The sequence below is a fragment of the Ziziphus jujuba genome, chromosome 2 (assembly GCF_031755915.1).
Source record: "Ziziphus jujuba cultivar Dongzao chromosome 2, ASM3175591v1".
Taxonomy (NCBI): Eukaryota; Viridiplantae; Streptophyta; class Magnoliopsida; order Rosales; family Rhamnaceae; genus Ziziphus; species Ziziphus jujuba.
The window spans coordinates 3,614,405-3,666,943 of NC_083380.1; the positions used below are offsets into that span (position 1 = coordinate 3,614,405).

A 52,539-nucleotide genomic window follows, 5' to 3' on the forward strand; every position below is an offset into this window, starting at 1 on the left:
ATCTAACATTAAAATCTCAGATGAAACCGATCATATATACATATATAATATAGAAATAACATTTGTGTTACTTTTGTTAATACGGTCCATGTCAACTAATTAAAGAGATTTGGAAACTTCACTTGGTTATTTGGGAGAAAATAGGGCTCAGCGTTCCATAGTTTATAACATGATATTTTTGGAGCGCTTTTCAGAAATTGATTCAACCACTCATTTTCACCCTCTTCGAGTATAATTAACCATGTTCAATGCTTCTAGAGATTTTATTTAAAACAAAAAAAAAAAATTATTGTTCAACAGCTACATATCCATGTTAATTGCTACTTCAATTCTACTTTTACTAGTCAAAATTTGGTACAACAGATTATTAAAATCATTCCGTTAAATGTGAGAATCACTTATTAAATTTATGTGGCTCACATGTATTTTTGTTTAATTTAAACATTTATTATGGGGTTTAATAAATTAATAGATAAATTATTAAATTATTATATTGGGAAATTTGCTGCATCTTTCATAGCTTTTGATTCTTCAAACATGCTTTCTCTCTTTTTCTTTCTCTGCAAATAGAATAGACTCGGAAAGCCCCACAGATTATTTCAGTAGAAGAAAACAGGCATAAAATTTACTTAAAAATAAAGGAAGCCGTTGAGAAAATTCCATCTAGAACGTCATCATTATTTTCACTTGGACAATTTACATTGGTGAGTTAGCACAAATACCATCTTCTATTAGCATCTCTTCTCACAAAGTCAATAAGGAAGCCATTGAGAAAATTCCATGTGATAATGCTATTGTATCTACCTAATATCGATGTCAAATATTTTATCCTTAGCTTGAACTTCTCTGCCAGCTTTTATACAGAAAATAATAAAGTACAACAAAAATGGTCACAGGCAAGTCCATATTACTTGTTCGCATAGAAAATATTGAATGTCAGCTTCATTTTTCCAACTTTTCTTCCAATTAATTCTGCTAAAGCAGACTTACTTTCGTAACAACATTCCATGGAGTGATTAGCGGGAGAAAACAGTACAGCATTGTGATTAAAATAAAGGGTGAATAGATATTTGAAAAGTACTGTTTTCTCAGATGGTGGGTTATGACCTTCTATCTTTTACCTTTCATAAACTGAAGCTTAATCTGTAAAACTATTCCTTTTCACCCCTTTCTATTACAATCTGTCATGGTTCATTGTCTCAGCAATTTTTAAAAACTTAGTGATCCATAGCTATACATCCATCATATCCATGTTAATTTACTACTAAATTTCTGCATTCGCATGGTTAAAATTTTGATAGAATAAGATCATACGAGCTATTTGTCTACTTGTATTTCAGCAGTAACATATACCATCATTTTAATTCGGAACTAAATAATCAATCTAAGATTAAGAACATGATTATTTTGAATTGTTGACAAAGTTAATAGAGTCGGTACACATATACAAGCGACCCGACTAAATATGCACTAGTAATGAAAATAACTAAATAGTCCTTAAAATGGTGATTTTTATAAGTAAAGCGAATCATGTACATCAATGCTTGATTCAGTATTATTAAGGTAATGAATGATCACAACATGCTCATACATTCTGAAACTTGCACTCTGCACTAAAAGCACATATCAGGGCTAGCCCTAACTATGGATCTGGTGTGCAATGGCATAAGGTCCCATTTTGTTTAGGCTTCCAATTCCTAAAATATATATTTCGAATATTTTTTTAATTTTTTTGAATATTTAATATAGTTTAAAACATTGAAATATTAATTCTTTTAGTAAAAATACTAATGTGAGACGGGTCCCTTTCTTAAAAAAGTTTTTGGTTGTTCTTATTAATTAGCCATTAATACCTTCAAATGTTATTGTAACTTTTTTTCCCCAAAAAAAAAAAAAAAATACAACCATAATTTTTTCTCCTCCAATAAAGCTAGAATTTTGTGTGATTAGCTTTTATATTTCTTGAATATATACAACAGTATTAATTGTTTTAGCAAAAATACTAATATGAGTTGGGGCCTTTTTTAAATTTCTGTTTGTTCTTAAAGTAACCATTAATATTTTTAAATGATACTGTGTTTTTCCAAAACAAAAAATACAATCATAACTATTCTTTTTTTTTTTTTTTTTTTTTGCCTTCAATAAAGCTATAATTTTGTGTGATTAACTTTTATATTTCTTGGATATATACAACACACAAATCTATTTCAGAATTAAAATTATTATTTTGTTTATTGTATTTATTGTTTATTTTAAATATTGATAAAAATTAAACTGTGAGGTTGGCCTAAGACCCCCAAAATCTCAAGGCCGGCGCTGCACATTATGAATAGTCCTTGGCAAGGCCAATTAAATTTAGACAGAGATAGGAAATTTGTATACTTTGCTGTTCTAATCACTGTTGTATATATGCTCGATTTCTTTTTTTCTGGGTAAATCGAAATCAAGAGAACAGAAAACATATAGATATATTGATCACACACAATTTCGCCCTCCTCTACTCCTATGAGATATTGGTTCTGCTTTCTATTAAATAGATGCAAAGTTTAAACAGAAAAAATGAATCTATAGAGCTTTCACCAAAAACCAAGTGTGTCATCAGCAAAATTAAAAATTTCTCTTGGCCTATATAACAGAAAATGGAAACTTAGTAGTGAAGAATGAAGAACGAAGTGTGTCAGCATTAAATACAGTACTATTGTTATTATGTTGAAAAAAATATTTGTGCTACCTTTTTTTAAAAAAAAAAAAAAAATTGCTAAGCAAAAATAAAAAATACAAATTATTTGTATAAAAATGTAATTTTATTATATGAAAAAATAATTTTGAACATCCTTTTGAAATGTTTGTCCAAAAATAAATAAAATGGCTATCATCAACATTTATTTGGAAAAAGAAAAGGGATAAAATCAAAGAAAAATATATCCTAAAAAGATAAAAAATGAAATTGATAAAATATGTATATATATATATATATATTTGATATTGATTTGTGTTGAGCATAATATGCATAATATGCATATTTATTTATTTATTTATTATTATTATTATTATTTTCTGAAAAAGCATAATATGCAGATTATACAATTTAGGTTTACGGATCTTCCCCTTCATTTTAAATTTATTGGAAATGTAAAATTTTTAATAAGTTGGGCTAAAATTCGGGCATATATAAGCTTAAAGCTCAAGCCCAATATTTAGCTGACCCTGATATGTCAAGACCCAACCCAATCGAACAAGCTAGAAGTTAAGTGGGGAGAGAGTGAAGCGTGTGAAATAATAATTATCATAATTTGAAGTTTGAAAAACCAACGGTAAGAAAATTTAAATTTCGTAACGGTAATATTTTTTTTTCCTTGGTTTTTAGCCCTTAATATTATTATAATTAATTATTATGTAGACATTGTGAACCTCAAATCCTTGTCTTTTACTCTCTCCCGATCGAAAAAAAAAAAAAAAAAAAAAAAAAAAGAAGAAGAAGAAGAAGAAGAAAAGGAGAAGCTGTGGGAAGAAGAGAGATTGTTGAAGAAGACGAGGCGATGGGATTGGCCGGTTTCTGCAACTCCATCACCGATCCCAAAAGAAATTGGGTAAGACAGGGACTCTTCTCACTCTCTTATTTCTGCCATGCAATCTATGTTTGTTGTGCCTGCAATGTTGTTAGGTCGTGCCTCTTGTTAGTTTAAATTGGTTGCCAAGTGAGTTCTTTTCTTCTGTATGATACCAGCTTTTGGAAAAAAAAAAAAAAAAAAAAAGAAAAAAAATTATTGGTAGATTATGGAAGTTTTACGATGCCTCTGCAGAATAGCTATTATGGACAATGTTGGATATATTATTACCTGGATGATGTGCATGAATGTAGGATGCATTTGCTTAGATGTCAAGATTATTTATTTTATAGTGATTTTTTATTATGTCCTTCTTGATTTTGTTTTTCATAGCTCTTTTGATTAAGTTAGGAACTTTTTTTTCTTCTTACTTTCTTTTGGAATTTTAACTCTTGATTTTGTTGTTCATATTCCCACACAAGAATATCATACTTGCCAAACCCCCCAGATGGTGTCTGCTATATTGAGGTTTCTCCATCCTTTTTCTCTTTTTATATTTTGAAGAGTGAACTGTTGTTAGTTTAATGTATACCATGGTTCAATCCACCTAGTCGTCTTTAATTCTCAGTTGTTGCCTTTATATATAGAGATGGGGTAACTAGTGTGAAGATCAGAAAGGCATTTGAAAAGACTTGGGATTGTTTAACTCCAGAGAAAGTGTGAATTTTCGTTGGCAGGGAGAGCAAGTTACCTTCATGCATGCCTAATGTGTGCTCACTTTGCAAAGGAATAGGTAATTTTGCTTGTCGTTTTGTACTTTATTCTCAATTGATCAAAATCTTTGACCTCTCAAAAACTAAGATTCTTCTATTTATTAGTCGTGTAGTCAGCTTCAAAAACTGTTAGTTATAGCCTATGTGACATTTGCATTTGATTTTGCAAATGGGCTGGAAGAATGCAGCATACAATTACTTTTTTACTTCCCCTGTATAGCATGTAGCACAGTTAACTAGTTACATATCGTTTTCCAGTGTTAAGTCTGTTTCAATATTGAAAGTATCTTATCTACATGCCATTTACATTGTTATCAATATCATTCTCTTTCCCTAATCATTTAGTTATCTTGTTGGACTATTTATATATGTCTGTTTTATTTTTTCAAAAGTAAGTCTATTTGAAGATATAGTCCTTGCTCAAATATAACCTGTCTGTGTCAACTATAACCTGTCTGTGTACATCGAGTATTAAAGGAGGTGGAGTAAAATTTGTGAGCAAGGACAGGGAAACTGCATATAATAAATTGACATTTTTTACAAGACTGCGCAAATTATAGGTGTCTTCCAAGCATGTGGATGCCAATGGTATTCTCATATGCGCATAAAAATTGAATGCAATAGGAGATTGTGGGGTTCAATCATAAGGTCCTACTGCCATGACCTTACAAGTTATCCTCATAGTTCTTATGTTCGGATTTTTCTCTTAGAACTTATATATTTGCATGATAGACTTGCTTACCTGCACATGTACATGGTTTTGCATGATAATCTTTTTTTATTATTTCTGCAGTTATTAAAGTCGGTCATTCTTTTTAATTTTATTTTATTTTATTTCTGCAGTTATTGCAGTTGGTCTTTGACTTCCCTTTCTACACAATAGAAGACTTTTCATGGATGTTAAATAAGAAAATGTGAGGGGGTGTATAATTGTTGTAAAGCAAGGTTGAGTCCTGCTATGATAACTCTTGTTAATAAAAAAGATGATGAAATTTTTGGTGTTTGGAAGAAGAGAATCGAACGGGGATTGCCCGAGATTCTCTTCCCACTTGTGTGGGTTTGTGTGTCGTGTGTGTGTCTCTCTTCTTGTCTCTCATTTGCTTCCTTTCCCTTCGAATATTTCCCTCTCAAATTTCTCTCTGTTTCTATCTCTGCATTTTTCTTTTTCCTGCTTTTCCCTCTCCTCTTTCTCTATGCTTTCTCTCAACCTTCTTTCTCTATTTGGTTTTTCCTTTATTTTCTCTTTTTTGTTATCTCTTTACGTTTTCTAACTGCTTTTTCTTTATAATACTTCTTTTCCATTTTTTCCTCTCTATTTTCTTTCTCGACACCATCTACTTTCTCTTTTTGTTTTCTACTCTCTTTCTTTTTTAACTTTCTCTTACTGCTGTTTTTTCTCTCCACTTTTGTTTCTATTTTTCTTTTACTAATTTCTCTGTGCTCTTCATCTCTAGTTTACTTTCAAAGCGATGTTATTGCCTAGGTAAATTACTTATTCCACATGCTATCAATGCTTACGAAATATGTCCTTAAAAAATTAAATGTAAAAAAAAAAAAAAAAAAAAAAAAAAAAAAAAGAGGCTATGCTAACTATGCTATTATTATAATATATACAAAAAAAAAAAACATAAAATAAAATGAAATGAAATGAAATATATGGAAGAACAAACCAGTAAAAAAAAAAAAAAAAAGAAATTAGTAAGATAGGCATTTAAGTAAATTAGTAAGATAGGCATATAGAACCACACACAAAAAAATTAATAATAATAATAATAGAAAGACAAGTTAAGAAAACGTAAAGAAACTCAAAAACCTACCTAAATTAAGAAATTAAAAATATTGTGGTATTGTTTTTAAACTAATATTGCTAAATTTTAATATATTGTTGTTTTTTCAATAAAAAAATTTAATATATTCTCTATTAATAGTATATTTTTAGATTTTAATATAATTAAAAAACTTAAAAAGTTAAAAAGAACTTCAGGTAATAATTATTTAGAAAATAGTATTAAAAATACTTAAACGAGTACATATTTAATATTTAAGTATTTTAATTTAATTTATTCTAGTACTATTTAAAAAACTATTAGATATTGATGTCATCTCATAAAACTTAAATGTAACTACAAACTAAAATTTACCTTAAAAAACATGAAACTAAAATTAATTACTTCATAAATAAATATAGTAATGGATGAAAGACTTACTATTATTAATTACTATATAAACTATAAATATGAAACTAAAATTTACATTGAAAAACAGTTGTTTAGCATAAAAAAATATAGAAAAGAAAATTTAGAAATAGATTAGAAAAGATTAAGGACATAGTCCTAATGGATGAAAAACTTAAAAGTAATTTGATAGCTTGTGGAATGAATAATTTATTTTTATGGCAATAGTCAAATGGAGTAAGTAGCTAGAATAAAGAGTTAAAAAAGTGGAGGTAGAAAGTTGAAAAGATAATATGAGATTAGAAATATATGGAGAAAAGTCATGCAAAGTGTAGAGATAGTTTTTAGAGGAAGAAAGTGGTAAAAGGTGCAAGATGAGCAGAAAGAAATGTAAATAAGAGAGAAATTAAAAGAGAAAGTAGAGATAAAATATAAATAGGGAAAATGTTGTGGGGAAAAAGGTAAAAGAGAGGATGGAGTGGATAAAAGTAGAGACAAAAAGACAAAATGCTGGAAGTATAGAAATGGGGGGAGAAAATAGAGAGAAAAATGGAAAGAGAAAAATAGAGAGAAAGGGGGGGAGTTTTTGCCTTTTTTTTTTTTTTTAAGCATAACTACTTTGTTTTATTCATTTGTAATAAATTCAATTTCAATAATTACATTTTATTTTTGTCTTTCACGTATTAGATACATTTCCTTCACTATTGTTACATAATCAAGCTAGCATTCAATTTTCAAAATCTATTTAGAAGACCTTGATCTAATGGCTATCATATAATTTTTCTTTTTCCTGATGAATTAATGGTTATAAACACCACCTAAATTTATCAATAAGAAATGCATTGTCAAAAGGCCTAGTTTGAGGAGGGAAGACTATTAAATATGTAAGTCACAAACCATTTATTGAATTAAAACATATAATGCGTTCTCGTGAAAAAGAAGGTTACTTCATACACAAGAGGGCTATTGGAAATAAGCTCATAGGGAAAGGTCAGAGCAACTTCCCATAATAAAAGGATAAAAATAAAAAATAAAAAGTTAAATTTAATGAGCTCATTTAGTGACTTTCGAGGCAGAATTGCATATGATAATCTAAATATATAAGATTACACTTGGGAGTATAGATGGAATTTATATGTTGTTTTTGAACCATATATATGTTGGTATTAAAATTGCCTTCAAATTTTCATTCTAAATCCCAATATTTGTTTAGGCATCATTATCTCGCCAATAAATAAACTCTCTTTGTCATAAACGATTCATTGACTTTAGCTAATTGGGTGATAATTTGCACTGCTACTATAAGTGGGAAAAAAAAAGGCAAAATACTTTTTTCAACAAAGTTGGTACTTAAAATGTAAACGATAGTTTATACTCATTAAGCTTCTTTTAAAAACCAAAAAATGTAATCCAATATTCTTCATTCCCCTGTTTCATATCTCAAAAAAGGTCTTCCTTTTATATTTCTTAAAATTTTACCATTTAGAACTCTGTATCTAGCTGTTTGTAAATAAACTCTCTTTGTCATAAACGATTCATTGACTTTAGCTAATTGGGTGACAATTTGCACTGCTACTATAAGGGGGAAAAAAAAAAGGCAAAATACTTTTTTCAACAAAGTTGGTACTTAAAATGTAAATGATAGTTTATACTCATTAAGCTTCTTTTAAAAACCAAAAAATGTAATCCAATATTCTTCATTCCCCTGTTTCATATCTCAAAAAAGGTCTTCCTTTTATATTTCTTAAAATTTTACCATTTAGAACTCTGTATCTAGCTGTTTGTTGTGTCAAAATATTTATATGTATTTCTATTTTCCTTTGGTCAACGTAAAAAAATACACATGATGCGGAACTTTTTTATAAGATTCTTTATTTGAAGATGATTGCAATGGAAGGAAATAAATAAATGATAAATAAAAGCAAAAACAAAAACAAAAAAACAGCCCATCATCAGGAAGTAAAGGTGAAGAGATCTGATACTGGTGTTGACTTTCAACAAGTTAGAAGAGTACTGCAACTCAGTTAACCATGGAAGCTTGCTCACAATCCCACTCAATTCTGAACCCTCCACCATTGAAAGATCAACGCCATTCGGAACAAGTTGCCTCAGAGAGACAAGACCCAAAACCCATTCAACATCTTCAACGAGCAATCTCCATTCCAAATCTCAGTAACCACCAATTACAAGAGAATGCAGATGTGGGTTATGGAGATCAACTGCAATAACAGCTCCTGCATTGCTATCCCAGCTTATTCCCCAGCATTGAAAACGGTTGCTTCCTTTCCAAGAAAAAAGCTGGTTTTCAGGATCATGAAGACGGTTCTTGAAGTCTATAAGAGCTTCTCTGTCTGAGTCCAAGCAATTCATCAACTATGCATCAGTTTTAGAAAGAAAATGTCCTGTTACTATAAAGCAGAGAATCGGTAACCTTATGATCGTTGCCATCAAAGGTCCAACCTTTTTATGCCAGAAAGTATTGATGAAATTTCAATATAAAGTATTGATGAAATTTCAATATAAACTGGCTTTTGGTAAAGAGGAAGAAGATACTTTTATTTCATATTATAAGATCAGAGAAATAGTTAATTAATGACAATAAGAGCGGGGGAAAAGGTAAAGACACTTATTAACCAACAAAAAGATGAGAAATATAAAAGTTGAAATCAATGGGGAAGTGAGGACTTATTTGTGGAAGCAAATGAGTCCTTTTTGTAAGTCAATGAAGGAAGCTGCAGAGAAAGTCATGATTATGCAGTTGCTGAAAATCTATGTAGTATAACATTGACTATCGGAATTTTTTATTTTTGTTGAACCACACGGGCTTTGATATTCATATTAGTCTTTGCATAGTAATATTATTCATTGTACTAAAGAAATTGGGTTTTACAGTATGTGATATATGTTACTCATAAAATTGCATAGAACTTCAGAAAAGATAAACATAAAAAGTTTGCTGTCAACATATGATATCTAAAAGAATGTAATTTCTGAAAACGTAGCATGATGCAAGTTCATAACCGGTTTCAAGTGAGTTTTGACCATTAATAAGGCTATTGAGCAACTGAAAAGATGGTCTAAGTGATGGTCTGAGTAGAGACTCAACTTAAGCTAAGTGAGTTTAGAAGGTGATTTGTCCCAAGTTTTACACTTTTTACAAATCATAACGAAAAGCTTCTTAGGCATAATACAGCTATTATGGTTTCCATTTGAAATGCTGGACATAATGCAGATAAGAGGGTTGAATTCAGTAACTGTAATAGAACCTTGCTTAACTTGTTTTCTTCAATTCTTCTTCCTTGCCCTGTGTTTCATGGAAAACAAGCAGCAATTTTTCGCAGTTTTAATTGCTTTACTGTAGGAGACTTTGTGCTGACCTTTCTTCTTGTTTTTCTATTTTCCATTTTGTTGTTCTAACCGGATGATGATCTCTTGGCCAACAAAAGGAAAAACGAAAAAAGCTTTTCTAATTGCTTACCATTACAGTTTTGAAGCTACGAAAATTGTAACTAGTATTTGAGCTTCCTTTTTGTTCTTTCCTCTTGTATTTTCCACAATTTCATATAAAAATATAAAGTTAAAATAACAAGACAAAGAACAAACAAGATGCAGAAAAGTAAAAAACTCATTCCTATGAATTAAAGGCATCCATGCCTTTCCATCTTATTCATTCATATTTAGATTCCTTGACATGCAATTTCAATAAGTAAATACAGCTAAAAGATCAATCAGTAGAACCACAATCTTCACTAGTAAAATTATATTTTAAAAAAAATAAAAATAAAAATATATCTTCACTGTTGATGCCCTCTGTTCCTCTTCTGTATGGTTCTATGTTTCAACCATAAATATAGTATTCTTTCCAGCACTACATCTACCGCACCAAAATAGGCTTCTCTCAAACATTTCCTCATAGCCAATATTATATAAGGAACCAGAATTCCTGCTGCAAATCCCAATCCAATGCTCAAATAAAACCATTGATCAACAAAACTGTCACCACTATTGTTATCCTTGGGAGTAGTCCAACCGCTATCTGAATCTTCTTCATCATCACCAGGACACTTTACAGCAAGTGGAGTCCCACAAAGGCCAAGGTTTCCAGCAAAAGAAGGAGCATCAAAAGTTGACAGATGATCTGAATAAGGGATCCTTCCAGATAAGTTATTCTTTGACAAATTCAGGAAACCCAAAAATGAGAGCAATCCCAAACTTCGAGGAATAACACCTGAAAACTCATTGCTTGAGAGATCAAGCGACGACAATTGCTTCAACTCTGAAATGCTCTCAGGAATGTATCCACTTATATGGTTTCTAGACAAGTTCATGACCACCAAACCCAACAGTTTTGTTATCTCAATAGGAAGACCTCCACTCAAATTATTTCCTGAGAGATCTAGGCTGGTTAGAAGGGAGAGGGTCTTGGTGTACGTTCTAAACTGTCCTTCCAAATTTACAACAAAATTTTCTTTGTAGTAGCCACCCCTAGTCCCGTACAAGAGATAATGGTCGAATGTCCCATAAAATAGATAATGGTTACTGTTTTGGACTTGTGACATGGCTTTGAAATCTCCAAAGCTAGCAGGAATACTGCCATTCAGCTGATTCTCTGCCAGGTCCAGGACTTGTAATGAGCTTAAATTCGATAGCACTGATGGAAGTTCTCCTGAAAATGAATTAGACCTTAAGCTAAGAATTCTTAGACTTTTGAAGCCTTTCCCAAACCACGGTGGTATTCTACCCATTATCCTGTTATATCCAAGATCCAGTGTCTCCAAACTAGATAAGTTCAGGAAAGATATTGGGAGATATCCAGAGAGCTTGTTGTCACTTAGGTGCAAGGTTTGAAGCTCCTTTAATCGACCCAGGGATTCAGGAATTTTCCCAAATAAATTGTTCATACTGAGGTCTAATGCTGTTAGGAAAGAACAATTTCCAATGCTTGATGGAATACTTCCTGTTAAGTTGTTTCTCGAAAGATCAATGACTAAAAGATGACGATTATTAGCTATAGAAACTGGGATTTCTCCATTTATATGGTTGTCAGAAAGAGAGAGGACATAAAAATCATAACTCATGTTCTTCGGAATAGTACCAGAAAATTTATTTTTGGATAGATCAAGAAATTTAATGTTGTCACTTGGGATAGGAATGGACCCACTGAAGAAGTTTAAGCTGAAATCAACCACTGCAAATGAAGCTAAGCTTAATGGACTCGACAGGTGACCTTCTAATTGATTATGGGAAACATTCAACAATATTAAGTTGGAGGAACGTTCCCAAAACCAGTAGGGCATGGAACCGGTGATGCTAGCATTTGAGAAATCTAAATTAGTGACTTCCTTTTGTGACTTTAGCCAAGCAGGAAATGCAGGACCCAAATGGCATGAACCCATTTGAATATGCCAGACTTGGAATGGGGGAACCCAATTGGAACTGACATTCAAGGTGAAAGAGTTAAAAGATAGAAGTAAATGTTTTAGCTTACCTTGCTTTAAAAAATGTTTTTCAGTAACTAAACCAGTCAAATGATTGGAGGAAACATCAAAAAATATCAACTCAGAAAGCTGTCCCAAACTTTCTGGAAGAGTTCCATTTAGTTCATTCCCTCCTAGCCATAATACAGAAAGATTTTGCAGTAAACCTAAAGAAGCTGGGATGGGACCATGAAGAGAGTTATAGAGCAAACGAAGTTCAACAAGATTCTTGAGCTGACCTAGCCATTCGGGCAATTTACCAACCAGGTGATTATTTGACAAATCCAAGTACTGTAGACTAGGCAGTGGTTTCCTAGAGAGACAATCTGTTCCTTCAAGGACTTCGGGTAAAGTACCAGTCACGTTATTATTTGATATATCAAAATGCATCAGGTTGCAAAGTTTTCCAATAGAGCTTGGAATCTCACCCTCAACATGATTTCCAGGAAGATTTAAGCGAGTGAGAAATGTCATGTTTCCAAGGGAAGCAGGAAGTTTCCCATGTAGACTATTGGATGCAATATCAAGGACATGTATCTTCTCCCATCTTCCCCTCAATAGTTGATGACAACTTCCAGTGAGGTTATCATTACCAGCAAGATATAAAAACTGCAAATTAGGCAGCTCACTAAAACCAAGAGGAATTCTTCCAAACAAACCATTGTTACTTAAATCCAAAGTAACGAGGGAGCTGATATTGACAAGCCAATCAGGTACTTTTGAATTGAATTTGTTAAAACTAAGATCTAGGGAAACAAGTGAAGATATGTTTACAAAAGCAGGAGTTGGAATGGTAACAGATAAGCTACAAGACGATAGGTGCAGCTTAGTTAAGGATGGGAGTTTGTTTAGTGTCCTAATCCAGTCTGATCCTACCATTGAAAGATTAACTCCATTCATCACAAGATGTTCTAAAGAGACAAGACCTGTCACCCACTCAAGATTATCAACATATGAACTCCAAGACTCAACATCAAGATACTGCAAGCCAGAGAGGTTCCCTAGAGTTAGAGGAATTGCACCACTAAACCCAGCATTTGAGAGATTTAAATATTGCAAATTTTTCAAAGATCCCAAAAATTCAGGAATTTTGTTGCCATCAAATGTGTTCAAACTTAAGTCCAAATGCCTCAAGGACTTGAGTTTTGTTAATGAAGGCCTAATTTCCCCACTGACGTTCCAGAATCCGTACCTGCTAGAAGAATGAAAACGTTGTGGATATGGATTATGGAGATCAACTGCAATAACAGCTCCTGTATTGCTTTCACAGCTTATTCCCCACCATTGACAGCAGTTGCTTCCCTTCCATGAAGAAAGCCGGTTTTCAGGATCATAAAGGCCATTCTTGAAGTCAAGAAGAGCTTCTTGGTCCGACTCCAAGCAATTCATCAACAGAGCATCGGTGTTAGGACAAAACCCTCCTGTTATTATTATAAAGCAGATAACAAGTATCATTAATGGAACCCCTGCAGTAACTATTTCCATCTAACCTTTATGCCAAAAACTATAAACAAATTTCAATGCAAACTGTGTTTTGGTGAAGAACAATCTCCAACTAACAGAAAGATGAAAGAAATAGAAAATCTGTGAGGACTCTCTTGTGATAATTATGCAAAACAAGAAAGAAAAAAAAAATGAAAAAAAAAAGAGGAGATTTATCAGACAAGTAGGTAGGAAAAATCTTTCAGCTGACACGAGCGACTCGGGCGAGCAAAAGGTTTAAAATTGGGTTAAATACGCTTTACCTCTCAACTATTACACCTTTTGCAACATGGTAGTTGTAGTTATTTATGGATGAAAAGTTGGTGGTAACAATTAAAAATTCATATAAGCACCATGTGACCCATTGCTATTCCAATAAATTGATTTTTCAGTCTTACGTACGTGAATGGTGGGGACAAAGACTAAGGACACAATACAGACTTTCCGGGAAAGTATGTCTTTTTACAACGTCAATGTGATGAAAATGCAATGCGTGTCTAACTTGATATTGAAATACGAATCATTTTATCCTTGGCTTTTTTTTCTTTTTTTTTTTTTTTTTTTTTTTGTGGTTATTTTTTTTAAAAAACAAATTTGGCTTTCTTTGGTGGGGGAAGTCACTGGCAGCTTAAAAAAAAAATTAAAAAAAAATTAAAAAAAAAATAAAAAAAAACCCATAATATAACTTGCTTCTAGCAAGCCGTATTACTTGTTTAGTAAGGCACTACAAATTGTCAGGAAACAACGTTCAAATTTTCTAATTGACTTGTTGCAAATTTTTTTTTTTCCAAGAAGGCATACTTTGATTATTACATTTTGGCATATGTAGCTGGAAGTTAGATTACAGTAATCCCAATGAATGTTAATATTCAACATCTCTTTTCACATTTTAATTCAAGAATCTAACATTGATTCCATAAACTTAACTATAATATTAACTCCTTTAAATCTTACGAAGAACACATGTATTGATGGTTACTGAATGATATAGTATAAAATAATTTTGTTTACATTAATTCAACTCAATTTGCATTATATTTCAAATTTTAAATTGATCATAAAAAAGGTAGCTATAGATACCAGAATGGCAGATTTAAAGCACACACTCACAGCCAGTCTCTCCAAAAGTCATAATGTTAGCTGAAACTCCATTTGCATTTACTAGTTTTAGGCTCCAAACTCAAATGGGGAAATATTCCTCTTCCAAGTGACTTATGAAATATAATAAAGTTGTTCGCATTGAGGCCAACGCCTCGTAGCCTTGTGGCCAAGTTACCTAAAATGGTGTTCTCGGTCCTGCGTTCGAGTGTCGGCAACATATATATATATACATAATAATAATAATAATCTCTATGAGGTATTTCAAAATACCTCTGTTTTTAAATTTTACAAAAAACATAAACGAAAAGCCTGAAGTAATTCTATCCTTTTTTTTTTTTTTTTTTATCCTCCAAAGATTTCAGCGCACGTGTGGTGATGAGGTCACGCAAACGTGCGGTCACCGAGCACGTGAATCAAATATGTTCGTGTTGGTTCCCACGCGGCTTACAAGCGCGTGTCATAGCATCTTCTTCCACAGATTACCGTTAATTACCCGCCATTAAATAACGGTCTTTTTCATTGTCATTTCCGATCCGGTGTCGTTTCAACTACAGTTAGTGGGTTCTTTGTTAATCCCTACTATTTGCTTTCTTTAAGCTTCTTTCTTGATCTTCTCCTGAATCAAAATCATGGTTTTTCACTGTTACTTCATCGAATAATGGAGCTTTAACAACAATGTTTTCGGCAAACCCCCAATGGCAGCCCTGTTTTTCAGTTTGTCTGCTCCATTGAAGCTTCCATTTTGCAAAGGATATGTAGGCTTGCATCAAATTAGTTCCTTTTTTGCTCCACTTTTGGTCCAAAATTAGTTTGTCCTGATTCATAGTTTTAGTGTTGAATTCTGATTAAAACATGAATTTAATAAATATAACATGATATTATTTCTCATTCAGTAATATATACCGCGTTTTTGGTGAAGAGGAATAAGAAACTTTTACTTTTATCATTGTAAGAAAGAAAGAATTAGTAGCAGTTGTACCTAAAAGGAAGCCTAATATGGATTTATCACTGACTTCTGAGGCAAGCAAAGGTTTTTTTTTTTTTTTTTTTTTTTTTTTTTTTTTGGTGCAAGTCAATGATGTAATTTCTGAGAAATCTCTGTTGTAAAATATTGACTTTTGAAGCATAGAAAATTTTATTTTATTGAATCAAATAAGATTTGATATTGAACAGATCTTCGAATTTTGATTCCACAGCCCAACATTAGTTTCTGCATGATAACATTATCGACTGTACTATTAATATTCAACTGATGTAATCTGCTGCCTATGTAAATATACTAACGTTGTAGAAGCCTTTTTACTGCAAATCTAAAGCAATGTGCAAGTTCAAAAGCGGTTTTAAATTAAGTTTCGATCAATTAGCAAAAGCTGTTAAGCATCTAAAAAGCTAGTCTTAACAAACATTTTAGCTCAAAGTTTTTGTGATTTTACTTCTGAAACGCTCTGGTTTCCATTTGAAATGCCGGTTTTAATTCTTCTTTTGTTTAAAGATCTGTTTATCTTTTATTCCACAATGTAACTTAGTAATTGTAATGGAACCTTGCCCAAGTTGCTTTCTTCTTCCTAATATTTTGCAATTTCTATAGATCAGGGTGTGGGATATTCTGAGCTAGTTTTCCTTCTTGTTTTTTTCTGTTTTCCATAAAGTAATGCTATGTTATCCATCATTGTGCCAAAATCTATAAACATAGTTATTATTTCAGCTGTCTTTTCATTGTTTTTCCTTTATACATTTTCCATGGTTTTATAGAGAAATATAAAGGAAAAAGATAGCAAGAGAAAAAGAAAATGAAAAATTGCTTCACCAAGATATAAGGAATATGCAGAAAAGAATAAAAAACATATGGGATGAAGTAAAGAAATGCATGTCTTTCCACCATATCAGCATCGTGTTGACCCATTGATATTCCAATCCTTTCAGTTTTACATGGTGAAGACAAATATTCCAATCCTTTTTTCCGTGAACTTTTTCTAATCTCATTTAACTTGAATGTTAGTCTACTATTTATTCTTTTCATATTTAAAATTTTAAAATATTGTAAAAACAAAACCAAACAAGCCACCGGATTTGTTATGCAGTTTAGTTTCAAAACTTTTTGGTTTTACATACATAACTAATTAACGTTGTTTCTATAACTAGAAAGCTATTTTGCAGTTACAAGGCCAAACAGGGGCACGTTTTGTTTTTTTTTATTTTTTATTTTTTATTTTTTTGGTAATTGATACATATTTTGGGTCCAGTTTTAAGAAGGTAACTAAGATGTTTATGATTTTGTTTCTTTTGTTTGTTTCTAGTTTTTTAAAGTAAGAATGTCTACGTGCACCACCCTCAAATGTGTGTGACATTGAAACAATGGAGAAGCCAATAATATGCTTGTCAATATGCAAGCTAATGAGCTTCTCAGTACTTAACCAGTAATTCCACAAATTCCATAAGACTGAAAACTAGTAGAAAATTGTCATTTACAACAATATTAATTTGAAAACAGCTTTTAGACCCATCACAAATTACAAAGGTTCGGATGGTGAAACAGAAGAAAAGAAATGAACTATTTGTTATTATATAATCCAGTTTCCCTAAAACTCACTCACAAAGAAATAAAGTGTCAACCCGAAACCTTTTAGCTTTCTCCTTGAATACTTGGTGAGGTTCTTACTTTCCCCATCTGGAAGTGATCAAAATCAGAAATGACATTTTCTGAGTTCAGTATAGTTAGTAGATTAGAAAGCAGAGTATGCAAGTCAAAGTAACAAATTGAATAAAGAAAACATACTCTTCATCTTGTTAGCTAATGCCCTCTAGTCCTCTGCTTTGCGGTTCTATATTTCAACCACTGATATAGTATTCTATCTGTAACTTCATTAACAGCATCAAAGTAGGCTACGCACCAAGATTTTCTCATTGCCATTATCAAATATGGGACAAGAATTCCAGCTGCAAATCCCAATCCAATACTCAAGTAGAACCACTTATCAATGAAGCTGTCACCATTACCAGTATCCTTGGGAGTTGTCCATCCCTTACCTGGTTCCTCATCATCTTCATCACCTGGACATTTTACAGCAAGTGGACCACCACAAAGGCCAAGGTTTCCAGTGAAAGAGGCTGCATCAAAAGTTGTCATATGATCTGTATAAGGGATCCTACCAGACAAGTCATTGTATGACAAATTCAGATACCCCAGGAATGAGAGTGTCCCCAAGCTTTGAGGAACAGGACCTGAGAGCCTATTACTTGAGAGGTCAAGTGATAACAATTGTTTCAACTCCGATATGCTTTCAGGGATGTGACCAGTGATATGGTTTCCAGACAAGTTCAAAACAACCAAACCCAACAGTTTTGTTATTTCTCTTGGAAGGTCTCCACTCAGATTATTTCCAGAGAGATCAAGACTAATTACAAGGGAAAGGATCTTGGTGTATGTTTGAGGCTGACCTTTCATATTCACCACCAAGTTTTCTTCATAATAACTGCCCCTATACATTCCATAGAATAGGTAATGGTTTATGTGTTGGATTTGTGACATAGATTTAAAATCTCCAAAACTGGCAGGTATACTGCCGTTCAACAGATTTTCTGCCAGGTCCAGGACTTGTATTGAACTTAGATTTGATAACACTGATGGAAGTTCTCCATAAAATGCATTGGACCTCAAGCTAAGAATCCTTAGCTTTTTAAAACCTTCTCCAATCCACGGTGGAATTTTACCCTTTAATCTGTTGTTTCCAAGATCCAGCATTTCCAAACTTGAAAAATTACGGAAAGATGAAGGGAGCTCTCCAGAGAAATTGTTATCACTTAGGTGTAATGTTTGAAGCATACGTAGTTCACCCAAAAAGTCAGGAATATTTCCAGATAAATTGTTCTTACGTAGGTCTAATACCTTTAGGAGAGAACAATTTGCAATGCTTGATGGAACACTTCCTCTCAAGTAGTTATTTGAAAGATCAAGGGCTTGAAGAGATTGCATGTTGCCAATGGAAGCCGGGATTTCTCCTATAATGAGGTTTCCATAAAGAGAGAGGAAGATCAAGTTTGGTAAGGAATCACCTATATTACTTGGAATAGGACCAGAAAGTCTGTTATTGGACATATCAAGTAACTCAACCTCAACAATTGGAAGAGGAATAGGTCCTTCAAAGAGGTTAGAACTCAAGTCAACATCTGCAAAAGGCTTTGTTATTAATGGACTAGGTAATCGACCTTCTAAGTGGTTAAAGGAAACATTCAACAGTGACAGATTAGAGGAAACTTTCCAGAACCAGTTGGGTATGGAGCCAAAAATGCTAGCATTAGACAAATCTAAATATTCAACTTCTTTTTGTGATTTAAGCCAAGAAGGAAATGAAGGACCTAAACTACATGAACGCATATCAAGATTAGAAAGTTGGAATGAAGGAAACCAGTTGGAACTGACATTCAAGGTGAAGGAGTTGGAAGACAGATGTAAACGTTTTAGCTTACTTAGCTTCAAAAAATGTGTTTCAGTGACCATACCTGTCAGATGATTGGAAGAAACATCAAAAGTAGACAACTGAGAAAGTTGTCCCAAACTTTCAGGGAGAGTCCCGTTCAGATCATTTCCTGAAAGTCCCAGATCAGTAAGATTTTGCAATAATCCTAAAGAAGCTGGGATGGGACCATTCAGAGAGTTATAGTCCAAACCGAGTTGAACAATATTCTTCAGCTGACCAATCCATTCTGGTAACTTACCAGCCAAGTGATTGACTGACAAATCCAAGTACTGCAAACTAGGCAAAGGCCTCCTAGAATGACAATTTTCTGCTCCTTCGATGAATTCAGGTAATGTTCCAGTCAAGTTATTACCTGATATACGAAAAAATATCAGGTTGCAAAGATTGCCAATAGAGCTTGGAATTGCACCCTCAATATTATTGACAAAAAGATCTAAGTGAGTGAGAAACGTCATGTTTCCAATGGAAGCAGGAAGTTTCCCATGTAGTTTATTGGATGCTAAATCGAGGACTCGAATTTTCTCCCATCTTCCTTTCAACAATTGAGAACAACTTGCTGTGAGATTGTTATTACCAGCAAGATTCAAAAACTTCAAATCTGGCATGTCACTAAAACCAAGTGGAATTCTTCCAAACAAGCCACTGTAGCTTATATCCAAGCTAATGAGGCTGCTAATATTGAGAAGCCAATCAGGTATTTTTGAATTGAAACCATTAAAAGAAAGGTCTACTACAGCAAGTGAAGTTAAATTGAAAGGACTGAGAGGTGGAATCGAACCAGATAAGAGACAAGAAGACAGGTCCAACTCAGTTAAAGAAGGAAGCTTGTTTATTGTCCTAACCCAATTGGATCCCACCATTGAAAGATCAACTTCACGCATCAAAAGATGCTTTAGAGAGACAAGACCCTTTAACCATTCAAGATTTTCAACATATAAACTCGGTGAGTACTTCAAATCAAGATACTGTAAGCTTGAGAGGTTTCCTAAATTTGGAGGAATTGCACCACTAAACTCTGCATTCGAGAGGTTTAGATATTGCAAATTTTTCAAAGATCCGAAAAATTCAGGAATTGGATTGTCATTGAATGTGTTGAAGCTCAAGTCCAAGTATCTCAAGGACTTCAGTTTCATCATTGAAGGCTTAATTTCCCCACTGAGGTTCCAGAATCCATACCTGCTTGAAGAATCAAAACCTTGTGGATATGGATTATGGAGATCGACAGCAATAACAGCTCCTGTACTGCTTTCACAGCTTATTCCCCGCCATTGACAGCAGTTGCTTCCTTTCCATGATGAAAGCCGGTTTTCAGGATCATTAAGACCATTTTTGAAGGCAACGAGAGCAACTCGGTCAGACTCTAAGCATTCTGCTAACTGTGCATCACCGAAACGAACAAATTCTCTTCTTGTAAAGAAGAGAATCAATAGCATTAATTGGAACATTGAAGCTGTTTTCATCATCTCAACTCTTGCAACTTACAACTGTATTATGCCAAGGGCAAGGTATGAAATTTTAATATATCTACTAGTCTAAATATCTTTTCCTTGAAGACAAAGAAACCATGATTTTCATTTAATAAGACCAGAGGAAAGATGATGATAACGTTTGAATTCAAAGTTATGTAAACAATGCAACATATAATATAAAATTGAATTACAAAGGACTAACTAATATAAAATTGTTAAATCTGTAAGGACTAGGTATTTCCCAATTATTGCTCCAATCAAATTCACTTTCAGTTTCATTGTGAGGAAAAAGTAGTATGGACTCATTACTGACTTTCTGTGGCAAGCATTTCTTTTTACCAAGTCAATGAGGAAACTACAGAGGATATGTTATGATAATGCAATTTTGTCTACCTGATATCGATATAAGAATTCTTTATTCTTAGCTCTCTTCGTATGAGGTCTCGGATGGTTTTGATGGTAGAAAATGTATAAACTATAAAAAAAAAAATGGCTGCCAGCAAGTCATGTAACTTGTTTAATATAAATAATAGTGATGATCAGCTTCAGTTTTTCAAAATTTGTTGAAACTTATTCATTAGGGAATTATTTAAATAATGACAGTTGGCATATAGTTGGAAATTTGGTAAGGGTAATCCCAATGTATTTAATATTCAACAGCTCTTCAAATTTTTAAATCCAGACTCCAACATTGACTTGTAGTGTACATGCAGAAATTATCAATTCTAGTAAACCATATTGATCAAAGCCTAAAACATAAAGTTGATTTGTTTTGATACTTACCAGAAACCCATCCATAGAACATGAAATCTCCAAAAAAAATATTCAGATTTTGTCTTGTGATGATGTTGTGGTAAGATTCCCAGACTCTATTTGAGACTTTGCTGCTTAAAATTGATACTCCGATTTATCTTCCAACAATCAAGTTCCTTGAATTTCATTCCACAAAAAAAAAAAAAAAAAAAAGGGACAACTTGAAGGACAAAAGAACTTCCCAGGTTGTAATAAAGTCTTGATCTTTCTTCGATCAGCTGGAACTACTCCAAATATGCAAACTGGGTTTTTACTATCTCTCTCTAAATTATCAACTTTCTACTCCAATCTCTGCAAAACTACATAAATGGGAAGCAAAAAAAAAAAAAAAAAAAACAAAGCAGAAATAAGAAAAGAATGCAATCGTTACAAAAAAAGGGTCAATTACTATTATTATTATTTCTGCTGGTTTATAAAGAAAATTCATTAGTGCAAAATATATAAATAATTGATTAAAAAAAAAAAAAAAAAAAAAGGGAAGATTTCAGGCACGTGTGATGACGTCAGACAAACGTGCGGCTAATGAGTGCTTGTGCAATTTACGTCCCTCTTTCCATATGCTACTGGACTTCCCACGCGGCTTACTAGCGCGTACCATTGTATCTTCTTCACAAATTACCGTTTAATTACCCGCCATCGAATCGTTAAAAGGAATTAAAGAAATTCCGAAGGGAATAAAATTTCTCATCTCACTCTTTATGTCCTTTCAATCCGACGTCGTTCCAACAACCGTAAGCGGTTCATTGTGAATCCCAACCATTTGCTTCCTTTTAAGCTCTTCTTCATCGTCCCCTGAATCACCAAGAAACTGAAACCAATGGTTTCCTTTGTTACTTCATTGAATCCCTGTGTTGATAAGAAAACCCTCATGACATCCCTAATGGGGCTTTAACCATATGCTTTGGCCTAATAGCTCATAACAGTTTCATCTATTACTCTTTATCTGTAACAACTCATATATATCATTGTATTTATGTTTATCTGGTGTGTTTATCTTTTTGTACCTACTCCCTTGTATTTATACAGCAAATCAATACATTAATAATATGGATTTTACACTATATTCCTCTCTGTTCTATATGGTATCAGAGCCCTAAAAACTTCATCAGTTCTTTCGATCCTTTTTTTTTTTTTTTTCTTTCTTTCTTCCATGGCCCAAAATTTCTCAGCCACATCTTCTTCATCTGCACCCATTGTTCCTATGCACAATGATCCAACGTTCTCTGGACAACATCTAATTGTTTTCAACGTTGCCTCCCAAGCCCCTCTTCATCTCACAGAGTCTAATTACTTTCCTTAGTGTGCACAATTTGACTCGTTACTCATTGCCTACGATCTATATGGCTATGTTGATGGCTCCAAATCATGTCCTTCTCCGACTGTCACGGAGACTTCTACCGATCCTCCCTCTCTAATACCCAATCCAGATTATCTCTTCTGGGTGAGGCAAGACAAATTTCTCCTCAATGCCCTTCTTGCTTCTCTCACACCAGAAATTGCTCACCTAGTAGCAACTGCTACTACATCGTATGCTACATGGACCTCATTGGCGACACACTTTGCAAAAACGTCCAGATCCCATATTCTCCTTTTGCAGCAGCGCCTCATCAAACCACAAGGGAATCGACCAATTGCCACATACCTTCTTGATGTACGAACAGCAGCCACAGAACTTGCACTTCTCAACATGCCCATAAGTGATGAAGATCTTGCTCTCTACATTATCAATGGCCTCAGTCTAGAACTCAAAGACGTTGCTGCTGCCTTTTGAACCAGGGAGTCTGCCATCTCCTTTACTAATCTTCATGAGTAACTCATTGAACATGACTTTTACTTAAAAAGAGTTGAACCACAAACTGACACCATGACCATATCAGCCAATGTGGCTTATCGGTCTACCTCGAACCCTTCCTCCACTAGGAAGCCCTCATGGTTCTATCCTCCTTCCCTGTTCACTCCTACCTCTGGTCAATTCAGACCACATAATCCTGGCCGCTCAAACAACTACAAAGGGAAGTGTCAATTGTGTGACCAACAAGGTCACTCTGCTCGATTCTGTCCATCCCTCAAGCAACAGTGGACCTACGCTCCAGCTCGGCGACAACCACCTCCTTCCAGATATAACACAACACCACAAGCCTATCACATCAATCCAGTTGATCATGGTGCTTTAGGCCGTCATCCATCCTCTGGAACCTCTCCTTCCTCAAACTGGTTGCTGGACACTGGGGCCACCCATCATATTGTTAATGACCTTCAAAACCTTGCCATTCACTCAGAGTACGATGTCACAGATGCAATTGCAGTCGGTAATGGTTCCAAAATCCCTGTCATTCATATTGGTTCTGTCCATCTTCCAACTGCTTCTAAATCTCTTTTGCTGTCTGATATCTTGTGCGTGCCTCACATGATCAGAAACCTCCTTTCTGTTTCTAAACTATGGACTGTTAACAATGTTTCTGTTGAATTTTTTCCTCACTATTTTGTTGTTAAGGATCTGAAGACGGGCTCACTTCTGCTACGGGGTCCACACATGCAAGGAGTATATGAATGGCCTTCTCAAGTTTCCCCACCCATCAGCTTCACTGCTCATAAAGCCCCTTTATCTAATTGGCAATCTTGCCTTGGCCAGCCATCCAGTCCTGTTCTTCGTCACGTCGTCTCCACTTTTTCTCTTCCAGTGTCTAATTTTAAACTTTTTCAGTGTGATGCTTGTAACTGCAATAAAACACACAAACTTCCATTCAGTGTTTCATCTTTGTCTAGTAGTAAGCCCTTTCATCTAGTTTATTCTGATGTATGGGGACCCTCTAAAATAAAATCTCATGATGATTTCAATTACTACATTGTATTTGTTGATCATTTTTCAAAATATATGTGGCTATTTCCTATAAAACAAAAATCTGATGTCTTTCAAGTTTTTGTTTAACTTTAAAAAAGTAATTGAAAAATTCTTTCAAACATGAATAATCTCTTTTTATTCTGACAATGGAGGAGAATTTTTAAAATTAAAAACTTATTTTGCAAAAAACGGAATTAGCCATTTTTAACAATAACTCGTACACCGGAACAGAATGGCTATGCTGAAAGACGCCATAGACACATTCGTGAAACTGGTCTAGCCCTTCTCACTAATGCGAACCTTCCGTTAAAATTTTGGTCATATTCAGACTTTGTCTTGTGATGATGTCGTGGTAAGATTCCCATACTCTATTTGAGACTTTGCTGCTTAAAATTAATACTCTGATTTATCTTCCAACAATCAAGTTCCTTAAATTTCATCAAAAAAAAAGAAAAAAAAAAAAAAAAGACAAAAAAACAGCAACTTGAAGGACAAAAGAACAGCCCAGGTTATAATAAAGTCTTGATCTTTCTTCAATCAGCTGGAACTACTCCAAATATGCAAACTGGGTTTTTACTATATCTCTCTAAATTATCATCTTTCTACTCCAATCTGTGCAAAACTACATAAATGGGAAACAAAAAAAGACAGCACAAATCAGAAAAGAATGCAATCGATACAAAAAAGGGTCAATTGTTATTATTATTATTATTTCTACTGGTTTATAAAGAGAATTCATTAGTGCAAAATAAATAAATAATTTTAAAAAAAAAAAAAAAAAACAAAAACAAAAACAAAAGATTCAGGTATGTGTGATGACGTCAGACAAAGGTGCGGCCAATGAGTGCTTGAACAGTTTACGTCCCTCTGTCCATATGCTATTGGACTCGCCACGCGGCTTACTAGCGCGTGGCATTGTATCTTCTTCACAAATTACCGTTTAATTACCCGCCATCGAATCGTTAAAAGGAATTAAAGAAATTCCAAAAGGGAATAAAATATCTCATCTCACTCTCTATGTCCTTTCAATCCGACGCCGTTCCAACAACCGTAAGCGGTTCATTATGAATCCCAACCATTTGCTTCCTTTAAGCTCTTCTTCATCGTCCCCTGAATCACCAAGAAACTGAAACCAGTGGTTTCCTCTGTTACTTCATTGAATCCCTGTGTTGAGAAGAAAACCCTCAAGACCTCCCTAATGAGGCTTTAACCATACCCTTTGGCCAACCCCCAATAGCAAGCCCGGTTTGTTCGGTTTTGTCACCTCCATTGAAGCTTCCATTGAAAAGGTTATGTGGCTTTGCATCAAATTTAGTTCCTTTTTTCCTCCATTTGGCACAAAGTCTGTTGATTTTCATCTCATTGATAGTTTTATGTGTTAGACTTATGAATACATGAATTGCCAAATATATTTCTAAATTTTGATCCAAATATCCACATAAGGGTGGTGAATCATTCAACCCCCTTTTTTTTTTTTTTTTTTTTTTTTTGGGAAACTGACCCAATATCATTATTAACATATCAGTCAAGACAAAAGCTATACCATAAACAGTTTGCTATTATCTTTGCATATTTATTTATGGAACCAATTTTAGTGTGTTGCTTCTAATATTATAAGTAGAAGAAAAAGATAATATCATGGTTGATTGAAAAGAAAGAATAAAGTTGCATGGGACAACATGATAAAACTACTGAAATGTAATTCAGGAAAAGGGCAACAAGAAGTCTCTATCTTTGCTGCTGATGCCTTCTTTTGATCTGCAGTTTGGTTCTGTATTTCAACCATATATATGGTATTCTTTCTACGACATCATCCACAGCATCAAAGTAGGCTACACTCCATGATTTTCTCATTCCCACTAGCAGATAAGGAACTAGAACTCCTATCCCAAATCCCAATCCAATGCTCAAGTAAAACCATTTGTCAATGAAGCTGTCACCACTGCTATTATCCTTTGGAGAATTCCATCCCTTTCTGGATCATCATCATCATCTTCATCACCTGGACATATTACAGCAAGTGGCATGCCACAAAGGCCAAGGTTTCCAGCATAAGAGGATGCTTCAAAAGTTGTCATATGATCTTTAAATGGGATCTTTTTGACAGGTTACTGATACCAAGTGGAATTCTTCCAAACAGGTTACTCAGTGACCCATCCAAAGTTACAAGGCTGCTAATATTGACAAACCACTCAGGTACTTTTGAATTGAAGTGGTTCAACTTAGATCTAGGTGAACAAGTGAAGTTAAGTTTACAATGGTAAGAGAAGGAATGGAACCTGATAAGCTACAAAAAGATAGATGCAACTCAGTTAAGGTTGGGAGCTTATTTAGTGTCCTAATCAGTCTGACCCTACCATTGGAAGATCATTTTCATTCATCTTTAGAGAGACAAGACCTGTTATCAGTTCAAGATTGTAAACTTAAAGACTCGACATCAAGATACCGCAACCTAGAGAGGTTTCCTAAATTTTGAGGAATCACACCATTAAACCCAGCATTTGAGAGGTTTAGATATTGCAAAATTTTCAAAGATCCAAAAAATTCAGGAATTGGGTTGCCATTGAATGTGTTAAAACTCAAGTCCAAATGTCTCAAGGACTTCAGTTTCGGCAATGAAGGTGTAATTTCCCCACTGAGGTTATAGAATACATATCTGCCAGAAGAATGAAAACCTTCTGGATATGGATTATGGAGATCGACTGTAATGACGGCTCCTGTACTGTTTTCACAGCTTATTCCATGCCATTGACAACAGTTGCTTCCCTTCCATGATGAAAGCCGGTTGTCAGGGTCATTAAGACCATTTTCATGGCAATAAGAACCTCCCTATCAGACTCTAAGCAATGCATCAAGCGTGCATCACAGTAATTAACAAATTCTCTTATTATAAACAAGAGAATCAGCATCATTAATCGAAACAGTTACAGTTTCCATCATCTCAATCCTTCAAGTTACAACTCTAAGTCTGAAACCATGCATGAAATCTCAATATATGTATGTATACTGCTCTACCTTGATTTCCGTGAAGGCCAAGAAACTCTTATTTCCTTCAAATTCGACCAGAGTAATAGTTGATTGTACGGTTTGAATTTAAAGTTTTACAAAAAGTTGGTGCAAGTTGGTGCTAACAATATAAAAGTCCTGACAAGATTACCAAAAAGACACTATAGAAGTCATAAAAGCATCATTTTACCCCTATTGTAACCTAAAACTCCTAGGTTCACCATTGTTATTCAAATCAACTGACCTTTTAAGTCTTGCATAGTGGGGACAGATGCTATGGCAGCATCATGGACTTTCGAGGCAAGAATATCTTCTTTCTTTCTTTTTTTTTTTTTTTTTTTTTTTTTTTTTTTTTTTTTCCCCAAGTCAATGAGTAAACCACTGAGAAAATTTCATGGAAATTCAAGTGTGGTTTCTGAGTATCCAAGCTCTTGTTTATTTCCAAAATCAAATATGCTAGCTAGATGCTAACTCTATAAAGTTTATAGATATTATAAAATAATTAGTTTTCTCAGCCTCAGATTCCATTACAGTAATCATATGTCCAACTTTAGTTGGCCAATTGATATTTTTGAGCACATAAGCACAATTTCAGTATAAACAGCATAACACCTTAGGATCATTGCCCCTATTCCTTGTTTTCCTCTAAGGCACTTAAAATGTTTGGATAACTGTAATATATCTAAATTATGCTTCCATAATTCTTCCTGGCTCCATTAGACAACTTTGCTGCTTAAGATACTCTAATTTTTATCCTCTCTAACCTTGACTGTAATTCAAGGATAAAACAACTGCGTTTCTAACAGTTATTTTTGCATGCCTGATGCAGTTGAAGTTGGTAAAAAATTATTCACTGGGAAAGTTGCATAGAAGCATTGGGACAGCTTGAAAATCTGGTAGGACTCGAATCTTCAACCTTACTTGCAAATCATGCTCCGCTAACTCTCACCCCTGCATTTTTTTTGGGTTATTACAACACCAAACCAAACAGGAACTTAGCAACAATGAACTAATGGCCCTGTCTAAATAGTATCATGGGACAACTTTCCTTCTTATCTTCCCTGCCTTTAATGTTTCTTTCAATTATCTGCATCTTTGCTGTTTAGCTTGCTTATATCTTCTAAACCCTTTCACTAAACTATCAGTCCTATTTAGGTCCCTTTGCTTATTCAACAGTTGGATATGCCATTTCATGTCTAATTACCCAAATGAGGTTTTGGCATAGTTTTTGCCATTCTAATAAAATTTTAATTTTACTTCAAATTGTTGGTTTTCGTTCAAAACTCCACAAGAGACTCACTTCCAAATATAGAAGCCGGGTTTTATTATCTCTAAATAATCAACTTGAATGTTGAAAAAATAAAAATGATCTTTTTCTAAAAGCCAGAGTGCTAGACAGTACGCATAGGAAGTAAAAAATGCATCGACACAAAAACTCCCTAATTTATTTATTTTTCCTTATTTTTATGGGTTTATAAACAAATTCCATCATCAATATAATAGATAAGAAAAGTAGACATACCACAAAAAGTTCGATACTATATATTGTAGGTATATATATATATATATATATGTATATTTGTGAAACTCTGTTACTTCTAATATACAAATAGAAGATACCATTGTTGATTGCTTTTCACAAACTTTTTCGTCTTTTTTTCATTAAAAGGTATTTAAGAAATTAAAGAACAAAATAATAATAATAATAATATGAGTAGCATGAATATGAACTAAAATTATCACTACCATTATTCATTCATGTCTTTGATTTTTCCATGATAAAAGTACTAAAACGTATTTCTACAAAAAGTCCAAGATAAAGGCAGTAAATTGATCATAAAAAACAGACTCCAATCTTTACTGATGACGCCCTCCAGTCCTCTGCAGTATGGTTCTATATTTCAACCACAGATAAAGGATCTTTTCAACGGCACCATCTACAAACGAAAAGTAGGCATAACTCCAAGATTTTCTCATTGCCATTACCAAATAAGGAACTAGAATTCCTGCAGCAAATCCCAATCCAACACTCAAGTAAAACCATTTGTCAATGAAGCTGTCACCATTGCTAGTTGCCTTGGGAGTAGTCCTTCCCTTATCTTGACCATCATCTTCATCATCAGGACATTTTACAGCAAGTGGAGCACCACAAAGGCCTTGGTTTCCACCATAACACGACGCTTCAAAAGTTATCATGTGATCTTTATAAGGGATCCTACCAGATAAGTCATTGTTTGACAAATTCAGATACCCCAGAAATGAGAGTGATTTCAAGCTTTCAGGAATAGCACCAGAGAATCTATTATTTGAGAGATCAAGCGATTCCAATACCTTCAACTTCGAAATGCTCTCGGGCACATGTCCACTTATATGGTTTCTGGACAAGTTCAGAGACACCAAGCCTAGCAATTTTGTTAACTCTTCTGGGAGATCACCACTCAAATTATTTTCCGAGACATCTAAGGCTACAACGAGGGAGAGGGACTTGCTGAACATCCGAGAGTGGTCTTTCATTGTCAGAACATAGCTTTCTTCATAATATGTGCCCATGTACTTCCCATAGACTAGATAATCTTGAATGTTTTGGACTTGTGACATGGCTTTGAAATCTCCAAAGCTAGCAGGAATGCTGCCGTTCAACTGATTATCTGCTAGGTCCAGGACTTGTAATGAACTTATAGTGGATAACACAGCTGGAAGCTCTCCGGAAAATGCATTGGATCTCAAGCTAAGAATCCTTAGACTTCCAAAACCATCTCCAATCCATGGTGGAATTCTGCCCGATAATCTGTTGCTTCCAAGATCCAGTGTCTCCAAACTCGATAAGTTCTGGAAAGATGATGGAAGCTCTCCTGAGAATTTGTTGTGACTTAGGTGCAAGGTTTGAAGCATACTTAGATGACCCAAGGAGGCAGGAATATTCCCAGATAAATTGTTTTTACTAAGGTCTAATACCTTCAGGAAAGAACAATTTGCAATGCTTAATGGAATAATTCCTGTTAAGCTGTTTTTGGAAAGATCAAGGACTTCAAGATTAGGATTGCTACCAATAGAAGCTGGGATTTCTCCACTTATGTGGTTGTCAGAAAGGGAGAGGAAAAGCAAGGAACCACTTATGTTATTCGGAATGTTACCAGAAAATTTATTTTTGGATAGATCAAGTAACTCAATGCTGCCATTTGGAATAGGAATGGACCCATTGAAGAGGTTGGAGCGAAAAGAAACCACTGCACGTGAAGTAAATTTTAATGGACTTGGTAGCTGACCTTCTAGTTGATTATGGGAAACATTCAATGTTGATATGGTAGAGGAAAGTTCCCAAAACCAGTAAGGTATGGAGCCAGAAAGGCTAGTATTTGAGATATCCAAATCTATGAGTTCTTTTTGTGACTTCAGCCAAGCAGGAAATGAAGGACCCAAATTGCACGAACCCATATAAAGATACCAGACTTGGAATGGGGGAGCCCAATTGGAACTGACATTAAAGGTAAAAGAGTTTGAAGACAAGTGTAGAAACATCAGCATATCATGCTTTAAAAAATGTGTTTCACTAATCATACCCGCCAAATGATTGGATGAAACATCCAAATATAACAACTTAGAAAGTTGTCCCAAACTTTCTGGTAGGGTCCCGTTTAGTTCATTGTTTCCTAGCCACAGTTGAGAAACATTTTCAAGTAATCCTAGAGAGTCTGGGATGGGACCATATACAGAGTTATTGGACAATTCAAGATGAACAAGATTCTCGAGCTGACCTAGCCATTCTGGCAATTTACCTACCAAGTGATTGTTTGACAATACCAACACTTGCAGACTAGGCAGGGGCCTCCTAGAAAGGCAACTTTCTGTTCCTTCAAGGAATTCAGGCAAAGTTCCGGTCAAGTTATTTCTTCCTATATCTAAAGAGACCAGGTTGCAAAGTTTTCCAATAGAGCTTGGAATCCCACCCTTAACATTATTGGCAAAAAGACTTAGGTGAGTGAGAAATGTCATGTTTCCAATCGAAGCTGGAAGTTCTCCATGTAGTTTATTGAAACTTAAATAGAGATCTTGCAGCTTCTCCCATCTTCCCCTAAAAAATTGATAGCAACTTGCTGTAAGATTGTAATTTTGGTCAAGATGCAAAAACTGCAAATTTGGCAGATCACTAAAACCAAGTGGGATTCTTCCAAACAACTTGTTGGCGGACATTTTTAAAGTTACAAGGCTGGAAATGTTGACAAACCAATCAGGTATTTTTGAATACATGTTGTTTGAACTAAGATCAAGATGAACAAGTGAAGTTAAGTTAACAAAGGTAAGAGGAGGAATCGGACCTGGTAAGTTACAGGAAGATAGATGCAACTCAGTTAATGTTGGGAGCTTGTTTAGTGTCCTAATCCAGTCTGATCCTAACATTGAAAGATTAACTTTGTTCATCACAAGATGCTTCAGAGAGACAAGACCTGTTACCCATTCAAGATTATGAACTTGTAAACTCAAAGACTCCACATCAAGATACTGCAACCTAGACAGGTTTCCAAATTTTTGAGGAACTGCGCCACTAAACCCAGCATGTGAGAGGTTTAAATATTGCAAATTTTTCAAATATCCAAAAAATTCAGGAATTGGGTTGCCATTGAATGTGTTAAAACTCAAGTCCAAATGTTTCAAGGACTCCAGTTTTGTCAGTGAAGGTGTAATTTCCCCACTGATGTTCAAGAATACATACCTGCCAGAAGAATATAAACCATTTGGATATGGATTATGAAGATCAACTGCAATAACAGCTCCACTACTGTTATCACAGCTTATTCCCGGCCATTCACAGCAGTTGCTTCCCTTCCACGATGAAAGTCGCTTTTCAGGGTCATTAAGACCATTTTTTAACTCAACAAGAGCTTCTCTGTCAGACTCTAAGCAACGCATCACCTGTGCATCACTGTAATGAACAAATTCTCTTATTAGAACGAAGAGAATCAGCAGCATCAATCGAAACATTATAACTGGTTCCATCAGTCAATCTTCCAAGCTACAACTGGAAGTCTCAAACCATGCATGAAATCTCAATATATATATATATAGATATATACTACTCTACCTTAAATTCCGTGAAGACGAAGATACTCTTAATTTCATTAAATAATAACAGAGGATAAGATTATTGCACGGTTTGAATTCAAAGCTATACAAAAGGTTGATGCCTGATAATATAAAATACTCAAAGCATCAATACCTTGTCCTTATAACAGAAATCCATTGGTACTGGGTCCTCCATTCCAGAATATGTTTCCTACCAAGTCATTGTGAAAACTACTGAGAAAATTTCATGAAAGTGCAAGTGTGCCTTCCAGCTCTGCCTGATATTGATGTATGATATTTTTATTATTATGTCTTTTGATTGCAGACAGGAATGTGATCGTCAGCTTCATTTTTTTAAAAATTTTTTTGCGAAATTTTCAACATAGCATTACTTTAATAATGAAATTTGGCATATAGTTGGAATTAATCTTTCAGCATTCCAAATTAACAAATGCTTATATCTTTCAACAGCTCTTCAAATTTTATTACCCAGAGTCCTGCAGCGTTGACTGATTCATGCAAAGTTTATCAACTTTAGTAAACTATATATACTCTAACATCTAGTCTTCCAAAGAACATGCATTGGTGGAATTTGAATGATAGCATAAAATAATTAGTTTTCTCAAATTCCATTATATATGGTAGTCATATGTCCAATTTAACAATATTATAAATGCATAACACCTAGGATTATTGCCTATTTCCCTCTTTCATTGAAGGTACCTAAAAGTTTGGATAAAACAAAAAAGGAATAAAAATAAAATGAAGAAGAAGCTGAAATCCTAAGAGTAATAGAAGCATTTGATCAGCTTGAAAATCTTCGAAAATCAATAGTGGATCACTGCAATTAAAGAAACTTTCTCTTATTGTAAAGAAGAGAATTGGTAATATTGTGTCCTTTATGTCCTTTGATGATCAAGAAAACTTTTATCTTGATTAAATAAGACCAGACAAAAAAATTGTGCATGAAAAGTTTAGTGCTATATAAAATTCTTAAAACCATCAGCAAAAGTAAGAGCCAATGAGAAAATTTCATGAAAATGCGAGCATGCCTTCCTGATATCGACGTAAGAGGATTTTTTTTTTTTTTTTTTTTGGTTATTATTAATTCTCTTTATTGCAGATAGAATGGTGGCCATCAGCTTCAAATTTTTTTATTTTTTTTACTCTAAAAAAAATTTAAAAAAAAAATTGGTGCAAAATTTTCCTTAGAGTTCTATTTTAATAATATCATGTTTGGCATATAGTTGGAATCAGGGGTGGGTACATGCTCCCCACCAAGGTTTTTCATCTTAGATGGCCGGCCCCTTTATAAAATTAATTTGTTTTTGTTGTTTCCAAATATTCTTTTAGGGTTTTTTTTTTTATGTGGTACTAAAGAGTTAATAATTATCCCTTTATGTGGTACTTGAGGATTTTAATTAACACTGTTAGAGTTTGTGACCCGAATTCTTGTTGACCCGACCCGAAAAGCTCGCGGTGCGACCCATTTAGTGAAACTAAATTTTAGAGAAAAAATTGGGGCTCTGTGGTGGAAGCGGAAGTCTCGGGTTTCTTCTGTACTATATATATATCTGTATTTTTGTTCGGCCGTCATTGGGGTTTTTAGGGTATCTCGAAATTTGGCTCACCTTGTACAAATCTTTCGATATTGAATTTGCTTCTCTCTGCCCGTGGTTTTTCCCGTCAAGGGTTTCCACGTAAACTGTGTGTTTGTTCTTCGCTTTCTTTGTTTCCGTTGCTATTTGTTTTTCTCCCAATTTCGTAACAAGTGGTATCAGAGCCGCGTCGATCTATTTGGGAATTTTTTCTTTTCTTTTTCTTTCGATCATGGCAACAAAGTTCGACATTGAGAAATTTGAGCGCAACATGAGTTTCTCCATGTGGCAAGTCAAGATGAAGGCGATTTTGACACAGAACGGTTTACACAAGGCGTTGGTTGGCAAGGAGCAGATGCCGTCTTCGTGGGATGCCGAAAAGAAAGCCGAGGTTGATGAGCGTGCCCTATCCACCATTCAGCTATGCTTGTCCAATGAAGTTTTGAGGGAGGTCCTTGATCAGAAGACAACAAAGGACTTATGGGACAAGTTGGAATCTTTGTACATCACAAAGAATCTCACAACGAAACTGATTGCGAAGCACCGTCTATACACCCTTTCTATGGTTGAAGGTACATCTATTAAAACACACATAGATGATTTTTCTACTATTTTGTTGGATCTGGCGAACATGGACATTAAATATGATGATGAAGATCAGGCCCTAATGCTACTGCGTTCCTTACCTCCATCGTATAAAAATTTTAGGGAGACTTTGATTTACAGTAATAAAACCCTAAAATTGGAGGATGTGAAAGCTTATTTATATTCTAAGGAGTTGTTTGATAAGGAGTTGACCAGCAGTTCGGATAACAATAATTTTGGGAGTTCCGGAGGAGAGGGTCTGATTGTTAGAGGTAGAACATCATCTAGAGATCAAAATAACAATGGTGGTAGTCGGCCAAGATCGAAGTCAAGGTTCAAAAACCTTATTTGTCACTACTGTAAGAAAAAGGGGCACATCAAAACTGAATGTCGTAAGCTTCAGAATAAAAATAATGAAAAGAGTAAGGAACATGCCGAAGCCAGTGTCGCACATGAGGAAATTGAAGATGGAGATGTTTATTCAGTGACTGAGGATAGTTCGGGCAAGCAGGGATGGATTTTGGATTCAGCCTATTCGTTTCACATCTGTCTCCATAGGGATTGGTTCACTTCTTATGTTCCGGTGGATAAAGGTGTTGTGCTGATGGGAGATGATCATCCTTGCTGTGTCATCGGCATTGGAACTGTAAGGGTGAAGATGCATGATGGAATTATCAGAACACTATCTGAGGTACGTCACGTTCCAGATATGTCTAAAAATTTAATTTCTTTATCTGCTTTGGACAAGTCTGGTTGTTCTTTTGCTGGTGGAGGTGGAGTTTTGAGGGTTCTGAAGGGTGCTTTGGTGGTGATGAAAGCTAGCCTGGTTGGTACATTATACAGGCTACAGGGTTCTGTGGTAATGGGGTCGGCTGCTGTTTCAGTGTCCATGTCAGATTCGGATGTTACTCGTTTGTGGCATATGAGATTGGGCCATATGAGTGAGAAAGGTTTGGCGATGTTGAGCAAACGGAGTTTGCTTGGTGATCGGAGTATCTCGAAGTTGGAGTTTTGTGAACATTGTGTGTTTGGGAAGCAGAAGAGAGTTAGCTTCAGTACTGGAATTCACAAAACCAAAGGTACTCTAGACTACATTCATTCAGATCTTTGGGGACCCGCACGTACTGCTTCTAAGGGTGGTGGCAGATATATGTTGACCTTCATTGATGATTTCTCCAGGAAGGTCTGGGTATATTTTTTGAAGCACAAGAATGACGTATTTGCTATCTTCAAGCAATGGAAAGCTTTGGTAGAGAAGCAGACAGAAAGAAGGGTGAAGCGCCTTCGTACAGATAATGGATTGGAGTTCTGTGATGGTGTTTTCAATGAGTTTTGTAGAAACGAAGGGATCGTTAGACATCTCACAGTTAGAGGAACTCTGCAGCAAAATGGTATGGCTGAGCGGATGAACAGAACTCTTATGGAGAAAGTCCGATGCATGCTGTCGAATTCTGGGTTAGCACAGGACTTTTGGGCAGAAGCAGCTGCTACAGCTTGCTACTTGGTGAATCGTTCTCCATCAGCAGCAATCGATTGCAAGACTCCTGAAGAGGTATGGTCTGGAAAACCTGCTAATTATCTAGATTTGAAGGTATTTGGATGCCCTGCCTATGTTCATGTTAATGATGGTAAGCTTGAGCCTAGATCGAAGAAGGGCATATTTCTTGGTTACCCGCAGGGTGTAAAAGGATATAGAGTTTGGCTTCCTGATCCAAAGTCATCTAAGGTTGTGATTAGCAGGGATGTTGTGTTTGATGAGATGGCAATGCTGCATCCAAAAAGGGAGCCCGTTGTTTCAGACAGTGTGCCAAAGCAGGTGGAGTTTAGGGTGGAGGAAGTAAGTACTTCACAGAATGGTTCAGTTTCAGGCCCATTTGAGACACCCACTCATGTGGAAGAAGAGAGAATTGAGGAGGTGCAGGAGCATTCGATTGCCAAGGATAGACCTCGCAGGGAGATCAAGAAGCCCTCTAGTTTAGCGGACTATGTCACTTTTGCTTGTGTTGCAGCACAGGAGATCGAGAGTCCCAGTGATCCTCGCAACTATTATGAAGCCATTTCATGTGAGGATTCTGCAAAGTGGTTAATTACTATGCAGGAAGAGGTGGAGTCGCTTCATAAGAACCACACTTGGGAGTTAGCATTACCTCCAGAGGGTAAGAAGATTGTGGGATGCAAGTGGGTCTACAAAAAGAAAGAAGGCATCCCTGGTGTTGAAGATTCGAGGTACAAAGCACATTTAGTAGCGAAGAGGTATTCGCAGGTACAGGGAGTTGATTTTAATGATATATTTTCCCCTGTCGTTAAACATACTTCTATTCGTGCTTTGTTAGCGCTAGTTGCTATGCATGATTTAGAGTTGGAGCAACTAGATGTGAAGACCGCTTTCTTGCATGGTGAGCTTGAGGAGATAATTTATATGCAGCAACCCGAAGGTTTCGAGGTTGAAGGAAAAGAGGATCATGTGTGTTTGTTGAAAAGGTCCTTGTATGGTTTGAAGCAATCCCCTCGTCAGTGGTACAAGCGGTTTGATGGGTTTATGTTTAGCCATGGCTATTCTAGAAGCCAATATGATAGCTGTGTGTATTTTAGGAAGTTGGAAGATGGCTCATTTATCTATTTGTTGCTTTATGTTGATGATATGCTGATAGTGGCCAAGAAGAAATCCGATATCAACAGATTGAAAGCAGAATTGAGTGGTGAATTTGAGATGAAAGATTTGGGAGCGGCAAAGAAGATTCTTGGTATGGAGATTGAGAGAGATAGATCTGCAGGTAAACTTTTCTTGACTCAAATATCTTTTGTTGAGAAATTTCTGGAGCGTTTTGGAATGAAGAACGCTAAACCTGTAAGTACTCCATTAGCTACTCATTTTAGATTGTCTGCTGATATGTCACCACAGTCGGATAGAGATATTGAGTATATGTCACATGTTCCTTATTCTAGTGCTGTTGGTAGTTTGATGTATGCTATGGTGTGTACCCGTCCTGACATTGCACATGCTGTTAGTGTTGTGAGCCGGTATATGGCTAATCCTGGCAAACAACACTGGCAAGCTGTCAAGTGGATTCTAAGGTACTTGAGAGGCACTACTAACACTTGTTTAGAGTTTGGTGGAAGTAAGGAGGGTGTACGTGGATATGTTGATGCAGATTTTGCTGGGGACCTTGATAGAAGGAGGTCCACTACTGGTTATGTATTTACTCTTGGAGATACTTCTATCAGTTGGAAGTCTGTTTTGCAAGCAACAGTTGCACTATCAACTACAGAAGCTGAATATATGGCTATAGCTGAAGCGGTGAAAGAAGCTATTTGGTTAAGGGCGTTGATAGGTGAGTTGAGCTCTGAGCAGGAGAGTACGGTCATCAATTGTGATAGTCAGAGTGCTATCTATCTCACTAAGGATCAGATGTTTCATGAGAGGACAAAACATATAGATGTTCGGTATCATTTTGTACGTGGTGTTATTGCTCGTGGAGATATTGTTGTCAGTAAGGTGAGTACTCATGATAATCCTGCTGACATGATGACCAAGGCACTTCCAGTAGCCAAGTTTGAGCATTGCTTGGACTTGGTTGGTGTTGTTGAGCTTTGCCTTTAGGGGCTTTTGTGGAAGAGGATGGCAACTTTTATCGAAGATTGGAGTTTTGTATGTTTTTCATTCCTTATATGGAATTCGTGTCAAGGTGGAGATTGTTAGAGTTTGTGACCCGAATTCTTGTTGACCCGACCCGAAAAGCTCGCGGTGCGACCCATTTAGTGAAACTAAATTTTAGAGAAAAAATTGGGGCTCTGTGGTGGAAGCGGAAGTCTCGGGCCGATAGGCCCGAGACCGTAGCCCACCACTGAGCCCGATGGGGGTGCGGGGGCAGCGCCCCCGCGGTATGGACCTGTTCAATTTTAGGGTTTCTTCTGTACTATATATATATCTGTATTTTTGTTCGGCCGTCATTGGGGTTTGTAGGGTATCTCGAAATTTGGCTCACCTTGTACAAATCTTTCGATATTGAATTTGCTTCTCTCTGCCCGTGGTTTTTCCCGTCAAGGGTTTCCACGTAAACTGTGTGTTTGTTCTTCGCTTTCTTTGTTTCCGTTGCTATTTGTTTTTCTCCCAATTTCGTAACAAACACGCTATTGGCTGCCGGCAAAGAGCTGAGCGATCGCGTAGTACAACTGGTGGTGGACCATGACAGGATGCTGGCTCGGCCTTTCCACTTAGTGCGTCGGCAACTTGAAATATTATGTCCTGAGTCCAATATCGATTACCATATGCAAACTTTATCAAGTTGAGTAAACTATACAAATTACCCCTTTAATCTTTGCAAAGAATATGCATTTGGTGGAATCTAAATGATTGTATAAAATAATTAGTTTTCTTACCTTTCATATGGTAACATTTATGATTTTGGTTTTCTGTTTTTAATTTTTTCTTTAAGCTAGCTTTTGTCCAAGATGTATGTATAATTGACATATGCTTTTAAGTGTCAATGATAGTTAGGTTTCTCACCTAGCTACAAACTTAATTACTAAAATTAAATGAATAAATAAATAAAAACCCATTAGTTTCAAACTGTCTATAAAATGATACCCATTTTGAGAAAGGTTTTTCATTTTGCTATTATAAGTTGCTATCATGATAGCCTTTTATCATTCATGTATGCTTAATCTTTCGAAAAAAGAAAAGGAGGAAGAAAGAAACATAAACGTAAAACGAGCTCTTAGACTATATAACAGCATAACACCTAGGATTATTGCCCCTAATTCTTGTTTTCCTCTTTCATTTTGAGGCAGTATTTTAGATGTTTGGAAGACTGATGTAACTATACATGTTTCCATGAACATAAATCTGCAAGTATTTCAAGGACAAATTTTCTATTTAAATTTCTCTCATTTTATCCTCTTTAACTCTACTGAAAATTCTCATCAAGTAATTCAAGGACCAAAAAGCTGCAATATTCCAAACACTTATTTAGCATGCATGATATTGCTGAGGGTCAGCTTGAATGTCTGGTAGGACTCTTTCTCCGTTATTATAACAGCTAACCAATAAGGCTCTTAGCAGCAATGAACTAACGACCATGTCCAAATACTATGGGACAAGTCTCCTTTCTTGTCTTATCTTTTTTGAATGTTTCGTTCAATTTTCCACAACTTTGTTGGCAATAATGTCTTCTTATGTGGAAACTACTTAGGAAATTTCATGAAAAATGCATGTTTGCCTTCCTGATATTGATATACCGATTCTTTATTCTTATCTCTTTTTATTGGAAACAAGAATGGTGATCAGCAGCTTCCTTTGTCGCAAAATTTTTCCACAAAGTACTATATTAATAATGACATTTAGCATATAGATTGAATTAATATTACAGAAGTCCCAGTCAATTAATGTTTTATATTCAACAGGTCTTCAAATTTTATAATTTCCAGACTCCAACATTGACTCCTTCAAACATGCATTAATGGAAACTAAATGATAGTATAAAATAATTAATTTTTTTTTAGACTCCACCATTCAGGTCATATGTCAAATTTTAATGGGTCAAAAATATTGTTGATATCAGAATGGAAGATATAAAGCACAAAAACAATTCTGACAAAGCATACCAGCATAACACCTAGGGCAATTGTCCTCTCTAATCCTTGTTTTCCTCTTTCATATTTTGTGACAATTTAGTTTGGAACACTTTAAATGTAACTACAAAATGCTTCCATGGACATTGATGCATATTTTACCAGAAATTCATCAATTAGAAACATATGAGATCTCTTGATTGTTCAGATTTGTTCCTGGTTTGTTAGGTAAACTTTGCTGCTCATAAAATACTCTGATTCATCCTCTCTAACCTTGAATGTATTTGAAGGACCAAAAAGCTGCGTTCCTAACAGTTATTTACCATGCCTCTTATATAGTTGAAGTTGGGAGAAAAAAATCATTCAGTTGGGTCAGCTTGCACCATGGTCTCATTACTTGGTTACTGAACAGCTAACCAATCAGGCACTTAGCAGCAATGAACTAATGGCCTTGTCCAAATAGCATGGGGCAATTTTCCTCTTGTATTCACTATCTTGTGTTTCTTTCAATTATCTGCAACTTTGTTGGCTTGCTTTCATCTTCCAAACCTTTCACTTAAATATGGGTAGGCATATTCCAAGTGGAATATGACATTTCATATTTGAGACCGAACTGCGGCTTAGGGACACTTTTTGCCAATCTCATACAGTTTTGATCTTGCTTCAATATATATTTTCTTTTGCTAATGATGATTAGCTGTTCCTCCATTTTAATTTATTGGTTTTGGCTCAAAACATTCCAATTAGGACACGTTCCACTTCCAAGTATAGAAACTGAGTTCTTATTATCTCTCCAAATAATAAACTTAAACTTGCCTGTTTAAAAGTAAAAGTACTAATATTTGAAAGGAGCCGGACATTGTACATAGGAAATAAAACAAAAAAAAAAAAAAACAACAAAAAAAAAAAAGCAATCTACACAAAAACTCCCTAATTTATTTTTTCTTTATTTCTATGGGTTTATAAAGAGATTCCATTGTATAGATAAAATACTATATTATACATACGAACCCAAATACTCCGTTACTTCTAATTAATATATAAGTGAAGAAAAGGCTAATATCATGGATGATGCTTTCCAAAAACTTTTTCTTTATTTTTTATTTTTTTTTTATTTTTTGATGAATTCTTTTTCTTCCTTTTTATTAGGGTATCTGTCGACGGGAAAAAAAAGGATCCAAGAGGTATGAACTTAAAAGAAGCATTTTGACAGTTTTTCATTCACGTCTTTGATTTCCACATGATAGAACTTAAAACTTTTCTAATGTAATTCTACCAAAAAAAAAAAGAAGAAAAAAAACAAAAATTTACATGATAAAGGCGACAAATTGAAGAAGAACAGACTATCTTTGCTAATGACGCCCTCTATTCCTCTGCAGTATGGTTCTATATTTCAACCATATATATAGTATCCTTTCAACAGCAACATCCACAAAAGTGAAATAGGCATCACCCCAAGATCTTATCATTGCCATTACTAGATACGGAACAAGAATTCCAGCAGCAAATCCCAATCCAATACTCAAGTAAAACCATTTGTCAATGAGGGTGTCACCATTAGTATTATCCTTGGGAATAACTAATCCATTACCAGGATCATCATCATCATCTTCATCACCAGGACATTTTACAGCAAGTGGAGCACCACAAAGGCGTTGGTTTCCACCATAAGAGGACGCTTCAAAAGTTGTCATGTGATCTTTATATGGAATCTTACCAGACAAGTCATTGTTTGACAAATTCAGATACCCCAGAAATGAGAGTGATTTCAAGCTTTCAGGAATAGCACCAGAGAATCTATTATTTGAGAGATCAAGCGATTCCAATTCCTTCAACTTCGAAATGCTCCCCGGGCACATGTCCACTTATATGGTTTCTGGACAAGTTCAGAAACACTAAGCCCAACAAATTTGTTAGCTCTCTTGGAAGATCACCAGACAAATTATTTCCGGAGAGGTCTAAGACTACAACAAGGGAGAGGGTCTTGCTGAACGTCAGAGACAGGTCTTTAGTAGTAAGAACCAGGTTTTCTTCATAGTAGATGCCCAAGTACTTTGCATAAAAAAGATGATGGTAAATGTTTTGTACTTGTGACATAGCTTTGAAATCTCCAAAGCTAGCTGGAATACTCCCATTCAACAGATTTTCTGCCAGGTCCAGGACTTGTAATGAACTTAAATTCGATAGCCCTGATGGAAGTTCTCCGGAAAATGCATTGGCCTTCAAGCTAAGAATCCTTAGACTTTCGAAACCTTCTCCAAACCATTGGGGAATTCTACCTGTTAATCTGTTGTTCCCAAGATCCATTGTCTCCAAACTCGATAACTTTTGGAAAGATGATGGGATCTCTCCTGATAACTTGTTGTCGCTTAGGTGCAATGTTTGGAGCATACTTAGTTCACCCAAGGAGGCAGGAATTTTGCCAAATAAATTGTTCTTGCTAAGGTCTAATACCTTCAGGAAAGAACAATTCCCAATGCTTGGTGGAATAACTCCTGTTAAGTTGTTGTTGGAGAGATCAATGACTTGAATATCAGGATTGTTGCCTATAGAAGCTGGAATTCCTCCACTTATCTGGTTGTGAGAGATGGAGAGGATTAGCAAGGAACCACTTATGTTCTCTGGAATATTACCAGAAAATTGATTTTTGGATAAATCAAGTAGCTCGATGTTGCCACTTGGATTAGGAATGGACCCACTGAAGAGGTTTGAGCCAAAATAAACCACTGCACCCGGAGCTAAGTTTAATGGACTTGGTAGCTCACCTTCTAGTTGATTATAGGAAACATTCAACAGTGATAAGGTAGAGGAAAGTTCCCAAAACCAATTGGGTATGGAGCCAGAAATGCTAGCATTTGATATATCCAAATCTATGAGTTCTTTTTGTGACTTAAGCCAAGCTGGAAATGAATGGCCCAAATGGCATGAACTCATATATAAATACCAGACTTGGAATGGAGGAACCGAACTGACATTCAAGGTGAAAGAGTTTGAAGATAGTTCCAAGAATCCTAGCTTATCTTGCTTTAAAAAATGCTTTTCAGTGACCATACCCGTCAAACGATTTGAAGAAACATCAAGAAAAGTCAAATTAGAAAGTTGCCCCAAACTTTCTGGTAGAGTCCCATTTAGTTCATTATTTCCTAGCCACAGTTGTGAAAGATTTTGCAGTAATTCTAGGGAATATGGGATGGGACCATATAGAGAGTTATTGGACAAATCAAGACGAACAAGACTCTCGAGCTGACTTAGCCATTCTGGTAACCTACCAACCAAGTGATTGTTTGACAATACCAAGTCCTGAAGACTAGGCAGAGGCCTCCTAGAAAGGCAACTTTCTGTTCCTTCAAGGAATTCAGGCAAAGTTCCGGTCAAGTTATTATTTCCTATATCTAAAGAGACCAGGTTACAAAGGTTTCCAATAGAGCTTGGAATCCCACCCTTAATATTATTGGAAAAAAGATTTAAGTGAGTGAGAAATCTCATGTTCCCAATGGAAGCAGGAAGTTTCCCATGTAGTTTATTGAAACCAAAATTGAGAACTTCTATCTTCTCCCATCTTCCCCTAAATAATTGATAGCAACTTGCAGTGAGATTGGCATTATCATTAAGAGATAAAAACTGCAAATTTGGCAGGTCACTAAACCGAGTGGAATTCTTCCAAAAAAGCTATTATGGCCTAAATCCAAAGTAATGAGGCTGCTAATATTGACAAGCCAAACAGGTATTTTAGAATGGAAGTCATTAGATCTAAGATTTAGGACAACAAGCGAAGTTAAGTTTACAATGGTAAGAGTTGGAATGGAACCAGATAAGCTACAAGAAGATAGATGCAACTCAGTTAAGGATGGGAGCTTATTTAGTTTCCTAACCCAGTCTGATCCTACCATTGAAAGATTAACTTCATTCATCCCTAGATGCTTTAGAGAGACTAGGCCTGTTACCCAATCAAAATTATCAACAAGTAAACTCAAAGACTCGACATCAAGATACTGCAAGCTAGAGAGGTTTCCTAAATTTGGAGGAATTGCACCACTAAACCCAGCATGTGAGAGGTTTAGATACTGCAAATTTTCCAAAGATCCAAAAAATTCAGGAATTGGGTTGCCATTGAATGTGTTGAAACTCAAGTCCAAATGTCTCAAGGACTTCAGTTTTGTCAGTGAAGGTGTAATTTCCCCACTAAGGTTCCAGAGACCATACCTATTAGAATCAAAACCTTGTGGATATGGATTATGGAGATCAACTGCAATGACAGCTCCAGTGATGTTTTCACAGCTTATACCCCGCCATTGACAGCAGTTGCTTCCCTTCCATGATAAAAGCCGGTTTTCAGGGTCATTAAAACCATTCTTCAATGCAAGAAGAGCTTCTCTATCAGTCTTTGAGCAATCCATCAACTGTGCATCACTGTACTGAACAAGTTCTCTTATTATAAAGAAAAGAATGAGTAACATTTTCTGAAACATTTTTACTTTTTCCATCAACTTAATATTTTCAATCTACTTTATGCCTGAAACAATGCATGAAGCCTCATTATATACTAACCTAATCTACCTTTATTTCCTTGATGACCTAGAAAACTGAAACCTTAAAACTACTATGTTCTCCACCATTATATGCCAATCAACTACTTTCAGCCTTACATGGTGGGGACAGATACCCTTGGTCCACACATTATTGACTGTCGAGTCTCTTTCCCAAGTCAGTGAGGAAGCCATTGAGAAATTTTCATGAAAATGCAAGTGTGCCTTCCAGATGTCAATACTAGAGTTCTTCATTCTCAAATCTCTCTATTGCAGAATAGAATGATGATCATCATCAGCTTTATTTTCATGAAAATGCAATTGTGCCTTCCAGATGTCAATACAAGAGTTCTTCATTCTTTAATCAGCTTTATTTTCATGAAAATGCAAGTGTGCCTTCCAGATGTCAATACAAGAGTTCTTCATTCTTAAACCTCTCTATTGCAGAATAGAATGATGATCATCATCAGCTTTATTTTTCTGTTCTTTTTCAATTTTGTTGCAATTTTTTTCCACAAAGTATTCGTTTAATAATGGCACTTTGGCATATAGTTTGAATGATTTCGCTGTCCCAATGAATTTAATACTTTAATTTCAACAAGCTCTTCGAATTTTATGTACGGAGTCAAATACCGACGACCACTCCCACATGCAAAGTTAATCAACTTTACTAATCAGACCTTCAATCTTCAAGTATGAACTGGTTAAATCTAAACAATGGTATAAAATAATTAGTTTTCTACTCCAGTTTGATAACAATTTCATTTTTTATTTTTTGTTTTTATTATTTTTTTATAAATTATATGTAATTTGCTTACTTTAATAGTTTATTAATATTAATTGATGATAGTTAAATATATGTATTGATTATAAATGTAAAGGTTGAAAAGAAACATATATAGAAAATGAAATAAAACTTAAAATTGTATTATATTTTTTTTTTCCTTCTTTAACATTTATAATTAATTGACATATTTCTAAATTCTAACTACCATCAACTAATATTAATAAACCACTAAAATAAGTAAATTATATACAATTTACAAAAAAAAAAAATAAATAATAAAATAAAATAAAAAAACAAAAACAAAAAATAAAAATGAAATTGGTTATGAAACGCGCCTTAGATTCCACTATCCGGGTTATGTTTCCAATTTTAATTTTGTCATTGAAAGCACAATTCTATAAAAGTATAACAGCATAACACCTAGAATTAGTACCCTTTAAACCTTGTTTTTGTTTCTCATTTTGTTGCACTTTTAAATGTTTGGAAGACTCATGCAACTAATGTTGTGGTTCTCTGACCACTTTAGAGAAGAAATATGAGAAGAAAAATAAAAAGAATTCTATTAATCTCTTAAAAATAGAATACAAAAATAAAAACTTCTCTCATGGAGGATTCTCACGTGGAACCTCTCTCTGCACTCTCCAATTCTCTCTGGAATTGCTCACTCTTCTCTCAAGCTCTCTCTGGAACTTAAACACTCTCTCTCTCGGAGTTTTCTCTCAATATTCCTCACTTGGGATAATATTGAGCTTGCTCACTTGGCTTGTATTGTATGCAACGGGATAGAGCCTATTTATAGGCTTACAACAGCCTCTGCAGAGCCCACAATTGTTGAACAATCCATTTTCGGTGCAGTGGTGTCAAAAATGGTGGCTGTCCAAAATGGTGGCTGTGGTTGGTGCGGCTGTGGTTGGTGCGGCTGGACTTCACAATTCTCCCCCTCCAGCCGCATTTAAAACTAATGGTCATCTGCCATCTATTCCAGCTATGTCTCTGCATAGCTTCAGCTTCTCTTGAGCAACAACTTTTGTTAGAATATCTGCTGGATTCTCTTTTGTGTGAATCTTCATCAGTTTCAGCAACTGTTGATCTATTACTTCACGTATCCAATGATAGTGGATGTCAATGTGCTTTGTACGGGAATGATACATTGAGTTTTCAAATCCATGGCACTTTGGTTATCACAATGTATCTTGTAGTCTTCTTGCTTGATGCCCAATTATGTGAGAAAATGCTTTAACCACAACATTTCCTTACCCGCTTCCGCTGCGGCAATGTACTCTGCTTCAGTAGTGGATAAAGCAACACACTTCTGCAATCTTGACTACCATGACACAGCTCCCCCTGCAAAAGTGTAGAGATAACCTGATGTAGACTTTCTATTATCAGGGTCTCCGGCCATATCTGCATCTGTATAGCCTTCTAAGATTGGATCACCTCCCCCGTAGCACAAGCACAGCTTCGATGTACCTTTAAGATACCTGAGAATCCATTTGACTGCTTCCCAGTGTTTCTTTCCAGGATTTGAAAGAAATCTGCTCACAACACCTACTGCATGAGCAATGTCTGGTCTGGTACACACCATTGCATACATCAGACTTCCTACCGCTGAAGAATATGGTACTGAGGCCATCTCCTCTATCTCTTCTTTGGATGAGGGGCACAATCTCTTACTCAACTTGAAATGATTTGCAAGTGGAATGCTGACCGGTTTGGCTTTATCCATGTTGAATCTCTTTATCACCCGTTCAACATACTTCTCTTGAGATAGCCATAACCTTCTATTCTTCCTGTCTCGGATTATTTGCATTCCCAAAATTTGTTGAGCTGGTCCTAAGTCTTTCATATCAAAGGACTTAGATAATTCTTTCTTCAGCTGACTAATCTTCATTGCATCTTGTCCAACGATCAACATGTCGTCCACATATAACAAAAGTGCAATGAAGTTTCCACCTGAAAATTTTTGAATATAAACACACTGGTCTGCTGCAGTTCTTTTATAACCTTGACTCACCATAAACGAGTCAAACTTCTTATACCATTGTCTTGGTGCTTGCTTGAGGCCATACAAGCTCTTCTTTAGCTTGCATACGAGGTTTTCTTTCCCTGAAACCTCAAATCCTTCTGGCTGCTCCATGTAGATTTCTTCATGTAAATCACCATGAAGAAATGCTGTCTTCACATCCATCTGTTCAAGCTCTAGGTTTAGACTTGCTACTAAACCAAAAATGACTCGAATTGAAGTCATTTTTACCACTGGTGAAAAAATCTCATCAAAGTCAATTCCTTTCTTCTGAAGAAATCCTTTGACAACCAATCGGGCTTTGTGTTTCACCACCTTTCCGCTGCCATCTTTCTTGAGCTTGAACACCCATTTATTCTTTAGTGCCTTATTTCCTGTTGGAAGCTCAACCAACTCATAAGTATGATTTTTCTGCAAGGATTCCATCTCATCTTGCATTGCTTGCAGCCACTTTTCCTTCTCTTGATGAGAAATAGCTTCCTGGAAACTCTCTGGCTCCCCCTCTTCAGTAAGAAGAATATACTCAGATTCTGGAAATCTCTTTGATGGAATTCGGTCTCGCTCAGATCTCCGAACTTGTAAACCACTGGTTTAAGGAGGTGTACCATCATCTAACCGCTGTGATGGCCCTGCAGCTGCTTGAGAGGATTGAGTCTCCCCCTACTCAATATCCCCTTCTTCCTCCTGGTCTGCTTCTGGTATATCTTCATGCACCTCATTATCTTCTGTGGCTATTTGTGCTGGTGCTGGATTAGGACAAAAATTCTCGGCACTAGAACTACAATTAGGAGACATTCTGGACTTTTCAATGTCTTCCATTTTCTGGTTTTCATGGAATACTACATCCCTTCTTCTAATAACCTTCTTTGTTTTCGGGTCCCATAACCTGTATCCGAATTCTTCATCTCCATATCCTATAAAGATGCATGGAGTAGATCTTGCATCGAGCTTCTGTCTGAGCTCCTTGGATACATGTACATAAGCTAAACAATCAAACACTCTTAAATGAGAGTAGGAGGGAATCTTACCCGACCACATTTTCTCCGGAATTTCAAAATTCAACGGTACTGACGGTGATCTGTTGATTAAATAGCAGGCGGCACGAACAGCTTCTCCCCAGAATGGCTTTGGCACCTTAGCCATACTGATCATACTTCTGACCTTTTCCATAATGGTTCGATTCATTCTTTCGGCTATTCCATTATGTTGTGGGGTGCGAGGGACCATCTTCTCATGTCGAATGCCGTGTCTTCTGCAGTAGGCATCGAACTCCTTGGAAGTATACTCGCCTCCATTATCTGAGCGGAGACATTTCAGCTTCTTTCTTGTTTCACGCTCTACCATGGTATGAAACAGTTTGAAGTAATCCAATACCTGGTCCTTTGTCTTCAAGAAATATACCCACACCTTCCGTGAAGCATCATCAATGAAGGTTAGGAAATACTTGTTGCCACCTAATGATTCCACCTCCATGGGACCACAAATATCAAAGTGCACCAGACTAAGCAACTCTGATCTTCTCGATGCAGAGGAACTGAAGGAGACTCTATGTTGCTTACCAAATAAGTAGTGACTACAAGGATCTAGTGCAGCATCCTTGCAAACAGTGATAAGCTTTTTCCTTGCCAAAGTGGACAATCCTTTTTCACTCATGTGACCGAGTCTCTGGTGCCACAGATTTTGAGACGCCTCTCCTTCTGCAATATTGAGGCTATCTGCACATATCTTCACATGAGTCTTGTACAACGTTCCACAAATATGTCCTCGGGCGACAACTATGGCACCTTTCGTCATTTTCCATGTGCCTTTGCTGAAGTAGTTGTCATAGCCTTGCTTGTCTAAGGCTGCTCCCGAAAGTAGATTAAGCCGAAGGTCTGGAACATGACGGACATCCTTCAAAGTGATTGTACAACCAGTATTCGTTTTTACCTGAATATCACCAGTTCCCATAATCTTTGCGAAACTGGAATTTCCCATCTTTACCGTACCAAGTCTCCTGCTTTGTACGTTTTGAAGAAATCTCTGTGTGGAGTGACATGGTAGGATGCTGCAGTATCGACTACCCACTCAACATCTTGGGTTGATATATGAAGGCATGTCTCTTCTTCGGTGGAGCAGAGCGCCACTTCTCCTGTACAAGTGACTAGTGTCTCTCCATCCTTCTTCGGCTGATTACCTTGGAGTCTCTGCTCTCTCAACAACTTTCTGCAGTTCTTCTTCATGTGACCCTCCAGGCCACAATGATAGCACTTATACGATGATTTTCTGCCGTCTGTAGATCTGCCTCTCCCCCTATCTCGACTACCTCTTTGCTGTCTTCCTCTCTCTGTGACGAGGGCATGTGACTGATCCATGCCAATGTCCTTTCTCCTGGCCTCTTCATTAAATAGGGCATCCTTAACCATAGACATAGTAAGTTTGCCATTCGGGGCTGAATTGCCTAGAGAGACTACCAATGTCTCCCAACTGTCTGGAAGAGAGCTTAGAAGTAGGAGGTAGGGGTGGGCTCGGTTCGGTTCGGTTCGGTTTTGTGATCTTTTTTAAACCGAACCGACCGGTTCGGTTTGGGTTGGGTACAAAACCGAACCGAACCGACCGTTACATTCAACCCGAACCGAACCGAACCGAATAAATATTTTTCGGTTTGGGTTGGGTTCACGGGTTGGGCTGGGTTGGGCTTTCTGATGGGCTTCGGCCCAAATTTTTTTATTTTTGGTTTAGGTCGGTTTGGGCCTTATGATGAGCTTCACTTTCAGCCCAATTTTTTGTATTTTTGGTTTGGGCCAGTTTGGACCTCATGCATATTTCATGACTAAACCTTCACCTTTGGATTATTATGGGTCGGTTCGGTTTGGGTTGGGTAAATTTTCTACCCACCCGTAACCCGAACCGAAAACCACGGGTTCAATACATATGTAACCGAACCGACCCGTTTAACAGTTAAAAACCAACCCAAACCGACCCAAATAGTTCGGTTCGGGCGGGTTGGTCGGTTTGGGTCGGGTTTTGCCCAGCCCTAGTAGGAGGGCTTGATCCTCATCCCCTAGTTGATAATCCACAGCAGATAGTTGATTTACCAAGCTCTGGAACTCACTGGTGTGCTCGGCTACAGAAGTTCCACTCTGTAATTTTAGATTTACCAATCGCTTAAGCAATAGGGCTTTGTTCCGAGCAGTCTTGGCCTGGTACATGTCCTCCAATTTTGTCCAGAGGGCATATGCATCCGTTTCCTTTGCTACATGATGGAAGACACTGTGGTCGATCCATTGCCTGATCTGACCGATCGTTTTCTTGTTTAATTTCTTCCATTCTGCTACTTTGCTGGGATCGGGGTTTTCTCCTTTAGCTTCTATAGGATCAAACAGATCTTTACAATTGAGGAGATCTTCCATCCGAGGTCTCCAAAGTATATAATTTGTGGCAGTGAGCTTAACCATAGCTCCCGAAGATGATTCTTCCATTGACATTATGGCTTGACCAAAAATGGAGCTGAATTTGGCAAAACGGAGTTAACCGTTGCATCCGGAACGGCCGAAAATGGTGGACTTGACTCTTCCGGGGCCAAAATATAATTACCAGAAATTTTGGGGCAAAAATGTAATTTCACAAAATTTCTGGATCAACCTGCAAATACAGAAACTACAGGGGTTAATCTGTAATTTCCAATAGTTCAGGGGCTGTACCGTAATTTCAGAAAACTACAGGGGTCAATCTGTAATTTCCAATTATTCAAGGGCTGTTCCGTAATTTCAGAAAATATTGATGACGTGGCAGATGGTGCTGACGTGTCAACACGTGGCAGATGACGTGGCTGATGACGTGTCGGCTAGCGTGGCAGATAAAGTGGCAGGGGTGCGCTGACGTGGCTGCTGACGTGGTCGTCTTCAACCTCCAGAAGGCGTGTGCGGCGCGTGAGGCGCGTGAACTGTTGCAGAAAACTTCAGGCGGCGCGTGCGGGCGCGTGAAACGCTGTGTTTCTCTCCGGCGAACTTGTGTATTCTCCTCTCGTCGGGTACTTTCACCTGGTATTGTCAAATTAATTATTTGAGCAACTTTTCAAAACACCAACTTGAAGAACAGTAGCTTTGTTTCTTCAAATTTTGAACCCAAGCTCTCGACCTGGAGCTCTGATACCACTTGTTGTGGTTCTCTGACCACTTTAGAGAAGAAATATGAGAAGAAAAATAAAAAGAATTCTATTAATCTCTTAAAAATAGAATACAAAAATAAAAACTTCTCTCATGGAGGATTCTCACGTGGAACCTCTCTCTGCACTCTCCAATTCTCTCTGGAATTGCTCACTCTTCTCTCAAGCTCTCTCTGGAACTTAAACACTCTCTCTTTCGGAGTTTTCTCTCAATATTCCTCACTTGAGATAATATTGAGCTTGCTCACTTGGCTTGTATTGTATGCAACCGGATGGAGCCTATTTATAGGCTTACAACAGCCTCTGCAGAGCCCACAATTGTTGAACAATCCATTTTCGGTGCAGTGGTGTCAAAAATGGTGGCTGTCCAAAATGGTGGCTGTGGTTGGTGCGGCTGTGGTTGGTGCGGCTGGACTTCACAACTAAAACATGTTTCCGATGCCTGCAAACTGGAACTTCTAGTCTACTATTTCAAGGACCAAAAGAGCTGCATTCTTAGCTAACAGTCATTTACTATGCCCGACAAAGTTGAAGTTGGGGAAAAAAATGATTCAGTTGGGTCAGCTTTAAAATCTGGTAGATTTCAAATCTTCAACCTTACTTGCAATTTGCAAATCATGGTCCCATAAGTAGTCTCATCCCTGCTTCTTTTGGGTTTATTACAACACCTACCCAATCAGGGACTTAACAGTATAATGGCCATGTCCAAATAGTATTGGACAACTTTCTTCCTTATATTATCTGTCTTTATTGTTTGTTTCAATTATCAGAAACATTGTTGGGCTTGCTTTTTTTTTATTTTTATTTTTTGGCTAGTGTGGCTGGCCCCAGGCTCCCTTCTCCCCCTGAGCTCCACTGAGTCAATTTGGATCCATTTGCTTGTTCAATAATGAATTTGCCATTTCATATTAAATGCAAAACTGGTTTTGGTGAATCTAATAAAGTTTTGATCTTTCATCAAAATTTTTTTTTTTTTATAATGAACTTCCCTTTTACTATAAAAACACTCCTTTTTTTTTTGTTTCTTTATTATTTATATTGGTTTTATTTTATTAAGAAATTCCATAAGAAAAAAAAA

The 52,539-nt window shown here is 36.0% G+C and overlaps 3 protein-coding genes, 1 long non-coding RNA gene and 1 pseudogene across 7 annotated transcripts; 1 reads left to right on the top strand and 4 right to left on the bottom strand.

The window, feature by feature from the left end:
• The first annotated feature begins 3,417 nt into the window (after positions 1–3,417).
• Positions 3,418–6,017, top strand: LOC132800484 (uncharacterized). 2 transcript variants are annotated; one of them, XR_009635605.1, is made up of 4 exons: positions 3,418–3,590; positions 4,031–4,076; positions 4,196–4,341; positions 5,165–6,017. It is a non-coding gene; the product is annotated as an uncharacterized LOC132800484 (long non-coding RNA). The 2 variants fall into 2 exon arrangements; XR_009635606.1 differs by lacking the exon at positions 4,031–4,076.
• A 4,112-nt stretch (positions 6,018–10,129) lies between these two features.
• On the bottom strand, positions 10,130–13,715 carry LOC107417691 (receptor-like protein EIX2). The gene has a single exon (XM_016026326.4). The coding sequence runs from the start codon at positions 13,455–13,457 to the stop codon at positions 10,290–10,292; it is 3,168 nt and encodes a 1,055-aa protein (XP_015881812.3). The 5' UTR covers positions 13,458–13,715; the 3' UTR covers positions 10,130–10,289.
• Positions 13,716–16,992: 3,277 nt separating this feature from the next.
• Positions 16,993–21,680, bottom strand: LOC107417709 (receptor-like protein EIX2). 3 transcript variants are annotated; one of them, XM_048472941.2, is made up of 3 exons: positions 21,286–21,680; positions 17,332–20,437; positions 16,993–17,223 (listed from the first exon to the last, which is right to left on the bottom strand). In XM_048472941.2, the coding sequence occupies exon 2, from the start codon at positions 20,167–20,169 to the stop codon at positions 17,347–17,349; it is 2,823 nt and encodes a 940-aa protein (XP_048328898.2). In that variant the 5' UTR covers positions 20,170–20,437; positions 21,286–21,680; the 3' UTR covers positions 16,993–17,223; positions 17,332–17,346. The 3 variants fall into 3 exon arrangements, with proteins under 3 accessions (XP_048328898.2, XP_015881829.3, XP_060670063.1); XM_016026343.4 differs by having other exon boundaries at positions 17,332–20,517; XM_060814080.1 differs by lacking the exon at positions 21,286–21,680 and having other exon boundaries at positions 17,332–18,722; positions 19,056–21,279.
• Positions 21,681–29,020: 7,340 nt separating this feature from the next.
• Positions 29,021–32,175, bottom strand: LOC107417694 (receptor-like protein EIX1). Its single transcript, XM_048474597.2, has one exon. The coding sequence runs from the start codon at positions 32,156–32,158 to the stop codon at positions 29,021–29,023; it is 3,138 nt and encodes a 1,045-aa protein (XP_048330554.1). The 5' UTR covers positions 32,159–32,175.
• Positions 32,176–40,902: 8,727 nt separating this feature from the next.
• Positions 40,903–44,447, bottom strand: LOC132800557 (receptor-like protein EIX2; annotated as a pseudogene).
• Between the last annotated feature and the right edge of the window lie 8,092 nt (positions 44,448–52,539).

What these genes read in the sequence shown, in the direction of transcription:
- LOC107417691 (XM_016026326.4), bottom strand. Translation starts at nt 13,457, where the DNA reads ATGGAAATAGTTACTGCAGGGGTTCCATTAATGATACTTGTTATCTGC.
- LOC107417709 (XM_016026343.4), bottom strand. Translation starts at nt 20,496, where the DNA reads ATGATGAAAACAGCTTCAATGTTCCAATTAATGCTATTGATTCTCTTC.
- LOC107417694 (XM_048474597.2), bottom strand. Translation starts at nt 32,158, where the DNA reads ATGGAACCAGTTATAATGTTTCGATTGATGCTGCTGATTCTCTTCGTT.